The sequence below is a fragment of the Humulus lupulus genome, chromosome 4 (genome assembly GCF_963169125.1).
Source record: "Humulus lupulus chromosome 4, drHumLupu1.1, whole genome shotgun sequence".
Classification (NCBI taxonomy): domain Eukaryota; kingdom Viridiplantae; phylum Streptophyta; class Magnoliopsida; order Rosales; family Cannabaceae; genus Humulus; species Humulus lupulus.
In genome coordinates this window covers 26,228,679-26,300,767 of record NC_084796.1, presented here as the reverse complement: position 1 = coordinate 26,300,767, position 72,089 = coordinate 26,228,679, and the positions used below count along the sequence as shown (strand labels likewise).

The following is a 72,089-nucleotide window of genomic DNA, read 5'->3' as shown; positions in this document are numbered from 1 at the left end:
AAATGATTTATATTCTTTTATTGATAATAAAATGAGATTACAAAGAATTTGGGTTTTAATTAGGGCATAAAACACCAACAAACTCCCACTTGCACTAATTGAAACTAATGCCTTAATTCTACTAATCCCATTTCCTTGATATGCTTATCAAATGTAGCTTCTGGTAGTGTCTTTATAAATGGATCCACAAGATTGTCTTCAGTTGCAATCTTCACAACCTTCACATCTCCCCTAGCCACATATTCTCGAATAATGTGATACTTCATTTCTATATGCTTACTCCTCTTGTGACTTCGAGGTTCTTTCGAGTTGGCTATCGCTCCTGTATTGTCACAAAACAACACAAGCAGTTTATCCATTTTTGGAATAACACCAAGATTCGAATAGAACTTCTTTAGCCAGACTATTTCCTTAGCTGCTATCGACGCGGCTATGTACTCAGCCTCCATGGTGGAATCTGAGATTGTTGACTGCTTTATGCTTCTCCAAATCACAGCTCCACCCCCAAGAGTAAACACCATTCCAGAAGTAGACTTCCTGCCATCAACATCAGTCTGAAAATCTGAATGGTGTAGCCTACAAGGTTCAGAACACCACCCTTGTAGACTAACATATAATCCCTAGTCTGTCTCAAATACTTCAGGATATGCTTAACTGCTATCCAATGTTCCGATCCTGGGTTTGACTGATACCTGGTCACTACTCCCACTGCATAGAAGATGTCTGGTCTAGTACACAACATGGCATACATCAGACTTCCAACTGCAGATGTGTAAGGAACTATTCTCATTGCATTTTCCTCTTCAGGAGTCTGGGGAGACTGCTTCTTTGAAAGATGAATTCCATGGCGGGACGGTAGACGCCCTTTCTTGGAATTTGTCATTGAGAAATGTTCAAGCACTTTATCTATGTAAGCTGCTTGAGATAGAGCCAAGAGTCTGTTCTTTCTATCCCTGATGATGTGGATACCTAGAACATAAATTGGTTCACCCAAATCCTTCATCTGGAACTGAGTGCTCTGCCAATTCTTCCCATCTGACAATTTCTTAACATTGTTTCCAATGAGTAAGATATCATCTACATAAAGAACCAGGAATACCACTATTTGATTTGCCTTCAGTTGGTAAACACAGGCCTCATCAATATTTTGTTCAAAGCAATAGGTCTTGATTATTTCATCAAACCTAAGATTCCAGGAACGAGAAGCTTGCTTAAGTCCATAGATTGACCTATTCAACTTGCAAACTTTTCCTTCTTGTCCAGCGACTTTAAATCCTTCTGGCTGATCCATATAATTGACTTCGTCAAGCTTTCCATTAAGAAAAGTTGTCTTGACGTCCATTTTCTAGATCTCATAGTCAAGAGCGGCTGCTATGGATAGAAGGATGCGAATGGAATTGAGCATGGCTACCAGACTAAAATTTTCCTCATAGTCCAGGCATTCTCTTTGGGTATAACCCTTTGCCACTAATCGAGCTTTATAAGTCTCGATATTTCCATTAACACCTCGTTTCTTCTTGTAGATCCACTTGCACCCAATGGTCCTAAAGTCACTAGGTGCTTCCACAAGATCCCAGACGGAATTTGAGTACATGGACTCCATTTCCTGTTCCATGGCTTCGAGCCATAGTTCCTTTTCAGGGCTAGCCATTGCCTATTTGAAAGACAACAGATCATCATCACTAGTATCACCAACAACCATATTGGTTTCACCATCCAAACCATAGTGAACTAGGTTCCTAGAAACCCTCCCACTACGACGAGGCTCCGTGACTGTTTGCTTAGGAACAATGGTACTTTCTTCATTTAAATTGACTTGCGTTGGTTGTACATGAAGAGTGGGAATTTCATCATCAACTCGCATTGATGACGATGGAACATTGGTTGGAGCCAATTCTTTAACCATCTCCTCTAAAAATACTTTGCTGCGAGGTTTAAAGTTCTGGACATAGTCATTTTCCACAAAAGTAGCATTTGTAGAAGTAAACACTTTCTTTTCTGAATGACTATAGAAAAGTCCACCCCGAGTACCTTTAGGATAGCCAGAACGAAGTTGGTAGAGTTGAGTAACTAAGCTTGCATCTAACCATTTCCAATAAAGTCTTGTTACGGCGTTCCGCTACACCATTTTGTTGCGGAGTACCTAGGGCATTAAGTTGTGATAAAATCTCAAGTTCAGTTAAATGATCTTGCAACTGCATATCCAAATATTCTTCACCCTTATCAGATCACAAGATCTTTAACGCTTTACCTAATTGGTTCTGAGCCATTGCTAGGAATTCCTGAAACTTTGAAAATGTTTATGATTTCTTATGCATTAGGTAAAGACATGAGTATCTAGAGTAATCATCAATGAAAGTGAAGAAATACTCAAAACCACCACTGGCTTGTACATTCAAAGGTCCACAAACATCTTAATGCACAAGACCAAGTGGTTCTTTGGCCCTATCACCCTTTGCAGAGAATGGACGCTTGGTCAGTTTGCCTTCTAGACAAGATTCACAGACAGGTAATTCACCTAAGGTGAGTTCCCTCAAAGGTCCATCCTTTGTAAGTCTTTGAATCTTATCATAGCCAATGTGACCTAGTCTCAAGTGCCATAAATACGTCATATTATCGTTATCGTTCTTTTGACGTTTATTGGTCCTAGGTTTAGCTGCTTTGAATAAATCATTAGTAAGAGCGAGGGGTTTGTTATGTCACAGAATATAAAGCCTGTTTTCCAAACCTGTAATACACAATTGCGATCCATTGAAAGAAATAGATATATTAGAACTTGTGAAATTCATAACAAATCGTTCTAATTGCAACATGGAAACTGAAATTAAATTTCTACTAAAATCCAGAATAAAAAATACATCTTTTAAAATTAAGTATTTATTTATGAACTTCAGACGAGCTATTCCTCTAGCTTGGACCTTAACGAACGCTTCGTTCCTAACTCTAAGCTTTAAGCCGCCTTCGTTCACTTCCTCCCACGATTCAAGAAGCTGTAAAGAGTTGCAAACATGGTTGGTAGATCCAGAATCAATAATCCAAACAGATTTATCATTCTCTAAAACACATGTGTTCTAAGATAAATGAACTATAATCATTACCTTTGTTTTTCGCTGCTAGAAACTTGGGGCAATCTGTTTCCAATGCCCCTTCTCTTTGCAGTGAAAGCACTTATCTTTACCTTTCTTGTATTTCTTGTTCTTCCCCTTAGGCGTCTATGCACTTGGTTGTGCACTCGTCTTTGCAGCCTTTGCAGGCTTGGGGTTGTTGTTTTGTCCACCTTTCCTCTTGTTTCCAGCTTTCGAGACGAAGCTTGGTTAGCTTCAGCCTTAGCTAGATCAGCAATAACAACAATAGTCTTATTCTCTCCTCCTTTATTAGGTCCACCCATGATAGGTTCAATAATCTGAAGCTCGTTCATGAGATGCGTCAAACCATAGTTGAGTTGATCACGAATGTGCAGACACGATGCCATTCGAGCATTTACGGTGTCTTCACATATGTGCAGATATGGTGCTATCCAAGCATTTACGGTGCCATCACGAGCACTGACGGTGCCATCACGAACGTGTAGAAACAATGCTCGTTCTGGGGATTCCTCAATCATGACGAACTCGAAGTTTTCACCAATCAACTCTATGTTGATGTTCAGCTTCCAATTAAGGAAATTTTCTCCAGTGAGTTTCTCTATTGAAAGTTGAGAAAGGATGGGAGTAAACACTGCTATAACTTAAAACTACAAATTACCAATAAAATAGAAATCAATCACATTTTGTCAATAAAAATTCTATTCACACAAATTTCAAGAAATAGCACAACATATACCAAAAATATGTAAGATATGAGAAAAAAATACCAAAAACAATCATATATTTATTTCTTTAGGTTTTAACTAATTTATGATATCCTTGTTCCGGTTGGCGAGAGTAAAAAATATCACTAGTTAAATAGAGTTGTAAAGTCATTTAATAATGGACACCACTATTAACAACCTATTATTCGATCAAAATAAGAAAACAAAATCTCTTATTTTATGAGTTAGGGGTGAGTCTAGTAGAATTTGACCTATAATTATCTATCTTTCGAAATCTAACCTTGTCAAAATAACTAATGAACACCTTCCGTAGGGGGACAAATCAAAGCGCCTCGATGTCACATTAAGTTATTGACTATGTTAAACCAACGATGGAGATCAAATAAAATTCTTAAAATAAGCTCATTATTAAAATTAAAAATAGTATTTTTATTATTTATTTTTAGAAAATTAATGACTATGGTTTTCCAAAACAAATTAAACAGATTAATTTTTTTAAAAAACCAAAGTCCTATAATTTCTTATTAATTATAAAGTGTCACATTGAAACGAACTCAATTAATTTAAAATTAATTTGTTGCTAATCAATATTTAGGTTTAACTAATATAATAAACTTATACAATTATGTCCAACTCAGGTAAACGAGCCTTAACAATTGGGCTTGTATGGAGGAGGGCTGGATCCAGTATGTCGTTCCCACTACAAAGGCCTCCTATCTTCCATACAAGGTCCAAAAGACTGAAATTAAACTTTCATTTTATTAATTGTTATTAATTGATTAGGCTCACTATAGTCATGCAAAGCAAATGGGCCTTCACAAGTGGAATCACCCACAAGAGAGGAATTTAAACTTTACATTTTCTAATGGGCACAAATAAAACCTATCATTTATAAATATTTTATTTGGCAAAATACCATATATCTAAAAAAACATATGGGCCACTATATGCATCTAAGCCCAATTGCAAAAATACCACATATAGTGCAAACTGACATGTTATAATTGGATGGGCCTAATCATGTGACTATATGAGCAATTCTATGAATTTATGCAAAAATACCATAATTTATTTCATTTGCAAAAATACCACAATTAATTATCTAGAATTTATCAAAAAAAATTCAAATTAATTAAATTTTTACAAAAATAAGTCAATTTAAATAAAATTTATCAACAATTAACAATAGTTAATTTAAATTTCATTTATCAACAATTAACTTGGTTTCAGGTTAATTTGAAAAAAAATATATTAATTTAATTTAAATAGGATTTATCAATAATTAACCAAAGTTAATTTAAATTCGATTTATTAAAAAAATATTTTATTAATTGGCTGAAAAAATGATATTTTTAAAAAATTTAACCAATTTTAAATTTTAAAATCAGTAACTTAACTATTTTCCAAAAATATCTTGTGTTGTTATAACTATTATCTAATATTTTAACCATTAAAAAATAAAATAAAATATAAATAGTTATAACAATCCTGAAATATCTCAAAATAGTTAAATAAATTCAAATATCCATAAAAATATATAACTAACAATATTCAAATTTCAAATAATTTAAATATTAAAAACTATAGAATAAAAAGATATTTATATTTTCAAATAAATATTTAATAAAAAAAATCAAGAATTTAAATGAAAATATCTGATATCATAATTCTAATATTTTAATATATTAAAAGATTTAAAATTAAGTTGTTAGTCTATTTTTAAATTTGAATTTGAATCTTTATAGAAAATATTTAATTATTTAAATCCTAACTAACAAAAATATGTTATTTAAAAAAACAAATTTAAATACAAAAACAAAATTGATATTTTTGGCTTTGATTATAAATAATTAATTTCCACAATTTTAATTTTCTTTAATTTAAAAATAAAAATAAATAAAAGGATGATTAGTACCCGTACCGGGTACTATTCATTGGATGGGCTGCAGGTGGCGCGCGCGCGTAGCTGGTGCGCGATTGGGCGTGCGCGCGCACGACTGGGCGCGCGGAGGCACACGGTGCGCGCGCAATATGCGTGCGCGCATGGCAGCCATTGTAAAAAAATTTCAAAAAAATTTTTGTGCAATTTTTCAAACCAAAACAATTTTTTAATTAATTTTTAACATGTTTTACACAAAATAAAACATATATATAAATTAATAACATAGAAAACAAAACAAATAACCTAAAAATTGCTAAAAATCACATAAAATCAATATGCTTAGTAAAAACATGAAAACCATCCAATTATTCAAACATATCAAATAATCTAATTTTAAACATGTTCATGCATGAAATAAAGATTACCAAATGCTCTGAGGCCAGTTGTTGGGAAATTTATATAGAATCTTTATTTATTTTCATGTATATCTAATATTAAACAAATTAATACGAGATAACCTAAAACATGTTTCTAAAATTGAATTCAAAGAGAAACAAAGAATAGAATACTTACAGTATACGCAGCAGAATGAAAGAGTCATTCTTTCAATTTCTCTAACTCTTGTATCCTCTCTGTCGTAGAGTATTATCAAGAAACTGAACCAATCTTCTATTTTCTTCACAATCTTCCAATGTATCATTAGAATCACCTGGACTAGTGTGGGCAATTCTCAACACATGAGATAGATATAGAGAGAAGAAGAGAAAATAACAAAGAGGCTTAGAAAAGGACTTGTGTTTAGAGAGAATCTAAAACTATCTGAAAACAAGTGATTAAACTTATCTGTCGTCTCATAAATCTTTTTTTGACGAGTTCTCTCTAAGCAATCCTTTTATAGACTCAATTAGGCCATTTAATTTAATTAAAAATATCAATTAAATAATAGCAATTTTAAAGCTCTAAGTCGAAATTATCATGGCTTAAGGCCCGTGAAATTTCTCATTTGATTAGCTCATTAGACTTAAAATCAAGGCCTATATTATTTTCTATTGATTTAATTAATTAAATAATTATTTATAATTTGAACCTTGATTTAAACTTATTTATTAATTTAGATACCAATTTATCTTAATTAAAAAATCTGCCATAATTTCTCTTTTCTTCTCAAAATTACACAACTCTGTGAAACTATCCAAAATTGACCTGGTCAACTTTGATAATTCTAATTGATAATTAAATCAATTAATTGAAACTATCTAGATGATTTTATCCAAAGTACAATGGGGACCATGGGCCTATGAAAGCAAGCTCCAATAAGTTATCATAAATCTAACAAATAAATTTACTAACTTATTAATTCCTCGTGACTCAACTATAGACTCAGAATGACACTCTTGAATTCATAGAACGTTTTATAAAAAATATAGATACGCTGTTAATTATCAATTGTTACAACCATAATTGTCACTCAATCCTCTATAGAAGGTCTACAATGAGATAAGACTAAAATACCGTTTTACCGCTTATTGTATTTTATCCTTAAAACACTTAGTTCCTTGTAAATGATATTTCCATAAACTAATTTAATTACTGAAATGAGATCTCTATCATTTAACACCTTGAACCAAACTAAAAGGAAACCATCGTTTCACTTCTTCATCAGAAGCTATTGATGTTCATATCTATGATTAACACTCCAACTCAATTATACTACCGAGTTCCCAAGATGTAAGTATAGGCTAGTCCGTAGGGTAAGCTGGTAACGAACAAGTCAAAGAACTCAAATAATACAATCAGTTAGAATACTAAACACCCAGAATTGAGATTGAATTGGCCTATGGTCAACTATATGATATGACTAGAATAGATAATAACGGTATGTTTACTTATCTTATCAATTGTCAATATCGGTCATGTCCGATGTAACAAATACATCCGATCTTATCTACTTTGCTAATGTTCTGGAAAGAACATAACACTGTAATGTGTAAGTAGATCATATTGTAGATTGGCAAGTCAGTGTAAATCCTGTGCACTGACTAATCTTAGTACTAACTTATTTTGAACATATAATCATATTTATATTCCACTATGATTACGTCACTATAAATAAGATTAGCTATATGCTCGGGATTTAATAGAAGTTTATATTAAACAAATAATCATGAAAATAAACATGTGAGAAAAGTGATTAACCAAGTCAAAATATGATTTATATTATTTTATTGATAATAAAATGAGATTATAAAGAATTTGAGTTTTAATTTGGGCATAATACCCCAACAGTAACGTCCTCCTAATCAGGGACTGTTACACTGTGCAATTTAAAAAGTGTCAGACTTGCTAATCAAGTCATTTAGTTATAAACATGTAACTAAAGTTAATGCCAATGGTTAGGTGTTGAGGCCGTTTTTCGTCAACTTAAATCTGAAGAGCACCAAACACAGAATTAAGAAATAAATAAGAACAATCAGTATTTTATGTGGTTCAACAGTTAAAATCTTTCTAGTCCACAAGTCAATATTATTGAGTGGTGGCATTCTCTTAAAGCTTTTACAAATCAATTTAGCAGAGTATTCTCAGTGCCTAATTCCGCATATCTACAAATGAAGTTCTCCATTCTATATATAGACTGGTTAACAAAATAACTTCCCTTTTATTTCGGGAAATTACAATTCAAATTTGAAATACATATAATTAAATATATCAAGCATGCAATATCCCATGATAATCAGGATTTATTATCAGATAACAACAAATCCCCAAGGAATAGTCCAAATTGGTATCCCGAACATGGGAGAACGACCAGGAAAAGAGAGAAGAGGTTTACCAGGCCCTGATAATTCGTCATCAGGCCGAGTTCTCGGAGCGTCCGACAGCTTTTAGGTCTTCCCAGCCGATCGTGGATCGGCTTGCCGCTGAGACGGGATTCCGTTCTAAACTGGGGCAAGACACGACTCCATTTGTTGCGGACTTGCTGGATCAGGTGGGGGTTACTATGTCCAACCTCCAGTTGAAGCGGTATGCCACCATAGCCAACTAGGACATGCTATTCATCTCCCAGGCTCTCCGCCACCAGGTCAATACTGTAAGTTATCCGTTTACACCTCCTGTTTCTTCTTGCACTTTTAGTTCTTCATATTTTTCTAACTTCACTTCATTCCAGGACGCTCTACTGGCTCATTGGAATGCTGACTTGGCGGGCGAGATTGCAATGAAAATGGAGATGAGCCAACTAAAGCTGGAGGCGGCCGTGAACAAGCAGGAAGCCCTGGCTAAGGAGGTAGCTCAAACCAAAGAGGATCGGGAAGAGGCTGGCCGAACTAAGTTCTAACTCAAAGAGACTATGTCCCAGAGAGAGACCGAGAATAGCAAGCTAGTGGCCAGGTTGGATTTGGAGCTTCTCCGTGTGAAGGCCCTGCAGGAGGCGGCCAAAGCCCAGTCTACCCAGGACCAGGAGAGGGTCACCAGTCTCGATTCTCAGGTTCGCAAATTGGACGACCTGTTTTGGCGAGAGGTGATGGCACACGATGAGATTCGTTGCGAGAGAGAAAAGGTAGACGCCATGCTGAGGGTCACCTTTGATGAGGCTATCTACATGGCCTAGCTCCAGGACAAGAACATGAACCTCCTGCTTTACCCTGACCCCGTCACGAAAAGAGTCGAATTTGAGGCCAAGGAGAAAGAAGACGCAGAACCCTTGGACGAGGAAGAGGCAGACAGAGCTAACCCGGAGGCATCGGGGCACAGCGAAGCCTAGGCCGGGTCTTCTATTTGTTTTTCTCTCTTTTTTCTATTTTTTTAACACTTTCACGGATGCAGATGCGTCTAAGAAAATTTTTATGTTCTTATTTACTTTATTTCTAGCATAATGTTTTCCTGTTTCCATTTGTTAAACTTATACTAAGTGTTTCCACCACCTTGTGTAAATGAGTCGAATGTTCGGTTCCGGTTCCAATGGCCGGGACTGTTGGGGAGAAGTTGCAGAAAATGTCTCTTTTGGTGACCCGTCTTTGGGTCTCGACGGCCTGGACTAGATGATTCCGGTTTTACGATACGGGCTCCAATAGCCCGAACTGCCCGAGATCTTTAGATTTTAACTTATCAACTCGCTTTACTCCTATTGCTCAGGTTCCAGTGGACTGGGCCATTGGGGAGTAGATAATTATCACTAAATCTACTCGTCCTGATTCTAGTGTTCAGGTTTTAACGGTTTGGACCATCAGGGATTAGCTGACTAGCTTATTATAAAACATAGGTTAGGTTCTCACGGCCTGGGCCGTTTATAAGACTACTTTTAGACAACTTATACCTGGGACTTGCGCTCCAATAGTATTATGCTATTGCACAGGTGACACGGACGGGTCTTTGGTTGTTTGGGACCACGCTCGGTCAACCAATCCCCATCACATGCATGTCCAGGTTAGGACCTGGGCTAACCCGTACGTCCTACTGGATATTTCACCTCCAGGACTACGTATGTCCGGGCCGGGACCAGGCCTAAGCCTTAAGTCCTATAGTTTGTACCCCTGAACCGCGTATGTCCGGGTCGAGACTAGGCCTAAGCCTTAAGTCCTTTACTTTGTACCCCCAGACTGCGTATGACCGGGTCGGGACTAGGCCTGATCCTTGTGCCTTTTCATTAGTGTCCTGTTTTTGTTCTCGGACTTGCTCGTGTGAATGGACACACCCCCCCCCCCCCCCTTTAGTGAGCTAAGACTGGTCTTGGGTCACTTGCTTATGGAGACAGATGAGAACTTTCATTGTTTCACAATTTTCTTTATGACTTTTTGTACACGTCATTTTTATTATTCAAGAAATCACCCTGGGGCATACATTGCTTACAAAGAAAATATAAAGTCGAAACATGCTCTCCTGACTACTGATAGTACTTACAGAGATGATCCGCGTTCCAGGCCCTTGGGACTTCAGTTCCATCGAGTCGCTTTAAGCGATATGTTCCCGGACATACTTCATGTTGAATTTCGTATGGCCCTTCCCAGTTCGGGCCCAGAACCCCCACTCCCAGATCTTGCGTTGCAGGGAAGACTCTCCTTAGGACTAGGTCACCGGTTCCAAACATTCGGCTTTTTACTTTCGAGTTAAAATGCCGAGCGATCTTGCCCTGGTACATCTTCAACTGAACTTACGATTCTTCCCAGATCTCTTCGATGAGATCTAAGGATTCTTGGAGTAAGACGTGGTTCTGGGTGGGATCATATGTGTCCCTCCTGTGGGATAGGATGACCATTTCTACTGGGATGACAACTTCGTACCCGTACACCATGAAGTATGGAGTGTGTCCGGTAGACATTCGTTCGGTGGTCCAGTATGCCCATAATACGCGGGGCAACTCTTCAAGCCATTTTCTCTTGCAGTCTGAAAACTTTTTCTTTAACGTCCCCTTCAAGATTTTGTTGACGGCCTCTGTTTTCCCATTCGCTTGAGGTCTAGCAACCGCGGAGAAGCTCTTGATGATACCATGTCTTTCACAGAAGTCCGTGAAGTGGATGCTGTCAAACTGCTTCCCGTTCTCGGACACAATCTTGTAGGGGAGGCTCCGCTTCGACCCACTTGGTTAGTAGTCAACGGCCACGATAGCATACTTGACACCCCCCTCTCGGTCGAGAGCGATTCTACTAAGTCGATTCCCCATACCGCGAAGGGCCAGGGACTTGTCATTAGGGTTATTTTCGTTGGAGGGGCTAGCGTGATCTTTGCGTACCTTTGGCACTGTTCGCATTTGCGGACATAATCAACACAGTCTTTTTTCATGGTTGGCTAGAAATATCCTTGGCGCAGGATTTTCTTGGACAAGCTGAGTCCGCCTGTATGATCTCCGTAGAAGCCTTCGTGAACCTCGTGCATGATTGCGCTCACCTCGGTCCCGGACACGCATCGGAGGTACGACATGGATAATCCTATACGATAGAGCTTTCCCTCCATCATGATGTATCTATTGTCCTAGTACTGAAGTTTCCTGGCTGCTGCCCTGTCCGTGGGAAGCTCCCCGGTTATCAGGTATTGGATGATGGGTCCCATGCAGGACGTGGAGTAGTCTATAGCGTTGAATGTGGGGGCTTGAATACTTGGTACGGGGAGATGGTTGATCAGGACTAGCCCAAAAAGCTCTACCTCAGCATCCGTGGCCAGCTTTGCCAACGTGTCCGCAAACACGTTTTGATCCCTGGGATTTGGCGGATGGAGTGCTTCTTGAAAGTTTGGAGCATTTCTCGTATCTAAGTCACGTAAGCCGCCACCTTTTCCCCTTTAGTTTGGTATTCTCCCGAGATCTATTTGATGACCAGCTGGGAATCACTATAGATCTCAAGGTTTGCGGCCCCTACTTCCCGAGCCAGGCGCAACCCGGCCAACATGGCCTCCTGCTCGACCTTGTTGTTCGAAGCCTTGAACTGGAAACGCATGGAATTTTGTAACTGGTGCCCCTGTGGAGACACTAGGATGATTCCATCCCCCGCTCCATTTTCATTCGAGGCTCCGTCTACGAACATCTTCCACACGGGCGTTGCGGGATCCGTGGGATCGTCCTCTTCATTGATCCCGGAGCATTCCACAATGAATTCGGCTAAGGCATGTCCCTTGATTGAGATTCTAGGGATGTATGCAATGTTGAACTGACTCAGTTCCATGGCCCACTTCAAGATTCTTCCCGATGATTCAGGTTTTTGCAACACTTGCCGCAAAGGATGGTTGGTCAGAACTCTTATGGCATGAGCCTAGAAATCAGGCCTGAGCTTCCGGAACGCGATGAGTATAAAAAATGTTAACTTTTTTATTAGTGGGTATCGTGACTCTACTCCCAATAATCTTTTGCTTACGTAATAAACCGGGAGCTGGGCCTTCCTGTCTTCCCGTACTAGCACGACGCTGATGGCGTGTTTGGTCACGGCCAAATAGAGGTATAGTGGTTCTCCCTCCACCGGTTTTTTCCAATATTGGTGCTTAGGCTAGATGTTCTTCCAGTCTTTGGAAAGCCTCTTCGTACTCAGATGACCATTTGAACCATTGGCTTCCCCGAAGGACATTGAAAAACGGGATGCACTTGTCCGTGGCCTTCGAGACGAAACGGCTCAAAGTGGCTATTCGTCTGATCAGGCTTTGCACATCTTTGTGCTTCCGGGCCGAGGGAATCTCAACTAGTGCCTTGATTTTTTCCAAGTTGGCTTCTATTCCCCGGAACCTTACTATGAACCCCAGAAACTTTCTGGATGCTACGCCGAAGGTGCATTTTTTGGGATTCAACTTCATCCCATACCTTCGAATGATCGCGAAGGCTTCGACCAAGTCGTCAGAATGTTCGCTGGAGGTCATGGACTTGACCAGCATGTCGTCGATGTATACCTCCATGTTCCATCCCAGCTGGGCCCTAAACATTCTGTTGACTAGCCGCTGATAGGTGGCTCCGGCGCTTTTGAGTCCGAAGGGCATGACGTGGTAGCAGTACACTCCCTTTTCGGTTTGGAAACGGGTATGTTCCTGGTCTGCTACATGCATAGAGATCTGATTGTAGCCTGAATAGGCATCCATGAAACTCAAGAACTCATACCCGTATGTTGCGTCCACCATCTGATCGATCCGAGGAAGTGAGAAGCAATCTTTAGGGCAAGCTTTGTTTAGATCCGTGAAGTCAATGCAGGTCCTCCATGTCCCGTTCGTCTTAGGCACCAGCACTGGGTTGGCCAGCCACACGGGCTACAAAGCTTCTCGGATGAAGTTGATCGAGTATAGCTTTTCAACTTCTAGCTTGAGGGCTTCTGCCCTTTCTACCCCTAGGGATTTTCGTTTCTGCCGGACCGGGGTTGCATCCTTGTTGATATTCAAGGCATGGTAGATGATATTGCGGTCGATCCCGGTCATATCCGAATGAGACCAGGCCAGGACATCCTGGTTTTCCTTCATCCAGGCGATGATTGCAGCCCAGACCTCTGCTTTTAGGTTCTTCCCGACTTGGATTACCTTGGTCGGGTCGGTGTCACTGATGCACACCTCTTCAATCTCCTCCATGGGTTCCACTACGCGGTCCTCCAATATCCACGGGTTCAGCTCGTCCTGTTCCCGGACAATCCGTCTTGCCGAGGGAGGGGCATGCCTTGGTGAGGTCCGAATAGTTAATGCAGGTTCGCCATTTTCCATTGGGTTTCGGGACCAGCATAGGATTGGATATCCAGTCGGGATAAAAAGAAACTCGAATAAACTGATTTGCTTTTAACCTCTTGACCTCCTCTTTTAGGGCTTTCTTTCTGTCATCGTCCAGGAGCCTCCATTTTTGCTGCTTTGGGGGGAAGCTCTTATCAATATTGAGTGCATGACTGATAACATTCAGACTAATCCCTACCATATCCAAGTGCGACCATGCAAATATGTCCTGGTTTTCTTTCAAAAAGCAAGTTAATTGCTATCTTGCATTTTCAGAAAAAAGAAAATTCCTACTTTGACCACCCTCGTGGTATCTTTCTTGTTGAGCTCTATTTCTTCAAGTTCCTTCAACGGTTTGAGATTGGCCATTTCTTCAACTCTAGGATTGATTTCTTCTTCTATCTCGAAGACGGATTCGTCCGTATCCTGAATGACCACAAGTGTATGTGCACTTGTTTGGTTTTTCCCTCTCGCATAAATGTTGTAGAATTCCCTTCTTGCGAGCTGGTCTCCCTTTAGCATCCTGATGCCACTAGACGTTGGGAACTTATGGCCAAGTGCCTAACAAACGATACTGCCCCCACCCCAATCTGGACTGGTCTCCCGAGTAGTATGTTGTAGGCCGGCGGAGCATCCACCACCATGAACTCCATCATCTTGGTTACTGAGACTAGATAATCTCCCAAGGTTACGGGGAGTTCAATGGATCCAGTACAAGAAATCCCTTCTCCTAAAAATCTGCTCAACGTGGTTGCACATGCTTTCAAATCTCGAAACGTGAGTCCCATCTTTTCTAGAGTGGCTTTGTAGAGGATATTAATAGAGCTCCAATTATCAATCAGGACCTGCGTACCCTCCTATTCTTGAGTTGAAGAGTGATAACCAGGGGGTCGTTGTGAGGAAACTGGATGTGTGACGCATCCTCTTCTGTAAAAGTGTTGGGTTGAGTTTCAACTCTCTGTTGCTTCAGAGCTCATGGTTTGGGCTTATAAGGAGAACCGTCCCATTTTTGAGCTCGTTTACGTATCTTTTTTGGACATTTCGGCCCGATCCTACGAGAAGCGGTCCCCCAGAGATGGTTACCACATCCTCCCCATCTATAGGGGGAGTTCGATCATCCTCCCGTGCTCGGGAGTTGTTTTGTTGGGCAGGTTGCGCAGACGCTGCCCTCCGTCCTATTGAGGCTTGATTGGGATTCCGGTTTCTCACATATTGTCCAAAATATCCCCTCGAGATCAAGCCTTCGATCTCGTCCTTCAGCTGTCGGCATTCATCAGTGGTATGTCCAACATCCCTATGGAATCTGCAATACTTACTAGAGTCCCTCTTCGCCTTTTGATTTTGCATTGGGTCAGGTTGTCTAAACGTGACCTAATTCTCATTGGCAAGGAAGATATTTTACCAAGTCTCATTGAGCTCAGTATATACTTTGTAAATGGAGAAATACTTGTCCCCCTTCTTCTTTTTCCCTCCATCTGCCTTGGGGTTATTCCCTTCATTTTTCTTTCTTTTTGAAGGGTTATCTCCAGAGGGTCTTGACGTCAATGGGGTAGCCAAGGTCGAGGCTGAGTTAACATTTGTCATTGTAGTTACAAGATGAGAGGCCAGATTTAATCCTGACCTCGCCTCTTCTACATTGACGAATCTCTAGGCCCTCCCATTGAACTCGGTTAATGACCTTATGGGTTTTCTTTCCATATCCTCCCAAAGGGGACGCCCGGGTAATATAATAGCTCTTACGGCCATAAGGTGGCCACTGTCGTCGACGTTGCGGGCTCGAGCCACTTCTATATTAAACCTTGCAAGGTAACTTTTCAATGATTCTCCCTATTGTTGTCTGACATTGCTCAAAGCCAAGGCTTCGGGCCTAACACCTACCATGGCTTTGAACTTCTTCTTAAACTCATTTGCTAACTGATGTCTTCTAAACTTTTCGAACCAGTTTTTTGCTGGTCCTGTCAGAGTAGCTAGGAATAACATACATCGGAGCTCATAACCAACATTGTTGGGTGGCATTATGGTATTGAAAGTGCTTAGATGACTGCATGGGTCTGAGTTCCTATCAAATGGTGCTACATGGGGTATCGTAAACCCCTGTGGAAATGGAGTGTTGGAGATATATGGGGCAAAAGGCTCGAGCTCCTCATCGGAGTCTTCGGCCATATCCTTGTTCCTTTCATCCTAAAGGAGCCTGAATGCCCTTTCGAGTTGGTCAATTCTCTATTGGACCAATTCCACTTGAGGCTAAGCTTGTGTTATAATATTTCATATAATATAATATTAGATTAAATAATGTGACAAAATGTGATTTGTCACACCTTGTAACATATTATTGAGAGTCACAAAAATTAGACACATGTGTGTGCCCAAATGTGACATATTTTGGAGTTAAAAAATCAGTTACAAATTTCTAACTCCAAAATATTACCCAATAATGTATATATAATATGTTACACATTTGATCTTGGATTTCATAAAGACATATGTGAAATGGCTGATATAGATGTGATTTGAACTCCCATATTGTGTATGGAAGTTACAAAATCAATTGGGAATAAATTTGGAACGTTTTGAAAAAATAGGAAAATTGGTTGCTAAAAAAAGTCTAGGGCCGCGGCGCCTGTTTGTCAAGCCACGACCCAAGTGGCAGAAATGCTCTGAGGATCATGACGCCTATTTGTCAGGCCGTGACCCAAGTGGCTGGCAGCATATTCCAATTTTCGATTTTATCCAATTTTGAACGTTTCCAATAGCCAAATAACTCCCAAATCTCTATTTTAATTCCATAAAACATCCAATTAATCCTTGGTAACAGCCATGGGGGTTGGTGGAATTTGAAATTCAAAGGGTGTCTCAAAACTCTATAAATAGGAGCCTAATGTTCACTTGTAAGACACACCATTTTCCATCCACAAAGCACTTGGCTGGAAAATACACCTTGAGGCTTGATTATTCCAGAAAGTATTTCCAAAAATCTGTTAGAGAACCCTTAGTGCTTGAGTTAGGGGGAAATAAGATTTTGGACAAAGGTTTTAAACCTTGTTCAAGTTGGTGATCCCCAACCTTCTTCACTTAGGTTGTGTAAGTGAGAGTTTAGTATTGTTTTGTTCTTACATTTTTTCTCTATTGCTTTTCTTCTTATTTTCATTTTTTATTTACTTGTAACTTTTGTTTAGAGTTGTAATCTTCTTTTCTTTTGTTTAAAACATCTTCCCTTTACTTGTAATCTTTTGTTTAGAGTTGTATCTTTCACCATTATCTTCTTCTTCTTCTCCTTCTTCTTCTTCCTTTTCTTTGTTTGTTTGTATTTTCGGTTATAGATGTTATCCTCGTTTCCTGCCGTGGGCCCGAGACCGCGATCCGGGCCCACTAGCTGGCTAATTAAGGTTGGGCCCAGTCCGGGCCCATGGCAAGGAGTATGATGGTTATCGATAGCCCAACTCTAGGTTAGGCCCGGAAGGCGTCCGGGGGAGTATTGTCTGCGTCGGTCATCCGGGAGACGGTACAACTGACTGGGGGTAACATTTGGGATCGTGCGAACAGTCCCAAAGCCTGGTAAACAATCCGAGCTCCTGGTGAATGATCCGAGCTTGCAGTAAACGGAGAGGGACATAGGTAAACGAACCCAGGTCGGGTCCCCAAAGTTGGCAGGGAAAAGCATCCGTGACCTTGACTTCGCCCCATGAAGCGTGGGAATTGTCCCCACGTTTCACCTGCGGAAAACGCCACCTCGGGATTGTACGCCGCTGGTTCAGACCTGTGCCGCCACTGCTCTGACCGATCTTGTCCCCTGAATCTGTCTCGTAACTCGAGATGCCCATACCAAAAGCTCCAATTTGTCGAATGATAGATACGGTTTGGGCTGGCCCAATGGGCTCGAGTTAGCGTTTTTCTTTTGTGTTTTGATTCCTCTGTATTAGGCTTCTAATAGAGAAGCAACAGTATTTATACCTTTATTGGGCCCGGGTCAGCCCGGCCCACGCCCAGTGCACCTGTGAACCTATAAATACATGTAATAGAGCATTGGGGAAGGGACTTTTGGGAGTATGTATACAGTTACTCTGCTAAAACTATGAGAAAACTCCATTGTTATAAATTCTCTAAGCTCTAATACAACGGTCTCGTGGACTAAGGCGCATTAACGCCCCAACCACGTAAAAATCTTGCTTACAACTTCTAAACCCTTTCTCTTTAATCTCTCTTATCTTTTATTATTATAATTTCCGAAAAACTCGGTAAACATTTTGGTGCTTTCATTGAGAGCCTGAGAAAGCTAGTGTTGGCGTCAAACCCCTACCACAATGTTGAATACAAGACACACCACTTTCGACCCTACTAACCCAGAACAGGGCAATGGAGAGCCACTGGCCACCCAACCTCTTCCTCAAGGTCCACCTGAGGACACTCCTCATCAGACGTCCCACCCTGACAAGTCACAGGACCACGAAGGTGGAACAGAGTACGAGGAGGACTATTACGAGGAAGATGAGGGGAATGAGGAGGAGTATCACGACGAAGTTGAGGATCCTGAGATCCCAGGAGGAGTGGACCCCAACCAGGAGGATCTGAAGGTGACCAGACTAAGGCAGCAAGTCCTGGACCAAGATGCCAGGATTGTTGAGCAGGCAGAAGCATCTCGGCAGATGGAAGAGTCCCTCCAAGCCTTGTAGGCTTTCATAGCCGCGCAGGGCTCGGCATCCAATCCCCTAGCTGGCCCGCCTCCGGGAGCGCAACAGGCCGCTCCGCAAGCCAGAACCGGAGCCCTGAAGATGTGAGGCCGACCCCTCCTCCAGGGCAGGCCCCTGAGCCAGGCCAAGGAAACCCAAACTGAGAGAAAAGAGAGGCCGGGGCAAACACCCAAGGGAAAAATCCCCCCGTCCAGAGAGTCGGGCCCCGTCCCCGGCCGTTCCCTAGGAAAGAGAAGGTACGCCCCGTCCTAGGACAGGTTCACCCGACCAATCCGCAGGGGACACGACCGCCGGGTACTAGGCCCCGGTATGCCCCAGGGAAAGCCGGACGGGAAAAGTCTTTGCATTCCAGCGCTTTAGTGAACAAAAATCGCTAGGAACGCCCACACAACGAGGAGCACCACGCCCTTAGTTTTGGGGACGACACGTCTCGGGTGGACATACGCGAGGGGCTGAATGCTCGGAAAGTGTGGGCCCGTAAGGAAAAGATCCGCCCCCGAGGTGGCGACCTTAGGAACAACATCAATGATAGGAGGAACAAGAGAGTTCCCCTGGAGGGTGGCATGGCCAGGCAGCTCATGGAGCAGCTGGCCGCCTTGAAAAAAGTCACGGACCACTTGGTCCGCAAACAGGAAGGAGCGGACACCGACTCCGATGAGGAGGACAAAGAGCCCTGTGCGAGGCACATCCTGGACGCTGTGCTCCCCAAGGGGTTCAAGATGCTGAGTCTCACTACCTATACCAGGAACACCGACCCAAGGGATCATCTGTCCCGGTACAACTGACTTATGACCGTGGCCCACGTTAGTGATGACGGCAAGTGCCTCTATTTTTTTATCACTCTAAATGGACCCGCCGAGGAGTGGTGGAAGAGACTCAAGCCAGGATCCATCCAATCCTGTTCAGGGCTATAGTCGGTGTTTCGCAAGCAGTTCGTGGCCGCCATGATAATGGACATGAAAATCAGTGCCCTCGCCAACCTTAAACAGCTCCCCACGGAGACACTGAGGGCCTACATCCAATGTTTCACCGAAGAGGCCTCCAAGACCAAGGTGGATGATGGGCAACACCTAGTGGCATTGTAATCTGGGATCCGGGCTGGGTCCCCCCTCTGGGATGACATGCAGCGTAGCAAGGCGGCTACCTTAAAGGAATTCATAAAAAGGACCCAGGGGTTCATCAACTGGGAGGAGGCTCAGATCTAGGCTTTCGAGTGGCCGCTGGCGCCTCAGCCCAATGCCCAGGCCTTCTCGGGGTACGGGGTACGGGGTACAGTTCCCCGCACATCCCTACGTCACTCCCTCGATTGCCCCAGGTTCGACATCCACGCCCGGGGTTACCTACACCACGCCTACATTGTACAGTCCTGCCTCTTCTGGATACGCCCCAGTCCAGTTCGCCCCTTTTTCTGGGTATGGAGCCTCACCAGTCGGGTACAGCGCCGCCCCCGTCGGGGCCCAGCAGTCCTAGGCAGGGGGAACTCAGGCAAGTGCAAACCCCTCCTAGGGTAAGAATTCTGGCAAGGGACAAAATCGGCCTGAGCTGGCTAAGAAAGGCAAGAAGGGCTACGAGCCCAGTATTCGAAATACACCAATTTGGTGGACACCAAGGAGAACATCTTCCTGGCCACAGAAAGGGTGGTTCACTACCGGAAGCGTACCCCCATGTTCAAAGGAGGGAGGAATCCAAGAGATACCAACAAACGGTGCGCTTACATAAGGATGTAGGCCACACGACTGAAGAGTGCCAGCAACTCAAGGATGAGATCGAGAATCTGATCAAGCTGGGGCATCTCCACCAGTGGGTTAGGATGCCCATAGGAGTCCCGGGCCTGTCAGCAGTTCCTGGACAACCCGTGATCCCGGGTGCGCCCGGAGCATATCCGCCTCAGGGAGGATATGCACAGGGGCCGACGGCACTGACCCCTCAGGGGGTCCCCGTTGCGCAATCACTCAGACTTGGAATGCCTTATCCATCCGGGACGGCACCCCCCGCATAGACGGACATGTGGCCACCATTTCAGGCAGGCCTCACCTGGGAGGGCCGTCCAGGAATGATAAAAAACGCTACCTTAGCAAGCTCGACCACGATCAGGAGGTGTGCGCTCTGGTCCAGGCCCAAGCTCAGCGCCCGAAGCTGATGAAGCTCCCTATCACCTTCACGGAGGACGACGCCCGTAACGTCCATTTCTCGCACCATGACCCTCTCATCGTAGACGCCCAAATTGCCAATAAGCTGGTGTCCCAGGTGCTGGTGGACGACGGAAGCTCCGTCAACATCTTATTCAAGCCCGCCTTCGTCGCGATTGGCTTGACCGAAGCGGATCTGGCATTGTGCCCAACCCAGATCTACAGCTTCAACGAGGACGCGATACTTGCGATGGGAAAAATCCATTTGCCCATAACATTGGGGAGCGAGTTGCAGCACTTGTTCAAGTTCTGCACGTTCGTAGTAGTGGATTTCCCCACTGCTTACAACGTCATTTTCGGCCGGCCCAAACTAGTCGAGTTCGGGGCGATAACATCCATCCGTCATCTTTGCATGAAATTCCCTTGCGACAACGGAGGGGTGGGAACAGTGTGGGGAGATCAAAAGAGCACATGAAAATGTTACCACATGTCCTCCCGACCAATCTACATGGTCCAGGAGGAACCCTTCGAGGAAGTCATCGGCCTGGCTCCTCCTTTCCCGGCTGGATGAGTGGTTCGGGAGGAGGACGAGCTTAGGACACGACTGTGTCCTGGAGCCCATGGACGAGATTGAGGAGGTGTGCATTAGTGACACTGATCCGACCAGGATAATCTAAGTCAGGAAAAACCTGCCGGCAGAGGTCCGAGCCGCCATAATCGCCCAAGTAAAGGAGAACCAGGATATTCTAGCCTGGTCTCATTCAGATATGACGGGGATCGACCGTAACATCATCTTCCATGCATTGAATATCGACCCAGACGCAACCCCGGTCCGGCAAAAACGAAGGCCCTTGGGAACGGAGAGGGTCGAGGCCCTCAAGCTGGAAGTAGAGAAGCTGTCATCGATCAACTTCATCCGTGAAGCTGTATACCCCGTGTGGCTGGCCAATCCTATTCTGATACCAAAGCCAAACAAGACATGGAGGACATGCATCGATTTCACAGATCTCAACAAGGCTTGCCCTAAGGATTGCGTCCCACTTCCCCGGATCGATCAAATGGTGGATGCGACATCCGAGTACGAGATCTTAAGCTTCATGGACGCTTACTTCGGCTACAATCAGATTTCTATGCATGTAGTAGACTAGGAGCATACCAGTTTCCAAACCGAAAAGAGGATATACTGCTACATTGTCATGCCCTTCGGGCTCAAGAACGCCGGGGCCACCTATCAGAGGCTTGTCAACTGGATGTTCCGGGCCCAGCTAGGGCGTAACATGGAAGTCTATATTGACGACATCCTGGTCAAATCCAAGACCTCCGAGAAACATTCGGACGACCTGGCCGAGGCCTTCGCGGTCATTCAAAAGTATGGGATGAAGCTGAATCCTAAGAAATGCACTTTCGGTGTGGCCTTTGGGAAGTTTTTGGGGTTTATAGTGAGCTTCCAGGGGATAGAAGCCAATCCGAACAAGATCAAGGCACTGATTGATATGCCCTCTCCCTGGAAGCATAATGACGTGCAAAGTCTGACCAGGCAGATAGCCGCCCTAAGCTGTTTCGTCTCTAAGGCCATGGACAAGTGCATCCCGTTCTTCAATGTTCTTCGGGGAAGCCAACGTTTCGAATGGTCAGTCGAGTGTGAAGAGGCTTTTCAAAAGTTGAAAGAGCACCTGGCCCAAGCGCCGATATTGGCGAAACTGGTGGACGGAGAACCTCTATATCTCTATTTGGCAGCGACCAAGCACGCGATCAGCGCCGCACTGGTGTGGGAGGAGGAAAAAGCCCAGCTCCCGGTATACTACGTGTGTAAAAGGTTGTTGGGGGCTGAGTCACGGTATCCGCTGATTGAAAAGTTGACATTTTGTCTGCTGATGGCGTCCCAGAAACTCCGGCCTTACTTCCAGGCCCACACCATAAAAGTTCTGACCAACCACCCCTTGCGGCAAGTGTTGCAGAAGCCTGAGTCTTCAGGGAGACTCTTAAAGTGGGCCATGGAAATAACTCAGTTCGATATAGCCTACGTTCCTAGAGTCTCAATCAAGGGGCAAGCCCTAGCCGACTTCATCGTGGAATGTTCCGGGATCACCCCGGGGGACGATCCTGTGGACCCCGCGGCGCCTGTATGGAAGGTGTTCGTGGACGTGGCCTCGAATGAGAGTGCAGCAGGGGTCGGAATCATCCAAGTGTCACCGCAAGGACACAAGTTACAAAACACCCTGCGTTTCCATTTCAAGTCATCGAACAACGAGGCCGAGCACGAGGCCATGCTAGCCAGGTTGCGTCTGGCCCGGGAGGTAAGGGCCACGAACTTGGAGATCTATAGCGATTCCCAGCTGGTTGTCAGGCTCGTCTCGGGAGAATATCAAACCAAAGGGGAGAGAATGGCGGCTTATGTCACTCAGGCGAGAGAAATGCTGCAAGCGTTCAAGAGGCACTCCATCCGCCTGATCCCCTGGGAGCAAAATGTATTTGCAGACACACTAGCAAAATTAGCCACCGATGCCGAAGTGGAGCTGTCCGGACTGGTCCCCGTTAACCATCTCCCCATGCCAAGCATTCGAGTCTCCGTGATCAGCGCCATTGACCACTCCACGTCCTGGATGGGACCCCTTGTCCACTATCTGACAACCGGTGGGGTACCAGCGGACAGGGCCGCAGCCAGGAAGCTTCAGTACCAGGTCCACAGATATGTCATGATGGATGGAAAACTCTACCGCAGAGGGTTGCCCATGCCATACCTCAGGTGCGTGTCGGGGACCGAACTGAGCGCAATCATGCATGAAGTGCACGAAGGCTTCTGCGAAGACCACACAGCCAGACTCAATCTATCCAAAAAGATCCTGCGCCAAGGATATTTCTGGCCAACCATGAAGAAAGACTGTATCAACTACGTCCGCAAGTGCGAGCAGTGCCAAAGATACGCGAAGGTCCCGTGAGCCCCTCCAACAGAAATAACCCTGATGACAAGCCCTTGGCCTTCCGCGGTGTAGGGAATCGATCTAGTAGGATCGCTCTCGACCGGGAAGGGAAGGGTGAAATACGCCATCGTGGCCGTCGACTACTATACCAAGTGGTTTGAGGCGGATCCCATGAATACAATCACCTCGAAGAAGGCCCTGGATTTCATCATCAACAATATTCTGTGTCGGTATGGAATCCCTTATAAGATTGTATCTGATAACAGGAAGCAGTTTGACATCATCCACTTCACAGATTTCTGTGAAAGGCGTGGTATCATCAAAAGCTTCTCCGCGGTCGCCAGGCCCCAAGCAAACGGGCAGGCAGAGGCCGTCAATAAAATATTGAAAGGGACATTAAAGAAAAAAACTTCAAGCCTGCAAAAGCAAGTGGCCCGAAGAGTTGCCCCGCGTGTTGTGGGCTTACCGGACCACTGAAAGGACATCTACTGGGCACACTCCTTACTCCATGGTCTACGGATACGAAGTCGTCAGCCCTGTCAAGACGACTGTGCCGTCTCACCAAAGAGACATGTACGATCCCGCCCAGAACCACGCCTTACTCCAGGAGTCCTTAGATCTCGTCGAGGAGATCCAGGAAGAGTCACAAGTGCAGCTGAAGATGTACCAAGGCATGATCGCCCGACATTTCAACTCTAAAGTAAAAAGCCGAAGGTTCAAAATCGGCGATCTGGTCTTGAGAAGAGTCTTCCCTGCTACCCAAGATCCGGGAGTAAGGGTTCTAGGACCAAATTGGGAAGGACCGTATGAAGTCCAGCACGAATTGTGCCCTGGAACGTACCGTTTAAAGCAGTTCGATGGTACAGATGTCCCAAGAGCCTGGGACACAGAACATCTCCGTAAATACTATCAGTATTTAGGATACATGTTCCATTTTTATATTTTCGTTGCAAATAATGTACGCCTCAGGTCGATCCCTTGAATAATAAAAATGGCGTGTACAAAACGCCATAAAGAAATGTTATCAGACAATGAAAATTCTAACTAAAGTGACCCCAAACAAGTCTCCGCTCACTTGGGGGGTGTCCCCAGTATGAACAAATACCAGGTGGGGCGCAAGGCTCAGGCCTAGTCCCGACCCAGATCGACATGGTCTTGGGGGTACAAACCCCGAAGGACCAAGCCTCAGGCTGGTCCCATCCCGGACGAACGATGTCCGGGGGTATAATAAAAGGACCAAGCCTCAGGCTGGTCTCGCCCCGGACGAACGATGTTCGGGGGTATAATAAAAAGGACCAAGCCTCAGGCTGGTCCTGCCACAGATGAACGATGTCCGGGGGTACAAATAAAAAGGACCAAGCCTCAGGCTGGTCCCACCCTGGACGAACGATGTCCGAGGGTATAATAAAAAGGACCAAGCCTCAGGCTGGTCTCGCCCCGAACGAATGATGTCCAAGGGTACAAATAAAAAGAACCAAGACTCAGGCTAGTCCCACCTCAGACGAAAGATGTCTGGGGGTATAATGAAAAGGACCAAGCCCCAGGCTGGTCTCGCCCCGGACGAACAATGTTTGAGGGTACAATAGAAAGGACCAAGCCTCAGGCTGGTCCCGCCCCAGACGAACACTGTCCGGAGGATAGAAATATCTGGTATGCCCCAGGGCAAGAACATAGCTCGCGACTGTTAGAGTGCGGGTCCCAGGTGTGTGCAAAAGTAGTGCGGTCCAGGCCGTGGAAACCTAGTTTAGGTTTCAAAATAAGCTAATCGAATAACCCCGATGGCCCAGGCCATCAGGTTTTCGAATTGAGGACTGGACGGGTAGATTCAGTAATGACTATCAACTCTCCAATGGCCCAGGCCATTGGGTCCTGGATAACAGGATTAAAGTGAATTGATAAGTTAAAGTCAGGAATAGTCTAGACCAGGCCGTTGGAACCGGGACCAAACGCTCAGATCATTCATGCACGATGATAAAAAAGAGAGCAATAAAAAAATTGGATAAAACACCAAAAACTATCTTGAACGCGTACGCATCCACAAAAATATTACAAAATAAAAGGAGCAAAAAATGATGAAGATCCGGGTCTAGGCTTTGCCGGGTCCTGATCCCCCCGGGACGTCTTCGTCCACCTCTTCGTCATCCAGGAGCTCTGCGTCATCTTTCTCCTTGGCCTCAAACTCGGCCCTCTTCGAGTCAGGTTTAGGATAAAGCAGGAGGTTCATGCTCTTGTCCTTGTGCCAGGCCATGTAGATGGCCTCCTCGAAGGTGACGCGCAGTAGGTCATCTGCCTGCTCTTTTTCGTGGCGGGTCCCCTCATGCGCCTCCACCTCCTTGTGAAGCAAGTCGTCCAACTCATGGATCCGGGCCTCTAAGCCTTTGACCCTCACTCGGTCCCGGATGGACTGAGTCGTGGTCGTCTCTAGTGTGGCCTTTACCCAGAGAAGCTCCGCCTCCAGAAGGGATATCTTCTAATTAGCCTCGGCTTTTTTCCGGGAGATGGCCTCTTCGAGCCGGAGAGTGGCCCAATCGAACTCTTCGCGGTCCGCTTTGGCCTAAGCAATCGCTTTTGCCAGGGACTCCCTTGCATGGAGTGTCTCCATGGCCAAGGCCTCCTTGGCAGCTTCTCTTTGGTTCACGGCCGCCTCCAGCTCCAGCTGGAGCGTCTCCATCTTCATGGCCGCCTCGGCCATCAGGTCGGCATTCCGATGGGATAGTAGAGCATCCTGGAACAAATCAAAGTTAGAATAATCCTTACTAAACAAGGTAAAGGAGAATGAGAAAATGCAAAACAAACTTACAGCTGTGGCTTGATGGCGGAGAACTTGGGAAATGAACAGCATGTCCGGGTTGGCGATGGTGGCATATCACTTCAGTTGGAGATTGGACATGGTGTTCCCCACCTGATCCAGCAGGTCCACCACAAATGGGGTCGTGTCCTACCCCAGCTTGGGGCAGAAACACGTCTCAGCAGCTGGTCGATCCACGATCGGTTGAGGGACACTGAAAGCCGCCGGGCGATCAGTGAATTCAACATGACGATGAATCTTCAGGGCCTTGTAGATCTCGTCCCTCCTTTCTCGGCCACTCTCCTAGGTCTGGGAAATTAGTTTGGACCGCTCATCCCGCAAGACGGCTTCCCCCTCCTCAGGTAAGGCCAGATGGACGGGAAGGGCTGGTGTTGCCGGAAGGTCCTTTGCGACAAGGAGGTTTTCCCTAAAAGACTCTCCGATCAAACCAGCATGCCTCATCCAGGCCCTCTTGTTCCTGTTTTCTGCCTCCGCCGTGCCTGTCTCCGCGGCCCTTTTCCTGGAACTCTGGCTTACTGCCGGTTCCAGCTCCAGATCGATCATCGGAGGGTGAACGGGAAGGTTGAGGACGGTGGCCCGGTCCACGGCCGTTATCAGAACCTTGACAAGTGCAACCTGGCCAGGTCGAGGATCCACCCCTAGTATCTCCTTGCTATGGTGAAGCTCCGGGCTCGGTGCCTCAGATGTTTTCTTCGCAGCTTTCCTTGCCCTGGCAGCCCAGACCTCAAGGAGCTGCCTCATCTCGTCCACGTGGTCCGACATTTCAGAATCTTCTGAAACAAACATAAATAAAAAGGAGTCAGTACAGTTTACAAGGCAACAAAGAAATAAAGACTAAGAGTGACTCGAGACGAATCCTTATCTAAGCCTCGAACATGACTCAATTCATCTAACGCGAAAGAGTAGACTCGGTCCCCCATGTCATCCGGGTATAGAAAATTCCCGTATTGGAGGAACCCGGACAGGTACATGAGAATTTTCGAGCCTACGGGAACGGGAGATGTAACGACCCAAATTCGCTAATAAGGCTTGAGGGCCTTGATTAGCGTGCCAGGAGGGCACGAAGGGATTCATGTGTGATTTCATGAGTTAAATGCATGGTTATGATTTAAAGCATGTTATTTGGCTATTTGTTTAACTGAGATGCATGGCTATGTTTACTAGTATGCATGTAGGCCCGGATCGTGTTAGAAGGGCATAATTGTAAGTTTGGCCATCTTGGGCATAACTGTGTTGGTATGTGATAATTGTATTCCGTGAATTGTACCACGTGAGTGTGGTTTTATTATTGTGATGCACGTGCCGAGACGGTCCTAGAGAGCTAGTTAACTTCAGAGTCACAACGGGATTTTTTACCCGGCTCGGGAGGAGCCTAGGGGTACCTCGGGAATTTTATGATTTAAGTTGAGATTTAGCGGGTAATGGTTATTGGAGATTTAGTAACCTGGGTAACCATTAGTTACTGCTGTGAGTAACAAGTTTAGTTGGAAAATGGTAAAATTGAAATATTAGTGAAAGGACTAGAGTACCCTTGAGGACTTAGTTGGGAAAGGATCATTTGGAGGGGTAGCATGGTCATTTGGCAAGGGTAATAGGCAATTCTCAGCTGGGTTTTAGTGGGTCACGGTTTGGGTATTTAGGGGCATTTGTTGGTCTTGATAGAGTTGGAAGAGAAGAGAAAAGAGAAGGAAAAGTTAGGGCATGAAGAAGAAGAAGATGAGTGGAGGAGCTGAATTGGAGACTTAGGAGATGAAGGAAGCTTAGGGATGGATTCTCCATTTGAGGTAAGGAATTTTATACACATTTAAGGCTTGTTTCTGTTATGGTCTGATGAATTTAAGCATGGTTTAAGTTTGGTTTTGGGTTTTATATTTTCTGAAGTTGAAAATCAAAGATGTGGATTTTGGGGATTTGATTGTGTGTTTGGTTTCTTTGATTGTGTTTCTGAGTTGTTTAATGGTCTATTTGAAGTTTGGAATTGGGTTTTGGGGGTTTAGGTTTTGTTTGGGCTGTTTTGGAGATGTTATGGATGATGAAATGCAGGGGAAAAACCCAGTTTTTCTGGGTTCGCGTTGGGGCGCCGCGGCCCTGTTCTTGGGCGCCGCGGCGCAAGGCTGAAGGCAGGAGGGGATGGGGCCTCTGACTTGATTAGCGCCGCGGCCCTGTAGGGCTGAGCCGCGGCGCTAGGCCATTTTCAGGACACCAAAATTTGCATTTTTCAGCTTTCGCTCCGGGGGTTCGGGGGATGTTTCCGATGAACTGTTTTAGGAATTTGGGAGTCCCAGGAGTGTGGGATTGGTCTCGGGAAGTGGTTTTGGGTTGGTTAGTAATGAGGGATGTTTCTTGTGTGTTGTGACTAGGTTCTTTGAGAGGCTCGTGCTAGAGGACCGTGCTCGCGGCTTTGGTGCATCAGGAGGCTCGGAATGCAGGTAAGAAAACTATAACACCCGAGGTTAGGGCATGGCCCCAGATTTTATTATGTGCAAATGTTTAACCTTAAATGAATCATGATGTGTGTGAATGATTATTTCAAATGTACTATATGTGTGATTATGATGAAATGAACGGCAAGGGCCGAGTACGGCGTAAGCCGGGGCGGCCGTGGGCCGAGTACGGCGTAAGCCGGGGCGGCCGTGGGCCGAAAGTAACACCTAGCACATGGGATGCTATAATCAGGGCGGGGCCCGGTGGATACATGTGTTATGCTATATTCAGGGTGGGACCCAAGGGATACATGAGTTATCCTCACGGTGAGAACCGATACCCCAGGCTTCGGTAAGGCTCTGGGGGCGGCTTGGCCGTGTTTGCTTAGTCTAATGATTGACTTGTTTATTGTGGATTATCTGTTATGATAAACTGTATACATTGCATATGTTATGTTCTGCATGAGTTTTCTTGCTGGGCTTCGGCTCACGGGTGCTCTGTGTTGCAGGTAAGGGCAATGACTGAATCAACCAACCATGAGTACGGAGAGCGTGAAGCGGCGCGTACATGTTTGGCCTGCCCGACTGCTTTGGTCGGGGGTTTATTTGAAAATGGCTGTAATAATCTATGATTTTATGATTTATCAACTGTAAACTTATTTCAAGATATAAATAGTTTTCAAACCTTATTTTGGGATCCCAAATGTTTAATACTAGCAGTTTTAAATGAAACGATGCATTTTCTAAGATTACAGCCTTAAATCTTAATTAGTCACACTTTTGTCTCAAAACCTCGGTTAGCGAGTTCATTGCACACTGTTTTGTCTTAAAAAAAGACTCACTTAGTAACGGCTCTAAGGTAGTAGGGCGTTACAGGAGACGAAGGTCTCGTTTCCTCGTCAGCCTCGAACACGGGGCCTTGATGTGCTAGCCTAGCCCTAACTAAGTCCCCAACTTGGGGAGCATAAGTCAAAAGCATAGGTGAGTTACCTCACCCGGACACGCTAGCCCCAGGAGCCCATGTGTTCGGTAGTGCCTCGTCGAAGAGGGCTTCCAGCTCCTCAGAGGTGGCCGCCTCCATCGACCGAGCTAAGTCCCCTTTCTGCTTGACCGCGTCCGTGAGCACTGCAGCCTCTACGGCCCTAATGTGATCCAAGGCCAGCTGCTACCTCAAAGTGGGATCTTTCTCGCACTGTATTCCCCAGAGGCTCAGGGCGTTGATAGTTTGATAGGCCGCAAGCAATCCGATCAATCGGAGGTTGTCAGTGATGACATAGCCGCCCACATCCAGATCCTCTGCACTCAACTCGGAGTAGATTTTCTTCCGCTCCAAAATAAACTGGGTGAGGGGAGTCTGGGCAAAAGGTCCTGCCACCCGAGGTGATACAGTGAGAATAAGAGAAAAAAAAGACAAAGACAATGTAAAGGATCGAGAAACCACTTACCCACTCGCTGGAAGTCCAGCATCAGTGTGGGGTTCTTCTCTACGAGAAACTCGGACGTCATGAACCAGTGGTGTCGGACGTTCGGGGGATGCTTCCAGGCGCTAGTAGGAGCAAGGTAGTTCCCGCGCGGTTTGAGCCTGTAGAAGTCGTCCAGGGTCTTGTCCTTGGTGTTGGCCTGCAGCTCCATCTTGTAGAAGTACAAGATCTTTGCGGGGGTCGACTCCATGATATCCTTCGCGGCGTAGAAGACACGCCATCCCGCAAGCAATCGGTAAGCTTGGGGCAGAAGTTGGAAAGGTGCGATCCCCACGAACGTTAGGAACCGCACGAAATAATCATGAAGTGGGAGCTTAGCTCCTACAATGATGTGGCCTACGCTCCAGGCCCCGAACCCGTTCATGGAGGTGTGGGTCCTCTCCTCTTTCCTGGCGAGACGGTTATGGAAGATTCCCGGAGTTGACTCCACGCCCAAGCACTTTTCCAAGGCATACAACATCCGATAGTTCTGGAACAAGTTTGGTACCGCATCCATCTCCCATATGTTGCCTTTGGGGGTCCCAGATCCGGGAAGAATGACAGTGGCCTCGTTGACTTCCTCCTTCAAATGAAGGGTGACACTCGATGTCATGGCTTGTGATCTGGGAGTAAAGCAAAAACAAACCAAGCAGTCAATACCAAAACCCAAGAAAGTTGGTTAAGGTACGGGGGGTCTCCTACGAACTTCTTGGAGTCCCCTCCGAATCAGGCCCGGGGTCACCAGGGAATCGCAAGACCCTGATTAGGAATGAAAAGTAGGCTACTCCTAAGTCAATCCATCACCACTTGTCCGGGTAGCATCCAGACCCAGAAGGGCCCAGAGCGACCCGGACCAGGAAATCTTTCCCTAGAACTAATTCTAAGCATGGAAAAGTTCTAACAGCCTAAGCAGATAAGAAAAATGATAGGAAATCTACGTTTGTATATCTATACAGGAAAAAGGCAAAGTAACTTACTATGAGTTGCTGGTCGCAAAAAATGGTGGTTGTCTGGTGATAAGGATGGCAGAATCTCAATCTTGAACTGGTGAAAACGGTTCAGCAACTCGTCGAGAGGACAGGCTAACGACGTAGGCTCGGGCAAGGGTGCAGATGCCAGAACCGTTGGAAAAAGGCGACGACGCAGAATGAGCATACGGTGGAAGATCTCGTCGGCAAGCTCGGACATAAACAAATCCTTCGGGTTCTTAAACTGGCTCGACAGTGTAAAGGTTTCAAATGAATGCCTGAGGGGTATTTATAAGGACCCAAATGCTGATCTCTGATTCAATGGATAAGATCGATCCCCTATCGGACGACCCAGGATTGTGCAGAGGCATTAATGAATCCACTTGAGTGCTGGATCCGCTCCCTTTCGATCCAACGCCCCGACGTTTCAAAGTCTCCCCATCCTACAACCCACCTTAGCGCAGAAGCATAAAGCCCCCCCCCCCCCATGCAGATGGGACGCTTCGAAATCCGAGTTGACGCAATATCCTAGGTCTAGCGACCCTTGAGGTGTTTGATGACCTTTCAAGGTCAAGTGCCATCGGTGCAGCGGTTGCTAGGCGACACGTGTACCCCTTGTCGCAAACCGGGACATCGGTAAACGGACCCAGACCTTGGTAAACGGTCTGGGCCCCACAGTCACCTGACACGCAAGGCCCCTTGCCACAAACCAACTACTCTAAGAAAGGAAGCGGGGGGATAGCTGGGAGTATCTGGGACCAAGGCAAGCCTCCACCACGCAGGCCCAGATGAAGGCTTGAGGGGTAAATGTTATCCCCGGTTCTTGCCGTGGGCCCGGGACCGCGATCCGGGTCCACTAGCTGGTCAATTAAAGTTGGGCCCAGTCCTGGCCCATGGTAAGGAGTATGATGGATATTGACAACCCAACTCTGGGTTAGGCCCGGAAGGCGTCCAGGGGAGTATTGTCCGAGACGGTCATCCGGGGAGACGGTACAACTGGCTGGGGGTAACAGGCGGGATCGTGCGAACGGTCCCAAAGCCTGGAAAACGATCTGGGCTCCTGGTGGATGATCCGAGCTTGCGGTAAACGAAGAGGGACATAGGTAAACGAACCCGGGTCGGGTCCCCAAGGTTGCCAGGGAAAAGCATCCGTGACCCTGACTTCGCCCATGAATCGTGGGAATTGTCCCCACGTTTCACCTACGAAAAAGGCTACCTCGGGATTGTACGCCACTAGTTCAGACCTGTACTGCCACTACTCTGACCGATCTTGTCCCCTGAATCTGTCTCGTAACTCGAGATGCCCAGACCAAAAGCTCCAATTTGTCGAATGATAGTTACGGTTTGGGCTGGCCCAATGGGCTCGAGTTAGCGTTTTTATTTTGTGTTTTGATTCTTCTGTATTGGGCTTCCGATAGAGAAGCCAGCAGTATTTATACCTTTATTGGGCCTGGGTCAGCCCGGCCCACGCCCAGTGCACCTGTGAACCTATAAATACATGTAATAGAGCACTGGGGAAGGGACTTTTGGGAGTATGTATACAGTTACTCCGCTAAAACTATGAGAAAACTCCATTGTTATAGATTATCTAAGCTATAATACAACAGTCTCGTGGACTAAGGCTCATTAACGCCCCAACCACATAAAAATCTTGCTTACAACTTCTAAACCCTTTCTCTTTAATCTCTCTTATCTTTTATTATTATAGTTTCTGAAAAACTCGGTAAACAGAGTTGTAACACTCTTTTTAATCAATCATTATTTATTTGTAATATATTGCATAGAGTTGTATTATCTTACCTTTTTCCATTGAGGCAATTACTATTTTTCCTAACAATCAAAAGCTTATCCCTTTTTGTTTCAATGGAAGGGGAGACCATCAAGATCATGAACCAAGACCTAATGAGGTTGGATAGGTTTGATGGATCCAATTTCACTAGGTGGCAAGACAAGGTGAAATTCCTTTTGACAACACTCAAGATAGCCTACATACTTGAGTCATCCTTGGCACCTCTAGCTGAGCCATCCAACAAAGATACTCCCGAGGAAGTGGAGAAAAGAAGGAAGAGAGAAGATGACAACCTCATTTGTAGGGGTCATATCCTTAATGCCCTATCTGATAGGCTATATGACCTCTATACCAATACCAAATCCGCGAAGGGGATTTGGGATGCCTTGGAGAGTAAGTACAAGGCCGATGAAGAAGGTACGAAAAAGTTCTTAATTTCTCAATATTTTGAATTTTCTTTCATTGATGGGAAAACTCTTTTACCTCAAATTCATGAGTTATAAGTGATTGTAAAAAAGTTGAAAGCTCTCAAGATTGAGCTTCCCGAGGCCTTCCAAGTTGGTACAATAGTGGAAAAATTACTACCAACTTGTAGGAGCTATAGGAAAAGAATCCTCCATAAGAATGAGGATTACACTTTGGAAGAGATCCAAAAACACATTAGAATTGAAGAGGAATCGAGAATAAGAGACAAGGGTGTGAATGAGTCTATAGATGAGACTTCCAAGGCCAATGCGATTTCACACAAGCATCCAAAGGGCAACAACAACAACAAAAAGGGTAGTGGGAACCCTTTAGGTCCAAAGAAAGATCATGGACAATTCAAAGACGTGAGAGGTCATTGTTTTGTTTGTGAAAAACCCGGGCACTATGCTAGAGTATGTAGGTAGCGAAAGGACCCACGTGAGAATGAGGTAAATGCTATATAAAAGGAAGAAGAGATCCTAGCATGATTACCATGTTTATGTGCCTTGTTGGGAAAATTGTTATTTTGTAATAAAGCTTGTACTCTTGAAAGCTATCAATAAAATTAAAGTATTATTCTATGATAATTCTTTATTTTGCTATGAGACATTTGTGTAAGACATTAACAAAGTTTCAAAATGAACTTGTTAAAAAATAGGTAAGAGTGTAGACCTATTATTTCATAATGTGATTATTTGTTTGAGAAATTCTTACATTACATTTGTGTTCACATTTTTATTTTGTGAAATACATAAAGAAAGAAACTAAGTAAAAGTTGCTTTGAAAGAAGTGTGCCTTGCTTTAGCAAGTAAATAAATCAAGATAAATATTGAGGTTTTATCTTGAGAGTTTATCATGTGGCTTAGAGGACTCATGATGAACTTTGAGAATCATAAGTCTAGAATTATCTTGGAGGATAAATGACTTAATAGAAATGAAGATATTTCTATTTTAAAGTGATATTTTATTATCACTATGTGAGAAATGTGGGGGTGATGCTCCAAAGTTAATCAATTTATTTTGTTGTTAATCAATTGATTAATTTGGTCATCCTATCAAATAGATGATTTGGAATTCCACATTCTAAATCACATTGGCTATATGTGTATAAAACGGACAAATCTAGACATGTATAGTGTCTAAAGTCATTGTTTGTAATATTTTGATTCAAGAAGGAATCAATTTAAAACATAAAGGAGAGTTTTAGAAACAAAGAGGTTTCTAGAATTAATATCCATGGAAAATGTTTATCTTGGATATTAAACTACAAAATAGTGGGGGTGTTGACTATGGTCAAAATCACTATTTTAAAGAGGTAACTATTTTAATCAAACTATGGCTAACAACAAAGTTTGAATAAAATAAAGAGTGTTTAAAGTATGCATACATGGGAAAAGAAATGATTCAAATGGAATCATTTCAATATCTCAAGGGGTGGGACTTAGACTCCCTAAAGAGATTCACGGTTGATGGTAACCTATCTTAATACTAGTCACCAAACTAGTATTAGGTTCAATAGGTGATAACAATTCAATCAAGTGAATAGTAGTAGTACTCAAATTTTGTCCCATCTGAGATATGAGTACTAGTGTGTTACCAAATTGAGGGTTAAAACCGAAAGGTTTTTTTTTATAGCACTCAGTCTTGAAAACACAAGTATTTTAGGGTAACAAAACAATGTAAGAGCTCTACCTATATAGACCTAGGGGTGGTGCCGCCCCTCATGAGAATTGGGAGTCATTCTCAAGAAAATTCTATGAATGGAATGTGCACATGGGCATTAACGGTGCAAAAGCGAGACATTGAGGTCTCAAGTGAACATAGCAAAGGTGTGTGTGTTGTCACCTGTTTGTTATCAAGGGATAGTGGTTCAATGCTTTAGCAACCAAAATTTCAACAAACTTTGTGATAATTACACTAAGGTAAAATTCAAGTCAAAAGACATTTTACTTTATGCACCAATGAAAAGGTTTCTATAGGGAGTGATTATTTAATCAAGTGGGAGAATATTATATTTTAATATAATGTTTGATTGATTAAATAAGTGCTACAAAAGTTATTATTTAATCTAGTGGGGGAATGTTATATTATTTCATATAACATAATATTAGATTAAATAATGTGACAAAATGTGATTTGTCACACCTTGTAACATATTATTGAGAGTCACAAAAATTAGACACATGTGTGTGCCCAAATGTGACATATTTTGGAGTTACAAATTTGTAACTCCCAAATATTATCCAATAATGTGTATATTATATGTTGCACATTTAAGATTGGATTTCATAAAGCCATATGTGAAATGGCTGATAGAGATGTGATTTTAACTCTCATATTGTGTATGGAAGTTACAAAATCAATTGGGAATAAATTTGGAACGTTTTGAAAAAATTGGAAAATTGGTTGCTGAAAAAGGTCTAGGGCCGCGGCGCCTGTTTGTCAAGCTGCGGCCCAAGTGGCTGGCAGCATATTCCAATTTTCAGTTTTATCCAATTTTGAACGTTTCCAACAGCTAAATAACTCCCAAATCTCTATTTTAATTCCATAAAATATCAAATTAATCATTGGTAACAGCCATGGGGGTTGGTGGAATTTGAAATTCAAAGGGTGTTTCAAAACTCTATAAATATGAGCCTAATGCTCACTTGTAAGACACACCATTTTCCATCCACAAAGCACTTGGCTGGAAAATACACCTTGAGGCTTGATTATTCCAGAAAGCATTTCCAAAATCTATGAGAGATCCCTTAGTGCTTGAGTTAGGGGGAAATAAGCTTTTGGACAAAGGTTTTAAACCTTGTTCAAGTTGGTGATCCCCAACCGTCTTCACTTAGGTTGTGTAAGTGAGAGTTTACTATTGTTTTGTTCTGACCTTTTTTCTCTATTGCTTTTCTTCTTATTTTCATTTTCTATTTACTTGTAAATTTTTTTTAGAGTTGTAATCTTCTTTTCTTTTGTTTCAAACACCTTTCATTTATTTGTAATCTTTTGTTTAGAGTTGTATCTTTCACCATTCTCTTCTTCTCCTTCTTCTTCTTCCTTTTCTTTGTTTGTTTGTATTTTCAGTTATAGAGTTGTAACACTCTTTTTATTTATTCATTATTTATTTGTAATATATTGCATAGAGTTGTATTATCTTACCATTTTCTATTGAGGCAATTACTATTTTTCCTAACAGCTTGTACTTAGGGGAGCTGGTTATTGTTTATAAAAACTCCAGCTATACTGATTTCCATATATCGGTTGTTTACGATTGTTCAAATGATTGCGCAAATCAGGGTTTGTGGTATTGGCTTGCCCTCGGCTATGGTTCAGGTGTTCTCAAAGGTCAGGATGATTGCCCTGATTCCCAGTATTCCTGAGCTCAGTATTATATATGCTTACAGACCGAGTGCAGTCTGAGCTCCCACTTATGAAGCTAACGTTTCTCTCTGGCTAAGGGGCTCAGTGATTATGAAGTGGATTCCCATTGGTTGGGGAGCCTTGTGTTCTCAAGTTGCCTCCCTTTCGCCCCTATGTCCAAGTCTGGCCTGACGGTTCCCATCTCGACTGCCACTGTGAGATAGCCTTTGTGGTGCAGGTCGTGGTGCCTCTTAGACTGGTGATGGGTGTCTTATTGGAGAGGGTAGATTTCTTATAAGTGATGGTGGTGGCCTCCCATTGTTGGGTCTAGATGGTCCAGAATTGGCCCGAACAAGTTCCGGGTTGTTCCTGACTGCTTCAAGGTTAGAACTCTGAGCTGCTGGAGGAGCTCGGTTATTCCGTGTTCCTGTAGACACCTCCACATTTGGATTATTAGTAGCATTAGTTTGAGTATTTCTCGGTTGAGCCTGCGGGGCCCCTTGCTCAACTCTCTTGGCGGTCGTGCTCCCTCGGGGACATCCTCTTGGCCTCCGAGGTAGTGTCTGGACCTCAGCAACTTGTCTGGCCAACTCTTCATTGCACCTTGTAGCTTCTGCCAATTTTTGGCGCAGTTGGTGATTCTTTAGTTCAACGATAGGAATGTGCCTCTCTTGATTATAGTAGAGGTCCTTGCCAAGCCTAGGAGCAGGCGGTCCTTGGGAATTAGAGGATGCACTCCTTTCCTCTGAGCCGTGTTCAGTCATGGGCTGCTTCCTAGGTCGGCGTGGGTAATCTTCAGTGCGAGGAGTTTGCTCCTTCGGTATTTGGGGCAATGGTCGCTCGCCAGTACTAGGGTTGTTTGTGGCGGCCATTGGTAATTCAGGAGGTTTCTTATTAAACAATCTAACGACTTGCTTAATGCTCTCAATGAAAGCACCAAAATATTGACATCTTTTTTCATCAACTTAAATCTGAAGAGCACTAAACACATAATTAAAAAAATAAATAAGAACAACCTAGATTTTCGTCGTTCAACAGTTAAAATCTGCCTAGTCCACGAGTCAATATTATTGAGTAGTGGTATTCTCTTAAGGCTTTTACAAAGAAATTTAGCTGAGTATTCTCAGTGCCCAATTGTTCGTATCTACAAATGAAGTTCTCCAGTCTAATTATAGACTGGTTAACAAAATATATTCCATTTTATTTCGAGAAGTTACAATTCAAATTTGAAGTACATATAATTAAATATATCAATCATGGAATATCCCATGATAATCAGGATTTATTATCAGATAAAAACAAATCCCCAAGGAATAGGGACTTCCTAATATCCACCGCGTTCAAACTAGGTTACCAACCTTGAACATACAGTTTACACAATTTCGAGATTGACCAACATCAGGAGCTCGCTATTCTAGTTAGCCTCACCCTTAACCAGCAATATCATTGAGCTTAACCCTCGGAGATCAACCTTTTCGAGTTTGCAATGAAGGTTCGAATTACTCTCAAACACTCCAGAGAAGATCCATCCTTTCGAGCTTGATTCTTAAGCTCGAACCTTCTTAACTGGTGCTTGATCTCCAATAGGAAAAAAATCAGGAAACATATTAATTTATACAAGTGTTGAGCCCTTACTTGACATTTTCGAGCTTACACTTTAAGAGCCTGCACTTTGAGGCTCATATATGAAGATTTCGAAATTCGGGTGTAACATTAGGGTTAAAAAATTTGGTCAAAGGAAATGTTGACTTTTCATTTAAAAGTTTAGTACATACATGGGATCCCAAAATGATACAAACAGATGTTTAAAATGGTATATACCAGTCAAAAGTTACAACCAGCCGCCCTAAGCGGCAAAATAAGGGATACAACCTTAGTTCCTCTGAGATATCCTCGGGCGTGGTGGTCGAGTAGCCGCATATGTACACGCTGCCACCGAAGCTCTTCAACTCATGGCTTGTCCAGCTTTCCTTTCCTCTTACCTGCACTACGTAGCACCCGTGAGCCAAGGCTCAGCAAGAAAACTTAAACATATACATGAACAGTAAATCCAGATTCCATATACAAATCTAGCATGCCCAGCAGTAATAACCTACTCATGCATGCATACATTTACAAATAAATGATCATAGGATCATTCTGGGGCCCGCTGCCTTGAATAGATGACCATCGTGTCAACCCGGGGCCCTATGCCCTAGCTGTGTGACCATAGAGTCACTTGGGCCCTTGCCCTTAGCTTTGAGTAACTAGCCATAGAGCTAGACAAGCGCTTTGTTTTCCAACAACCATAGGGTCGGCAAACGTAATAGTATGTCCCCGATTAGGTCTAAGCCTCTCGACCAGCGCGCAGCACGCTATTGCCGCCCTTGACTAATAAGTCAAGGCCTTAAACAGATATTCACATAACTAGACAAATAGATACATATACATATAAGCATACTTCAGACAATACAAGTATGCATATATATTAATCACATATCTCAACCAATTAAATACAAACATAGTAATAACCATGTTTCTTAATGGGGTCGAGCCCTAACTACGCAGAGAGTGTAAACAATCATTATTAAACTATCCAGACACGAAGCATTCAAGAATGTTTAATCAATGACCATAAACATAACTTAATCGCATTCATTCTCAGGGCCCTAAGCCCTATTCATGGTTATAATAAAAAACCGGGCCAAGCCCTAACACATATATCACGTATTGGGTGCAATTTTCTTACATCAAGTCTGAGTGCAATGTATATTAAGAACAACCCTCGAGCACGATCCTGGTTTAGAGCCCCTAGGAGAATCTCGTTAAAAACAAGGGAATAAAGGCTTTCGGACTGATTCCTAGCCTCCGGGACATCGAATTCTACTAAACCGGGTAGTAGGATTGATCTCGAGTCTTAGGTTTGAGTTCCCGCACTCAAAACCCTTTTGGGGCTTGAAAGCCCTTCAAGCGTCACGGCCCAAGGAAAAAGATTTGTGGCTTGCCTCAAGTCAAAGAGCCCAAGGCTCTCCTCTGGACCACACACATTGCGGCGCACCCCTACTAGCATCGCGACTCAAATGGAGGTTCGACACCTTCTTCTCCCTGAGTTGATGAGAGTCGCAGCGCCCCAAGAACAGGGTTGTGGCTCGCCATGAAAACCTAGTTTTTTCCCCATTTTCTTCAAGCCAGAACCCACAAAAAACCTATCTAAGCATAGCTAAATCCCAAAAGTAAAGTTCCCAATCAACTCAGCACCTCAAAACACACAAAACCCAAGCTTAAACTTGGCCAAAACCTCATCAATTCTCCAAATTCAGATTGAGTTTCTAAAACTCTAAAACTCAGTTAAAATCTAGAGAAATCACAGAGATTTAGGGCTAGAAATCATTACCTCTGTTGCCCCATTCGAGGCTAAGCTTTTCCCCAAGCAATCTCGAGCCTAAGCTAGCCTCGATTCCTCCTAATCGCAATAATTCTCAAGGAAATTGAGAGAGAGAGAGAGAGAGAGTACGAATGAGAGAGAGAATGAGTGTATGTTTAGAGACTTTTTGTGTATTTTGGTTTGTGAGAGATTACTTAGAGTTCAAGTAACTCTAAGTAAATCCTGAGGCTCGAGGTACCCAAAAACGTCCTCGGGGGTAAAATGGTTAAAATCCCAGGAATTCCCTCATAATCTCACTAACTCTGAATATATCCTCGAATATTTATCCCCATTACCCGATAACCCAGTTTTGTACCAGATACCGAAAATACCCTTTGACTGACCCCGAGTTGGGTATTCAATCTCGTTGTGACTTTCCCGCTAACTTTCTCCCTAGGATCACCTTGTGGTGAGTAACACAAATATATCCACATAATGATGTGGTCTCACACATACATCACATATATGCATATATATTTTGAATATACTCGTAACGGGCCAAATTACGAAAATTTCCCTTCTAATAAGAAACAGGCCCACATGCATATTTAATACACCTAAACATGCATATCTAGTCATATATTAATCACATAATCATATAATGACACACATATATATCACATAAACACATAATTTTTCATATTGGCCCCCTAATCAAGGCCCTAAGCCTTATTAGGTAATTTGGGAAATTACAAGGGTGTACCCCTGGGCTCGAGGGGAAAGGATCACACTCAGGGTCGCTAAACTAAATCACTCAGGACTCAAGGTAAGAAAAGTGACACTTCCACCGAGTGTAGGATATGGGCCCCGATTATAGGTCACGGGGATGATTGTGTCATAAATTTGTTTAAAGTTAAATATATACTTTGTGTAAACCTCTGTGGTTATAACTGCTTATATCGATTAATTGTGATCGTGATCGTTTGGTCATGAGACCGTTATCGGCATTTCATGCATAATGTAGGCCTTAGTGGGGAGTCCATTACAAGGCCGAAATATGTGCAATAGTAGCGGGGCCATTGTAAGGGTGCGATGTGCATTTACTCGGCATGATTCGTATACTGATTGGAGAATTTATGAACCTATGATGATTATAAAGTATGTTGTACATGTTAATGTTTATCTAGATATATGTTTACTTGTTTGGGTTTTCTTGCTAAGCCTTGGCTCACGGGTTCTTCGTGGTGCAGGTAAGGGCAAAAGAACAATGTATCAGTCATGAGTTGGAGTGCTGTAGGAGTGGTGTGTACATACTGAACCTGCTCGGCCACCACAGACGAGATACTTTTGAGGAACAGGGGTTAATAGTTTGATTTTGCTACTTAGGTCGGCTAAATTTGTAATTATGATAATGGTAGGTAACTATTTCCTAACTTGTGTTTTTGTAAAGTATTATTTTGGTACCCCGTGTTTAAAATAATGTTCATTTGGCACCATGTATTTTGAAATCGTACATATTTGGTACCCTAAACTCAAATTTAATTTATAAAATTTTGCCAATTTAATCAAACTACTCTCAATTATATGAGTTCCAAATTCAAATTTAATTAATTAATTACATATAACGGTGACAATTTTTTCATATTGATAAAATTTCATTTATCAAATCTGAGTGTAGGGTACCAAATATGTATAATTTTAAAATACAGGATGCCATATGAGCATTATTGAAAAAAGAGGGTACCAAAACGATACTTTGCAAAAACACAGAGTACCAAATAAGTAAATTCCCTTATGATAAATTAGTATTTTTTATTTAAAACCTTTGGGATCCCTTGTATTTAGTGAGACCTTTTTAATGGAAAGTTTAAGTTTATTGACAAAAAAATTTAGTACCTAAACCATCGTTTAATTTTAATTACACTTTTGAGTCCAAGTGACGCACTTACCGAGTTAAGCACTCTTTTAAACACATAGTGTAGCGATCTTGGATTAGTAGGACGTTACAACTTGGTATCAGAGCTGCCAAGGTTAATGGATCCTGAAGATAGTCTAGGTGTGTACACTCGTTGCTAAAGATAAGCTCGACTCACGGTTTGGTAACTTACGTATTAATATGTGTTTAACTATTTACCTGGGATATATATGTCTTATCTGCATGCTAGGATAGGAATCATGAGATATACTAATAGGGCCTGGCCATTGACTATTATGTGATTATGAAAATGCATGCTTATTAGCGTTGCTGCTATGGGCAATTGTTTACTAGCATTATGATTGTGAGTGTTTTAAAATTGGTGCGGTTGTGGATTGTGGGAGACATTTATGGCATATGTTATCATTGCCTGATAAGTCGAGTCGTGATTGCAGTTATACATGGGTAATTATGCCAAGGTGATTAGAAAGACTAGCCAGCGCAGATTATGAGGCTAGAGATGATGATCAGGGTCAGAACTGTCTGCCTGCCCTTTAAGATTGGTAGCAAGTGCTTGCTAAATGCAAGCAAGACTACAGAGACAGGAATATGAGATTCGACTATTGAGATAGTAGGTTCCACCAGGGAACGCTGCACCGGCTCTGCCACCTGCTGTGGCACCAGTTCTGGGACAGCCAGAGATTGAGATCAAGTGGGAACGACTTTATGAGAGGTGCAGGAAACAACGCCCTCCAACCTTTGAGGGAGGTCCAGATCCACTGAAGTTTGAGCAGTGGATGAGTATGATTACCTCCATCCTGAATTTTGTGAGGGTGATGGATAACAATAGAGCGGCCTGTGCCACATATATGTTGCATGATGACGTCCGCATTAGGTGGGAGGTTGTATCTTAGACCCGAAATGTCGCTGTGTTGAGTTTTAATGAGTTCTTGGATTTGTTCAACAAGAAATATTACAACAACGCAGTTTGAACTACGAAGGTAGATGAGTTTACCAGATTGGTTCAGGGAAACATGATTGTGACTGAGTATGCCCTGAAGTTTGACAGGTTGTCTAAGTTTTCTTTTGACTTGGTGCCAACCGATGCTGCCAAGAGAGATAAGTTTGTTTAGGGATTAAACCATATGATAACACAAGATGTTAGGATCACCTAAGTGCCTGGAGTTACTACATATGCTCAGGTAGTTGAGAAGACCCTTACTACTGAAGGCATAGAGGATAAGAGTTGGCACGAAAGCGCAATGAGACGTGATGCTGGGATGATGGTACCTCCATTTACTAGATCTGGTAAGGGCAGAGGCCCTAGTGACAAGAAGTGGAAGACCCCTGACACTTCTACTACTCATGTTCCTACCATGAGCGGTTGGGGTACTCACAGTGGTCGTCAGGGTGGCGATGAGGCCTGGAGAAGTTATACAGTGTGTGTCAGGTGCATAAGGTGCCATTTGGGAGAATGTTGTGCTAAGGCATACATCCTTTGTGGGGAAGTGGGACAATTCCAAAGAGATTGACTGCAACTGATGAAAGAGGAACAGAAGAAGAACGACAGTTTGACTCTAGCCTGAGTGTTCACCCTGACCCAGTCAGAGGCTAAGGCTAGAGACCTATTGCAAGGAGGATGCATAGGAATTCTAGCGATCATAGTGGATACCACCATGGATGTGCCAATTGGGCCGGCAGAGACCAGATTAGTCTATGAGTTTTTAGATGTGTTCCTAGAGGACCTACCGGGGTTACCGCCACAGTGGGAGATTGAGTTTGTCGTAGAGTTGGCGCCAGGGATAGAACCAGTATCCAAGGCATCCTACAGAATGGCTCTAACAGAATTAAAGGTACAGTTACAAGAGTTACTGTATTTGGGATTCATCAGGCCTAGCTTCTCACCTTGGGGTGCACCAATATTATTTGTGAAGAAGAAGGATGGGTCACTTAGGATGTGCATTGACTACAGGGAATTGAACAAGTTGACTATCAAGAACAAGTATACACTGTTAAGGAATGATTACTTGTTTGATCAGTTGCAAGGTAAGACCATGTTTTTGAAGATTGATCTTCAATCTGGTTATCACCAGCTTAGGATCAAAGGAGAGGATATCTCGAAGACGACCTTCCGCGCGAGGTACGAGTATTATTAGTTCTTAGTCATGTCTTTTGGATTCACTAATGCCCCATCAGGTTTTATGGATCTGATGAACAAGGTGTTCAAGGACTACCTGGAAAAATTTGTGATAGTCTTCATCGACGACATCCCCTTTTACTCTAAGTCAGAGGTAGAGCACGAGCAGCATCTTCGGTTGGTATTATAGAGGTTGAGGGAGCACAGATTGTATGCCAAGTTCAAGAAGTGTGAGTTCTGGTTACCTTGGTGACGTTCCTCAGCCACATTGTTAGTAAATATGTGTTATCCCAAAAATCAGAGGTGAATGACATGGCAGGATTAAATACACGTGGCTGACATCTGGCAGAACCCATGCCCGACTATCGACCAGGAAGCACCTACTGTCATGCGATAAACTTCTTCCTACGACCAGCCTGGTCGTACACACGCTATACACGGAGGAAATCTTAGGCAGTTATGATGGAATCCGAAATTATCTCCCATGATTTCCTGAGTGTCTGATTATTTAGGTACAGAATATCTGTAACATATTAATATAAATCTTCCCTGAGCTTATAAATTGAAGAAGAGAGCTCAGGGGAGGGGGACTTTTCTTTTTGGATGGAAGATCTTTTGAGATTAGGGAGAGATTCCACTAGAATATTTGTATTTTCTTATTCAAAGGTCAGTGAAACTCATTGAACCCGAGTTCTTTGATCACCCCTTTGAATCTCATTCCAATAACAATTCAAGTGGACGTAGGTTATTACCAGATCCCGGGGCCGAACCACTATAAACTCTTGTGTTCTTATTGTTTTCGTCACCACATTCATTTCAATGTATTTTTCCACGTCAAGCGTATTTTGACTCCGTGTCAGTTGGCCAAAATCAGGGTCAACATTCTGGTGCTTTCATTGAGAGCTTGATACATTATCGTTGGAAGATCAATGGCGAAAACTACCAGGAAAACTGGACAGGCGGCCGGCGCTACACCATCTAACCTGCCTCCTCCTCCTCCAAACGTGGCTGAGGATGAGCCACATTTGGAATTTGATGAGGAAGAAACGGACGACGCGATGCTGAAGAGTACCCTAGGGGCATTACATGAGGAGCTGGCCAATCTGAGGGCCAGCCAGGAAAGTGCTGCTGAAATCATGGCGCGGCAGCAACAAGAAATTGAATGGCAGCGCTTTGAGCTGAGTGAAAGGCAAGCGGAGATGGACCATCGCCAAAGGGAGGCCATGGCAGCCATCGAGGCAGCCTTTCAATTGGCTAGGAATCAGGCTACACCTGCTTCGCAGCCTGATCAACCTGCTAATGGGCCACCCCACAGGGGTCCCAATCCTAGCCCGTCTATCCAACCCTCGAGACCACAAAGGCCCGAGCAGCCACCGGCGCCTCAGAACGATGTCCCGCTAGGAGATCCTGAAGCACAGCCTCCACTCCAAACCGGTCACGGTAATCCCCCGCAGCAGAGGCAGAATAGGACCGGGCAACAGCCTTGTAGTCCTAGACGCCATAGGGGCGACGAGCCTGATCTTCCGGGCAGAGGACAGCATCCTCCTGGCAACAGGAGGAAATCAGATTTAGGCTCTGCGGTCTGAGGCCCCCCACGGCATGATAGTGCACGGGGACCTAACGACCAACGCAGACCACCCTCTAATGCTCGGGAGGTTCCAGTCTGGGAAGGCAATCGAGGGAACAGTTGATCCCACCATAGCCAATCAAGATTCAGAGATGGCCATGGTTATTATGAGGCCGACTCAGGCAGAGGGAATGCCGGTCGGAGAAATGAAGAAAGGGGTGGAGGCAGAAGCCAGCCACCTTAGGATGACCAACCTGACAGACGGGACGCTGAGGGGCAGCCCAGACAAAATAACGTCTTTGATCGGCTCGGAGCTAGCGAGCAGAGAAGAAGAGACGGAGATCTGTGAGACATACTCAATGATCTCCGGAAGCGACACGATGAATACGTCCCCCCAGCAACAGCAGAGGCCCCGGCGATTCCTAGCGTCGTACAGGCCCAGATAGATGCCCTCAACCAGGCAGTGCAGCAGCTGGTCGGGGGAAGAACATCTTATATCGACCATGACAGGAGGAAAAGCACTCCTTTCGTCCAGAGGATAGCTATGGCAGAGACTCCTAGCAAGTTTAAAATGCCTACGCTTCCAAATTTTGACAGGTATGGTGACCCAGTATCTGACATCAACAAGTTTGAGATACAAATGGACATTCAGAAAGTGTCTGAAGACGCTCGGTGCAGGATTTTCCCTGCGACACTTTCTGATGTTGCACAGGAGTGGTTTTTTAAATTCCCTCCTACAAGTATAGTTTCCTGGGAAATGTTCGTAAAGGAGTTTTACGGACAGTTCTACGCGGGTCGTGTGCACCCAACTCAGGCAAATCAGCTGGTTGAAATATGCCAGCAAGACGGGGAATCGCTAAAAGACTACGTTTAGTGTTTTATGCGAGCAGCTACCGGAGCAAAAATGGTGGGAGATGAAGGCAAAATGATGACCATAACCGCAGGGGTTAAGCGCTGCACGCCTCTCTGGGAAAGCCTCCAAAAGCATGGGGTTAGGATGTCCCAGGAATTTCTAGATCGAGATGATCGCTACATCAAGCTTGAAGACGCCATTGCCAATGAAGGAAAACCCCCAGGCAAAGACAAAGGGACAAGCGAGCCCGCCAAAGCCACCAATGGGTCGAAACCCAACGGCAACGGCAAAGGCAATGGGAACATCAATGGCAACGACAAGAATGGTGGGAAACGGCCACACAACGAGCCTTCCACCTCTGACAACAAGGGAACCAAGGGTAATCGTTATGAACCTCGGTTCACTAACTATACTGCCCTTATTGAGTCTCGGGGAGAGGTATATCAGGCCACTAGTTCCAGTGTGCCTTACAAGAAGCCTGCCCCCATTCGAAAGGATATTTCGAGAAGAGACACTACCAAGTTCTGTCATTATCACAATGACTACGGACATGACACCAATGAATGCAACCAGTTGAAGGATGAGATCGAGTTCCTTATCAGACAAGGACACTTGAGGAGATATGTACGGGGCTCGGGAAATTCCCAACGGGAAGCTCCAGGTGGCAACGAGCAAGCGCCCACATGCCAACACTCGCCACCTTTGCAGCCTGATCCCGTAGCCGGCACCTTATTAACCATCTGCGGAGGCTCGCACCTCGCGGGAAACAGCGGAAAGGCCAGGGAATGATACGCTCAGACTCTGCGCCACAACCAGGACATCGAGATGAAGGTTGTGGAGGACCGCGCGCTGAAAAAGTCTCGATCAGAGGAGGGCGAGATAACCTTCTCTAATGGTGATGCTCAGCATGTACGGATCCCACACTCCGATCCACTAGTCGTGGACATCCAAATGGCCAATATGATGGTGAAAAGAGTGCTAGTCGACACAGGAAGTTCAGTGAACATCCTATACAAGTCTTCTCTGGAACACATGAAGTTGTCCATCAAGGACTTGGAGCCTTGAAACCAAACAATATACGGCTTCTCTGGCGAGGGACTCGCCCCCGCAGGGTCAATCAGACTTCCAGTGACAGCAGGTACAGCGCCTGCTACCAAGACATTACTCACTACTTTCATAGTGGTCGATTGTCCCTCGGTGTACAATGCGGTCATTGGAAGGCCCATACTGGTTGACCTACGGGCCGTCACCTCCATATGGCATTTAGCCATGAAATTCTCGACAGACGCAGGGGTAGGACGCGTGTTGGGAAACCAGAGGGAGGCTAGGGAGTGCTTCAATGCCTCAGTCACGAAGGCGAAGAAGGGAACGTCAAAGAGCATTCCCCCAGATAGGTTGCAGATGGCAATCGATACAGAAGCCCAATCCGGTGATGAAGTCACCAAATAGGGTGTTGCCCAAAGTGAGGATAGAGATTTAGATCCTCGCTTTGGGGATTTTGAAGAAAATGTTGGACCCGTCGAGGACCTGGAAGAGGTCCAACTTGACGAGAAAGACCCGACCAGAGTCGTGAAGGTCGGGAAAAACTTAGAACCAACCACGAAGCATGCATTGGTGGAGTTTTTGCGGAAAAACCAGAAAGTCTTTGCCTGGTCGCACAAAGACATGGCTGGGATAGATCCTGCAGTTATCAGCCATGTCCTGAACATAGACAAGAGCTTTCCACCCGTGCAACAAAAAAGAAGGCTGCTCAATAAGGATCCATCGAGAGCCATAAAAGAAGAAGTTGAGAGATTAGAGGAGAATGGGTTCATCAGGGTGGCGTTTTATCCATCGTGGGTCTCTAATCCAGTACTGGTTCCCAAGCCTAATGACAAATGGCGAACCTGTGTGTATTTTACAGATCTCAATAAAGCCTGCCTGAAGGATTGCTTCCCACTCCCAAGGATCGACCAATTGGTCGATGCTACTGCAGGACACGAGATCCTCTCTTTCATGGATGCATACTCAGGCTACAATCAGATCAGCATTCATCCCCCTGACGAGGATCACACCAGTTTTTGGACCGATACGGGATTATACTGTTATAAAGTAATGCCTTTCGGACTGAAAAACGTAGGTGCGACTTACCAGCGGATGGTTAACCACATGTTTAAAGAATTAATCGGAGTAAACATGGAGGTGTACGTGGACGATATGCTGGTAAAGTCAAAAAATGCAGGAGGACATGTGAAGGATTTGCAAGAGTGTTTCGATGTATTGAACAAATACCATATGAAACTAAATCCTCTCAAATGTTCCTTCGGAGTTGGATCAGGGAAATTTTGGGGTTCATTGTTAATTCAAGAGGAATCGAGGCCAACCCCGACAAAATAAAAGCCCTGATCGACATGAAATCTTCAGAGAAGATCAAAGATGTACAAAGTTTAACTGGGAGGATTGTAGCCCTAAGTAGATTTATTTCAAAGTCAACGGATAAGTGCGTCCCTTTCTTCAATCTACTTAGGGGAAACAAGAAATTTAAATGGACAGGAGACTGCGAGCAAGCTTTTTAGGCCTTGAAAGCCCATATGGCACAGCCTCCTATTTTATCAAAGCCTATCGAAGGAGAAACTTTGTACATTTACCTGGCGATCACCGAAGTTGCTGCTAGTGCGATACTAGTACGAGAGGAAGAAGGCGTACAAAAAGCAGTTTACTATGTAAGCAAGAGGCTAATCGAAGCAGAACTGAGGTATCCTCCCATCGAGAGGTTAGCATACTGTTTAAGCTTGGCCTCAAGAAAGCTACGTCCTTACTTCCAAGACCATCCCATTATAGTCTTAACTGACCAGCCCCTTCGGCAAGTCCTCCAAAAACCTAAGGCGGCTGAACGTTTATTAAAATGGGCAGTCGAACTAGGGCAGTTCGATATTACGTATTCACCACGAGCAGCAGTAAAAGGACAAGTCTTGGCTGATCTTATTGCAGAGTTCACAGAACTCCCGGACAGCGAGCAGTGCGAAAAGCCTAATGCGCCTGAACCTCAAGATGAAGCTCCTTCGTGGAAGTTATTCATGGATGGGTCATCAAACGAATCTCACGCAGGAGGAGGAGTGATCTTGTTAACGCCAGAAGGGCATCAATTTCACTGCGCCATTAGATTCGACTTCACCGCGTCGAATAATGAAGCCGAATACGAAGCACTCCTCGCTGGATTGAGAATGGAAAAATACATGAGTATAAAGGTGCTGGATATTTACAGTGATTCACAGCTGGTAGTGAATCAAGTTCTAGGAGAATATCAAGCATGAGGACTAAAAATGATGGCCTACTTAAACAAAACAAAAGATCTATTGGCCCAGTTCAAGAAGTTTACCCTCCAGCAAATACCGCGGGATCAGAATTCGAACGCAGATACCTTAGCCAAACTCGCGAACATGAAAGATGCTGACACTTTGAATATTGTGCCAGTAGAAAGATTGAGCGAGCCAAGCATACGAGCCAATGAAATCAGTATGGAAATCCGAATGGAAGATACATGGATGGCACCTTACTTGGAGTATCTGACAAATGGTGTACTACCAGCAGATAGAAACAAGGCCAGAACTCTTCAAAGGCAAGCTGCTAGGTATATACTGATCGATGGTGTCCTATACCGAAGAGGATATTCCATGCCACTGCTCAGATGCATTACACCAGAGGAATCTAAGGAGTTGATGAAGGAAGTGCATGAAGGCTTCTGTGGGGATCACGCTGGGGGGAAAATTTTGGCGAAAAAGATTCTAAGGCAGGGCTATTTCTGGCCAACTATGAACGAAGATTCAATGGAGATTGTGCGAAAGTGTGATAAGTGTCAGAGATTTTCTAAAATTCTGCGCGCAGCTCCAAACGAGTTAAAGCAGATGCAGAGTCCTTGGACTTTTGCAGTATGGGGAATAGACTTGATTGGATCCTTGCCAACGGGAAAAGGCAGAGTGAAGTACGCGGTTGTAGCAGTCGACTACTTCACCAAATGGGCCAAAGCTGAACCACTTGCTACCATAACAACCAAGAAAGTTCTTGACTTTTTCATCAAGAACATCATTTGCCGATATGGTTTGCCTCGAAAAATCATCTCAGACAACGACACCCAATTTGACAGTGACTTATTCACAGACTTCTGCGAAAGGCACGGGATTGTTAAAAACTTTTCTTCAGTCGCGCATCCACAAGCAAACGGGCAGGTCGAAGCATTGAATAAAACGCTTAAGGACACCCTAAAGAAAATACTTGAAGACGCTAAAGGAGCATGGCCAGATTAGCTGCCTGAAGTACTCTGGTCGTATAGGACTTCTCATCGAACAGCGACGGGTCACACCCCATTTTCCTTAACATACGGGTATGAGGCCATGTTGCCCGTCGAGTTAGATCCTCCATCGTATCGATGAATTACATACAACCAGGATCAGAAAAGCCAACTAATGATGGAGACCCTAGACTCACTAGAAGAAAAATGAGAAAAATCCCAACTCCGAGTTGCTGCGTACCAGCAAAAGGTCACCCGGTATTTTAATTCGAAAGTAAAAGAAAGAAAATTCAACGTCGGTGACCTAGTGCTACGACGAGTTTTCTTAAACACCCGCGACCCCACTGCTGGAGTACTCAGACCAAACTGGGAAGGACCTTACCAGATTGAAGAAGTCCTTCATCCGGGCACCTACAAACTTGCACGCTTAAATGGAGATCTCGTTCCATGCTATTGGAATGGAGAACACCTGCGCAAGTATTATCAGTAAACATTCCTTCTTAAAGGACTGGCTTGTATTAATTTTTACTTTTTACAAGTTTCAAAAAAGGGTTAGCCACGTTGTATGGCTAATCGCTTATAAGTGTAAGAACTTTTCTAAGATCACTCGTAAAGACATGATTAGTCCATTTTTAATACGATATTATAAGGGACTGTGCGCAGCCAATCATTCTTGCCAACCTTTGTAAATTTACTTTACAAGTATTTGTTCATTACGTGTGTTGTTTTGCTGTATTACAAGTGTTGAATTTCATAACGAGCAGTAATGTTTGAATAGGTCGTGGTCAAGGCAAGTGACCAAGGACCTAAAGCTCCTCGATCACTTGGGGGGCATATAAGGTACATCGATAGCAAAGCATACTAAGGAGTATGTAAACACATGAACAAAATGAGTGAAAGCATGCTACAGTACTTAGAGTATTTTTCAAGATTTATGTTTTGATAAATCAAACCAAAGTACTATGCTAAGTTCGGTCATGCGAACAGATATTATAATAAAAGAAACATTATAATATCAATAAAGCAATCTTTTACACCGCGAGCAGTATTGCTCGGATGTACTTGTTCTATTAAAAGTAAAAAGCTTTTGCACCGCGAGCATTATTGCTCGGATGCAATTGTTTAATTATAAGTAAAAAAGCTGCCCTTGCAGCAATAAAAATAAATTTTCTTTACAAACAGACCCGTAGGCCATAAAAGTAAACTAAAATAAAAAAATTTACTGGGCAGGAGGGTCTTGAGGATTTGGGGAAGTGCTCTGATCAACCGGAGGACCAGCCTCAGCGTCAGCAGCAGGGGTTTTGGCCTTAGCTCTCTCCTCTGCCTCCAACCGAGTGGTGCACTGTGCCATCAGCGTCCTTTGCAACCGCTCGGAGAGATAGTTAATGTTGGCCTCCCGGTTGTGCTTCCAGAAATCGTAGAAACAGAGGAAGGTGGCTTCCTTGTACTTTTTCAAATTTCTGGCCCCGTCCTCCTCGAGCTCCTGAACGCGCCCCTCAAGCTCCCGCACCCGCTCCTTGAGTCTCTTTATCTCCTCCTTGCTGCCAGTCAAGTTAAGATTAAGCTGCTTACATTCTTGGGTGACGAGTACAGCACTCTCCCTCCACTTCTTCCGCTCCTCGTTGGACTTCTTCAATGTTTTTTGGGCCTCCTGAAGCTCCTGGGTGAGAGTGGCTTGGTCCTCGTACAATTGTTCGTTTAGCTTGGACAACTCCTTGTTCTCCTCGAGCAGCTTATTGTTATCAGCCTCAAGCGCCTGCTTAGCTTGGGCAAGCCTGGAGTCAAAGTCCTTTTCTCGAGAGACCAACGCCCCAGCACGGCGCCAGCTGGCAGTTAAAGACAGCAGCCCCTGAAGAAAAAATGAGAAAGTTAGGAATGGAAGTCTGACATAAACGATGAAGCAGCAGAAAATGACTTACGCTGACTATCTCATTCAACCCTCTGTTGATGATTTGGTCAACTTCCATTGTGGCAGTATCATTGAGGGCGGTCTGGCTACGTCTGTGCTTCGAGAGCCGGTATATCCTCTCCCTAGCCATGCCAACTATGTGGCTGGGCAGGGAGCCTTCGGACGAGTTATCCAAAGTTTCCTTGTTGGCAGCCTTAGGCGAGGGCTGGGGATTGATAGGCATATGGGGGTCGTCTGCTCGGGGGGGGGGGGGGGGGCGGAGGAGGTAAGTCCTCCTTGGAGGAGGCGGCAGTAGGAGCATCTTCTGTTCAGGCCTTCTTCGAAGGGGTCTTGCTGCTTTTCCCTCGAGCCCTTTTGCTGTCCTTCTTAGGGACAGAGGAGGCAGCGGCAGCTTGGTAATGCTCGACGAAGTCCTCGGAGTCCATACCTGCACCAAGTGAAACAATTCGAACAGTGAGATTAAAGGGTCACGGGAAAACAAAGATTAAAGTAAAAGGATTACAAAACTAAAGTACCCGAGCTATAACTATTGGTCGTAACATTATCTACTGAACTACCTAGTTCCTGGAAGAAATCTGAGTTTAAAGAAGGGGCATTCCTAAAGTTTCCATCCCCATCAAATAGATGAGAGGGAATTGGCAAATTATTTAAAAATGAGATTAATGTACCGTTTACATCCGACGAGTCGTCAGAAACTTTGGTAGGCTCGGCAGCCTTTTGTTTCCCCTTGCCCACGGGGACCGAAGATTCCGCTGCTCGGTGGGGAACAACAGGTTCCTTGATCGTAACCCCAGTTGGCCTCCTCCGTGAAGGGGGAACCTGAGGTTGCTGCTCGGGTTCCTGCTCAGGTTCCGCATCGACGTGGACACCACCCACCGAGGGTTTGTTAGTCGCAGGTTGAGAGCCCCAAAGGCTAGCCAGCCTAAGGCTAGCCTCATTAATTAAGTTCTTTACACTCTTAGCAGCATTTGGCATGCTGGCTAAGAGTGCTGCCCTCGACTCCATTCCTAGAGTGGGGGTCGGGCGTAACCATGGGCCTGGGACACAATGGAACAGTGAAGTATTATGACAAGAAAGGATTAAAGTACAGAAACTACTGGTGAAGGAATTTCTTACCTCCTCAAGTGAAGGCCAGATTGTCTGCGGCAATGTCGGGCATAAGAAAGTACTCTTGATGGTACTTCCCCACGTTGGAGATGTGGGTGGTATCGGACAGAAAGGTGCGCCCAGTCTCCTGGTGGCAGAAGTGGAAGAACTCCGTACCATCATGGTTAGGGTTGGACTTGAGGTTAAATAGAAAATTGACCTCATGTGGAGAAGGAGCTGGCCATTTTTTGAGCTTGTAGAGGATATAGAGTGCGGCCAGCATCCTATACCCATTCGGGGTGATCTGAAAGGGGGCTACCCCAAAGTAGTTTGCCACCCCTTGAAAGAATGAATGAAGAGGCAGAGTGGCACCTGCCTCGATGTGGTACCTCGACCAGGCACCGTAAGCCCCTCCTGGTAGGTTGGCTTGATGGTCGGTGGAAGGTCTGACCAGGGTCACCCCCGTCAGATTGTATCTGTTTAAATAGTTGGCGATCATGCGAAGCGTCACCGAACTTGGGGGGACAACGTGCCACTCGACAGCCGGCTGGTCAGCATGGCGAGGACAGGCATGCCTCTGAACGTCGGTCTCAGGGGTGAATTCACCTTGACCACTGGTCGAGGGAGCATCAGCAGAAGGCTGACTTGGAGAGTTAGGGTTATTCCTTTTTAGAGCTTTTGTTTTGGTTCGGGCCATTCTTTGGTTGGGGACTGGAGGAAGGTTTGAACTAGGGTGAGAAAAAGGGATTTCCTATATCAAGGTAGATGGGTTCTCTTCGCCTTCGAGCAGTTGGGCCAAGAGATCGTCTTCAATAGGTCTTTCTCATCCCCAAGGGTCTTGCATAAGAACTGCAAACAGACAATGGAGGAAATAAGACATAATTTGCGAAGTAGTGTGGAAGATTGGGATAACGTTGCTCGCATCTAAAAAACCAGCAGCATCCTACTCCTACGCTAAGTTTGGCATTAACGGTTTGAAAAACGGATCAGGAAGGGAGAAAAAACTGCTTTCTGAAAAAAAAAAAAAAAAAAAAAAAAAACTGTTTCGACTCCTAAAGGGTGGGAAAATACCCAGTGTTTTCACCTGGCTTAAAGGTGGAATCTTTCGTCAACCTAACACCCCGAACCAATGATCCTAACTATCAAACTAAAGTCTTGACCTATACAAAGCATAAAGACACACTCTTACCAAGCAATGGGCAGTTTATATCAAAAGACCCTTAAAACCCTACTCAAGAACACAGAAAATTACAGAGCATGAAAAGGCATGCATGGCGTAGTGAAAAGCTTAAAAAAACGAAGTGCTTACCTGGGTGAAGATGGAGATTCGGAAGAAGGCAAAAAATTTGAATCGGAAGACCTTCGGCTAGACGTCGGACTGGTTTCGAAGCTCTATATTCTGGGGCAAGTTCTTGAAAATCTTGGTAAAAATGGTGAGTAAAAATTTTTAAAGAAAAAGAAAAGCTTATTTATAGGGAACGAGGTTATGGCCAAAAAGCAGTAATCATCACTTCCCACTTTCGAAACGTGGGGAAGTGTATAAGTCGTCAAATTTCCTTTTTGGAAACTGAAAAGGCTTGATTAGACATAATTATGTCACAGTTTTAAAAAACGCACGGGGATCCTGACAGATATCATGGGGATGTGAACGGTTGTTTCCTTAAGTTTCTTTATTGTTGGTCGCACTAAACAAACTTGGGGGCAAATTTTATCCCAAAAATCAAAGGTGAATGACATGGTAGGCATTAAATACACGTGGCTGACATTTGGCAGAACCCATGCCCGACTATCGACCAGGAAGACACCTACTGTCACGCGATAAACTTCTTCCTACGACCAGCCTGGTCGTACACACGCTATACACGGAGGAAATCTTAGGCAGTTATGATGGAATCCGAAATTATCTCCCATGATTTCCTGAGTGTCCGATTATTTAGGAAAGAATATCTGTAACATATTAATGTAAATCTTCCCTTAGCTTATAAATAGAGGAAGAGAGCTCAGGGGAGGGGGACTTTTCTTTTTGGCTGGAAGATCTTTTGAGATTAGAGAGATATTCCACTAGAATATTTGTATTTTCTTATTCACAGGTTAGTGAAACTCATTGAACCCAAGTTCTTTGGTCACCCATTTGAATCTCATTCCAATAACAATTAAAGTGGATGTAGGTTATTACCAGATCCTGGGGCCGAACCACTATAAACTCTTGTGTTCTTATTGTTTTCGTCACCACATTCATTTCAACGTATTTCTCCATGTCAGTTGGCCAAAATCAGGGCCAACAATATGGAATCAAGGTGGATCCAGCCAAGATTGAGGCAGTTAGAGATTGGCCAAGGCCAAGGAGTGCTTCAGAGATCAGAAGTTTCCTTGGATTGGAGGGATATCACTGAGGTTTTGTATAAGGGTTCTCAAGGATTTCTACACCATTGACAGAGTTGACACATAAGAATCTGAAGTTTGTATGGTTAGACAGATGTGAGAACAACTTCTAGGAGTTGAAGTGACGATTGATAACTACTCCAGTATTGAGTCTCCTATCGGATCAGGAGAAGTTTATGGTTTACTGTGATGCTTCAAGACAGGGGTTAGGATGTGTTCTTATGCATGAGGGAAGGTAATTGCTTATGCATCATGACAATTGAAAGAATAAGAACAGTAATACCCTACACATGATCTGGAACTAGCAGCGGTGGTATTTGCATTGAAGGTGTGGTGACACTGTCTATATGGAGAGAAGTACGATATCTACACCAACCACAAGAGTTTGAAGTACTTCTTTACTAAGAATGATTTGAATATGAGAGAGAGACGTTGGCTAGAGTTGGTAAAGGAGGAGGAATCTGCCCGAGGAAGGGCTCGCATCTGATTAGCTAGTTGGTGAGGCAATATTATGACTGTGAAATCCTCTATCATTTAGGGAAAGCCAATGTGGTGGCAAACGCCTTGATTTGAAGAGGTCCAGGACATTTATTCAATTTGAAGTAGATATCAAAAGAGTTGGCAGAGGATATGACTAGAGCAGGGATAGAGTTGGTGGCAGGTCAATTAGCCAATATCTCCTTACAATCTACTATTTTGGAAAGGAGTAATGAGGGTTGAATGATCCTCAGTTGATGAGGCACAGAGGGGAAATCCTAGCTGGAGTGGCTAAGGACTATACTGTTTCAGAGATGGGTTTGCTAAGGTATAAAAAGCGAATTTATGTTCCGATGAACTCTGCTATCAGACAGGATATTCTTGATGAATCTCATACTACACCTTACTCGCTGCATTCGGGCACCACAAAAATGTATCAGGATCTAAAATCTTTATATTGCTGGCCTGGGATGAAAAAATATGTGGCTAAGTGCCTAACCTGTCAACAAGTGAAGGCTAAACACCAAAAGCCAACTGGGTTGTTACAACCTTTAGGTATTCCTGAGTGGAAGTCGGAAGACAAGTTGGCCCATTTTCTGCCTTTGAAGGGTCTTGGAGTAATTATTTGCCTTTGATTGAGTTTTCCGACAACAACAGCTATTAGTCGATTATTGGAGTACCTAAACCATTATTTAATTTTAATTACACTTTTGATTCCAAATGACTTGCTTACCAAGTTAAGCACTGTTTTAAACACACGGTGTAATGATCCTGGATTAGTAGGACATTACAAAAACCATCGCCCAACATCAAATTACCCAAAACCTAAACAAAATACATCAAAATCATAATTTTCAAACTTTTGGGTTTTGATCTAAAACCTTACCTTAAATCTGAAATTCCCAAGCCAAATCCTAGTTTCTTAGTTGAAACTCAAGCTTCAAAACAACTAACACTTGCATTCCACCATCAACAACAACACGAAATTCCCTAGAAACATCCAAATTCCAAAAATTCACCTTAATCCCAAAACTAATCAAATACTTGAAGAACACCAAAACCAAGAGTTTACCTTGCTATGATTTCGAATTCCTTATGTGGAAAGAACTCCTAACAGGTCCCAATCCTCTTGCCTGCTACTAATTTCCTCAAAGAATTGCCTCAAAACTCCAAGAATCCCCTTCCAATACAAGTGTCTTTCTTTGAATAAGTTGGGAAAAGAAGAACAAGAGAGAGGATGCCTAAAAGAAAATGTGAAGTAGAGTGGATGCTAACACTTAGCCAAATCCTCTACCAAATGGTTCAAATGACCCTCCCTTCCTAACACCCCATCAAAGCACACCAAGGGCAAAAGAGTCATTTAGCTTAAATACCACTAAACCCCCATTTACACTCTAAAATTCCCAATTAAATCCTCTAATCTCGAAAAACTAATATTTCCCTTTATAATGCTCCAATAATTCCCAACATACGTGAAATTACCAAAATATTCATTGGCTCACCCCGAGTCGGGTATCAATCCCCGTTGTGACTTTTTCGCTAAATAGCTCAACAATAACTCAAGCTGAATATCGCAATATGTCCACAAAATAATGTGGTCTCAAACACATAGCAGATAAAATTACACATATACCCCCAACATGCCAAAATTACGAAAATGCCCATTTTTTACAAAAGCATGTCTAAAAACACATTTAATACACATAATCATGCATACTAAATCATAAAAGCATATACATCACAAAATTCAATTAATTAACATATAATCACCCCACATGCCCTCCCGGCATGCTAATCCATGTACTTAATTCTATTAGGGATTTCGGGGTGTAACAATCATCTTTCACGCGATAGGGCACGAAGAGTTACCAAGCCACCCACTCGACTTGGAGAAGAAGATCTGATCGCGTATGCTTTCAACGCAGTCAAACTAGAAGACATTCTAGAAACTTCATCATATGAAGAGGCTAATTCTTGCAAGTATAGTAAGGAGTGGTTGATCGCGATGAAAGAATAGATGGATTTTTTTAATAAAGAACAAGACATGGGAATTGATCGCTAAACCTAAGGATCAGAAGGTAATTGGTTGTATATGGATCTACAAGGTGAAAGAAGGCACTTCTGATAACAAACAAATCAAGTTTAAAGCAACGCTGGTCGCTAAGGGATTTACTCAAGTGGAAGGTATTGACTACACTGACATTTTCTCACCAAGGGGTCAAGTATAGTCATTGCAGTTCAGTTCGAGTTGGAAGTGGAACAGATGGATGTGAAGACATCTTTTCTTAATGGATTCCTCGATAAGGTGATATACATGTCACAACCACCTGGATTTCAAGTGGAAAAGAAGGGTAGTGAACAAGTATGCTTATTGAAGATATCACTTTATCGACTGAAGCAGTCATCGAGGCAATGGAACAAAAGTTCATGCAAGAAATTGGTTTTAGCATATCGAAGTATGACTCATGCCTTTACTACAAGGATTTGGAGTTTCCAACTACAGTGTTCTTACTATTGTACGTTGATGATATGTTGCTGCTCGAAAAAGATCGATCAATAATCAGAAGTGTCAAAGAGAAATTGAAGACAGATTTTGAGAAGAAAATCCTTGGTATAGAGATTATAAGGCAAGAGTGAACAGGAAGAATGATTGTTGGTCAAGCAAGTTATACTACTCGCGTGATTTAGAGGAATAACATGTCAGATGCTAAAGTTGTTAGTATATCCTTAGCAAGCCATTTTAAGCTAAGTAGCAAACAGAGACCAAAAGATGAGTTTGTGATAAAGGAAATGGAGAAAGTTCATGACGCGTGCCTAATATATATCATGGTTAGTACACGACTAGATATAGCTCATGCTCTAAGAGTGTTAATTAGATTTATTTCTAATCCGAGAATGGAGAATTGGAATGCATTAAGATGGTTGCTAAGGTATCTGGTTGGCACAGTGAAGTATGGATTGTGCTACCAGAAAGTTCAAGGAAATTTAATCTTGAATGGGTTCGTGGACTCTGATTTTGCTGCAAATAGGGATAATATAAGGTCAACAACCAATTATCTATTTTAGCTAAATCAAAATTGTATTTGTTGGAAATCTCAGTTACAACAAGTAGTGCCATTGTCTACAACAGAATCAGAGTTTATGGCTACAACAGAAGCATTCAAGGAGGCGATATGGTTACAAGGGATTCTGTTCGAACTAAAGTTGCTGAAGGAAAAAAGAACAATATACTCAGATAGTCAGTCATCTATTCATTTGTGTAGGAATTCAGTATATCACGGAAGAACAAACATATAGACATTTGTCTATATTGGATCAGAGAAAAGATTGAAGACAAAGTGTTAGAATAGGAGAAGGTTCGCAGTGAAGAGAATCATGCCGATTTAGGTACGAAGATTCTAATGACCAACATGTTGGCTCATTGTCGTGACTTGCTGAACATTAGTGATCACTGAGGCAAAGTATACCACCACGAGCAGTTTTCCATGCGCAACTTCTTAAAGGCTCCGTCTTAAAGAAATAAGGTGGAATTTGTGGTAATTATTCCTTCTATAATTAGCTAGCCTTCTCTTTCCTATTGGTCAAGTCTCTAACCGCCTATTTCCTGGTTGTCAAGAGGGTTAAGTCAGTTAAAAGACTATTAGCTATAAATAGTTGTTGTGATAGTCATTTTGAGAGATAGAATCATTTTTTTAAACTTGAGAGAGAGTGAGAGAGAGCTTTGTATTTAGTTTTATCCTTCAAGAAAATAAGAAAGCTTGGTCAAGTTTAGAGCACAAGAGATTTTGTGTTATCATTTATTGTGTGTTATTCTCAACTGTTAAGAATGAGGGTTATACAAAGCTGTTCGAATATTGATCAATAAAGTTTGTGGTGGCTCTCAACTAGACGTAGGACAAATTATCCGAACCAGTATAAATCTTGGTGTTTTTGTCTTCCCTGTTTATTATTTTATTGTTTTTGTTCGAGGTTTCTTTCTAATGTTCTGTTCATATATTATGCTAATTGTTTTCTTTTCACAATTTAATAATCTTGGTTTTCTAATTGTGTATTTTCTCATGTTGCTCCTTCTTGATTTATTCAAGTGAATCTTGATTGTTGCAATTTATAAGCCAACAAATACTAAGAAGTACATGTAATGCTTTGTTTTTGTTTTTGTTTTTGTTTTTTTGAAGGGGAGTACTTGTAATGCTTAGTACTATACTAATACAAATAGAATCTTATGAGATCATTTAATGTTAGTGGAGTTCATCAATATTTGTGGTCCTATAACATTGCTCATATATAATAAAATTTTACATGTTTCTTCTTTGAGTTTTATACAAAAAGTTCTTAAGATTTCGTGGAAAATCATTTAAAAGGACCTTCGCTAATGCAACTTATTTATGTTATTTGGGTTTTTCATTCAATTCTTTTATTTTCATCACTATACTTTATTTTTGTGCTTTAGGCATATTAGTAGATAGTGATGATACATCACACTGATTTAAGGTTAAGGTTAGGCATAAAGATTTACCTGTATTGATAGTTAAGCCCAAGCCATTTCCTTGTTGAACTTGTCCTTTTTTATCCCAAATGTTTAAAAACTAACAACCATTTTTACATGTAATTTATACTTTTTTGTAGATTATATTTAAAATTAGTAATCCCAATCCAAATATTAGTTGTTAGCAAAAGAATGACATCCAAAAGGGGTGAATTGTGTTTCAAGATATTTTGAAAATTAATCAACCATATAGATGGATTTTTCCAAAATTCTTTATATATGCAAGCAAGGATTAAAAAATTTATATAATCGTTAGATATATCAGAAAATTAGAGTGAACGATATTTATCAGCTATAAAAAAAATTCTTTAAAAATGTCTCAAATGTTAGAAAAGAACAATGATATGTGTACCAAAATATTACACCAACTGACGTGACACTGTTTTTTAAAATAGTGAGTCCCGCCTGAAATAAATTTGATTGGTTAAATGAAACTGTCACGTCAGTTTGTGTAATATTTTTGTGCATAATTTTGGTGCACATATCATTACTCTGTCAGAGAAATATCCAAAGATATTAGTAGGCATAGATAACTTTAAAATTTTCAAATTAAATAATTTAAAGAATAAATAGCATTTTTCCCCCCCCCCGAACTATTAGCACTGTCTGATTGTACCCCCTAAATAATTCGTGATGTCCCCGAACTATTCCCGTTACTGAGTTGTGTGACTTTTGTTACTTTCTGTCTTATGTGGCTAACAGATAGCAGATTTGACATTTTTGGCACTGACGTGACAGTGTCAGGTGTATAATTAAAATATTAAAAATATTTAATTTAAAAAATTAAAAATCATTTTTACTAAAAAAATTAATTTAAATTAAATAAATTGAAAATCAATTTTCTTATCAATTTTCTCCATAATCTTCACTCTCGTCCTCCTAATCTTTTGACACTCCAGACTTGACCCAATCCACCTCCACCAAAACAGTACATTTTTTACTTTATTTCTGCTTAATGGGGTTTGTTCCAAATCATCGATTAATGCATAAATTTGAGATTTCAGAGTAATGGGTTTTACTGGGTTTTGTGTGCTTGCAGGTAAAGGTTGTAATTAAGGGTCGGGTTTAGGGCGTGTGTTTACAGGAACAGGACTATTGAGAACATAAAGCAGTTGGGTTTAAAGGGTTGGGTTCGGAATAGGAGAGATGACTCCGTGGAGGCTCTTTTTTCTGGGAACCCTGACTCGGTCAAAAAGATGTAACAGAGGTGTCGCTGGGGTGCTTCGTATCTAGGTTTTTGCAGCTGGGCTCGGGGACGCGCGCGCCTGAAATCACGCGGGTGCCTCGATTGGGCTCTCGCACTTGCGCGAGAGGTTGGGCACTTAGGCGAGCACGGAGGCGGATGGAGCTAGGGGTTACAGAGGAGGCGTAGATGGGTTCTTGCGACTGGGCATGGAGTCGCAGATGGGTTCTTGGCTTCAGATCTTCTCTTGGACGCTGCCATGGATGGTAATATGTGATGTTTAAATTTATGGGTTTTTGTTCTTTGGCTACTAGTTTTTGTTTGTTGATTTTTGAGGTATAAATTCTGAGTTTTATGGATGAGGTTGGGGATGTGTAGATCTGTCGATTTTTGCTTTGGTTGTGGTCGAGGATGTGCAGATCTGAATATATTTTTTTGGCTTTGGTTCTACACATTAAAGTTGTATTTTGGTGAGATTTGTAGATTTTTATTACTCACTGTATGTCTAGATTTGGGAGTTTTTGAATGGAAATATGTATATTTAAGTTTATGAATAGATTTTTGGTTCGTGTTCAATTTGTTCAACATTGTTCATGTTGATTGATTTTCAATTAATTATTTAATTTAAATTAATTTTTTTAGTATAATTATTTTTTAATTTTTAAAATTAAATATTTTTAAAATTTTAATTATACATGTGGCACTATCACGCCAGTGCCAAAAATGTCAAACCTGCTCTCCGTTAGCCACATAGGACAGAAAGTAACAGAAGTCCTACAACTCAGTAACGGGAATAGTTCGGGAGGAATTTAAAATATCGCGAATTATTCGAGGGGCATAATCAAACAATGTTAATAGTTCAAGGGAAAAATGATATTTATTCTAATTTAAAATATCTAATATATTGGTTAAATCTCAGTATTTTACAACAATATTTCTCAAGTGTATTTTAATTTATATAAAAAAATGTTGTTTTGTATAAAAAGTAAAATAAAATCATGTTTTAATATGTTTAGGAAAAAAAGAATCTCAAAATAGTAAATATTTGAAATGAATATTTGAGTTATAGTGTTAAAATAAAATTATTTAAAAAATAATGTTTACTAAAAACACAAGAATCTTATTTGAAAATATATCTATATAGGGCAGTCTTAATGGTTACTATTCATGGATGGTTACTGTAATATTAACCATTAGATTAAGATCAATTGTCCATACTTATAGTTTTTGTTACACCCTGATTTCGATAATGGAGATTTTCGATCTCGAAACTCAGGCTCGTAAGGTGTAAGCTCGAGATAAGCGAATTTGTCATGTAAGCAACATTAATGAGAAATTCAAGGACAATCTCTCTAAGCAGTAATTGCGACAACATCGGAATTGGTAAGCTTAGAAATTACGTAGTCTCAGAGGTGTTCCGAGGTTATAAGTCAGGCTCGAAGCCACAATGACAATAGTTCAACACTTGTATAAATTTCGTACCATCAGACAATACGATTCGAGCTCGAGCGTTGTGAGCTCGAAGAAAATGATCTCGACAACATTACTTATTGAGAACATAGGCGAGCCGAGGTGTCAAGTACGCGATGGATGAACGGTCTCAAAAGCATGAAAGTCTAATGTCCCAGCTCGTAAGTTGCGTGTGAACGTGTTTATTGTTGTAAAATCCCTATGTTTAAGGGATCTGATGTAATCTGTTATTAAATCACAAATATCATGGGATATATACGCGTACGTAGTAACTTAATGCATTTAATTGCATTTATTTTAATTGATTTGTATCGTATCTTCCCGAAATCCATGGGAAGATATTCGATAATCCACTCTATAAATAGAGTGAAACAGTTCATTTGTAGAGAGAGAGAGAGAAATTTGTATGGGGAAGACTCTGTAAAATTGCTTCCAGAAAGCTTTAAGAGAATTTCAACAAGTGAATAACACAGACTCGTGGACTAGGCAGATTTTAACTGCTGAACCACGTAAAAAATTGTGTCTATATTGTTTGTTTCCTATGGTATTTCTGTTTAATTGCTCTTCATTCCTCAGTTGACGAAAAACGGTGTCAACAATTTGGTGCTTTCTTTGAGAGCCATTAAACTAGACGTTAACATGTTTAATCAAAAAGTCTCCCGAATCATCAATGGCCGCTGCAAGTAACCCCAATACTGGTGAGCGGCCATTACCCCAGATACCTGAGGAGCAGACTCCTCATGCTGAGGACTTCCCCCGCTGGCCTGGAAAGCAGCCCATGGTGGACCAAGATCCCGAAGAGAGGAGTGATTCATCCAACTCTCGAGGGCCGCCTGCCCCAAGGCCTGCCAAGGATATATATTACAATCCTTAAAGATATGTTCCAATTGTGGAACTTGAAAATCGCCAACTATGCAAACAGTTGGCAGAGGCAATGAAACGCAACGAAGAATTAGCCAGACAGGCTGCTAATGCCCAGGCACCTCCTCGGAGGCCTAGGGAGTGTCCCCGTGGGAACACGGCCGCAAGGAGGGGGGAGCAAGTGCCACCACCGATGTCTCAGGAAACTCATCCAAGGCTCTGGAGGAGTAACCAGGTTAAGGCTACTACCAACCCGACCGCATAAGTACCAACAGGAACGGGTAATAACCAAACCCCCACAGCAGCTTGGAACCCGAACCCTGATGCTGCACGAAACAACTCGGAGCCTGATCAGGCGAACTCTGGATCATCCAAGTCTGACAATGGGAGACAACCACTGTCACCCATAAGGCACCCACCATCACCAATAAGGCACCCCTCGCCAATCCAGGAGGTCATGCGAACTTCATATCGAAGGCCATCTAGCAATGGCAGTCGAGATGGAAACCGACGGGCTAGGCCTGGACAGGGGAATGAAAGAGAGGCTACCCGAGATCGTAGGGCTCATCGCCCTTCAAGAATCCAAATGTCAAGATCACAAATTGCTGGGACAAGGAAGCCAGCAGGAGACCTACCTCGCAATCATCGAGCCACACATCCAGAAAGGGCTATGAGTTACGTAGTGAAAGCTCGGACTACACTCGGTCCGTGAGCATTTATAACATCGAACCAAGGCATACAGGGAATCGAGGGAATCACCCTGATCTGCGGGATCATATAAACCATAATCGGGGTTGAGATAATCCCCCGAACCATGATCTACGCGACCACCTAAATGGCCACAAATAGTCAACGTATAACCCTATACCAAGACAGGGAACTGGGATTTTTATTAATGATAACCAGCCACCTAAGTTCCAGGCTCGACCTCCAGTTGATTTAGTCCAAGAAAGGATTGACCAATTAGAAAGAGAATTCAGGCTCCTGCAGAACGAGTGTAATAAAGACAAGGCTGAAGAGTCTGATGAAGAGCTCAAGCCTTTTGCCCTGCATATCTCCAGCATTCCGTTCCCTCAGGGGTTCAAGATACCTCATGTCCCACCATTTGATGGAAACTCAAACCCGTATAGTCATCTAAGTACCTTCAACACCATCATGCGAGCCACAAATGTTGAGTACGAGCTCAGATATATGTTGTTTCCTGCCACACTTACAGGACCAGCAAAAAACTAGTTTGAGAAGTTTAAAAGGCATTCAATCTCATCCTGGGATCAATTGTCAAAGGACTTTAAGAAACAATTTAAGGCTATGATTGGAATCAGGCCCGAGGCCTCAGCCTTAACGAATGTTCGACAACAACAAAATGAGTCATTGAAGAGTTACCTCACAAGGTAATTCTGGATATAACCAGATTTTCATGCATGCGCCAGACCAAGAGCATATGAGCTTTATAACTGACAAAGGGTTGTACTGCTACAATGCCATGCCTTTCGGGCTCAAAAACGCTAGAGCCACGTACCAAAGGCTGGTGAACAAAAAAAAATTCGAGCAAATAGGGAATAACATGGAAGTTTATGTTGATGACATGCTTGTCAAGTCCAAACATAATAATAACCATGTGGATGATCTCGCCGAATGCTTTACTGTACTTCAAAAGTATAACATGAAACTTAACCCACAAAAGTGCTCTTTCAGGGTGTCTTCGGGAAAGTTTCTAGGATTTATAGTAAATGCACGAGGAATAGAGGCTAATCCAGACATGATCAAGGAATTGATTGATATGCCCTCACCTCGAAAGCTTAAGGATGTCCAGAGCTTAACTGGACGGATGGCGGCACTAAGTAGGTTTATTTCAAAGTCTACAGACTGTTCTCTTCCCTTTTTCAACCTTTTGAGAGGAGGAAAAAAATTCGAGTGGTCAGAGGAGTGCGAGCTTGCATTCCAAAACATAAAGAAGCACCTCACTGAGCCACCAATCTTGTCGAATCCTATCATGGGAGAAGTCTTGTATATATACCTAGCTACAACCGAGCACGCCATTAGTGTTGTACTCGTCCGAGAGGAGAAGAAGGTACAAAAACCAATGTACTATGTCAGTAAAAGGTTACTGGGGGCAGAATCGAGATACCCATTGATGGAAAAATTGGCTCTCAGCCTGATCCACTCATCTCAAAAACTCCAACCTTATTTCCAAGCACACCCTATTCATGTGCTAACTGACCAACCACTACGACAAGTTCTATCTAAACCAGAAGCTTTTGGAAGATTGTTAAAGTGGGTTGTTGAACTCGGACAATTCGAGATCACATACCACCTGAGAACGACCATCAAGGGACAGGCCCTGGCGGACTTCATTGTTGAATGTGCTGGAGTATCTAACGATAAATTTGTAACCCCAGCCCACGAGCTGTGGAAACTTTACGTCGACGGATCCTCCAACGAACATGGATCGGGGGCAGGCATTATACGGATCACCCCAGCAGGAAATTGATTCCACTCAGCCTTAAGGTTCAACTTTGAGGCATCGAATAACGAGGCTGAATACAAAGCATTGCTAGCAGGACTGGGAATAGCCAAGGAGCTCAAAGCTAAGGCTATACACTGCTATAGTGATTCACAGCTAGTGGTCAACCAAGTTTTGGGGGAATATCAAGCTCGTGGCGTAAAAATGGCTGCGTATCTAGAGAAAGCCAAAGTTGTGCTCGGACAGTTCAAATTCTACGCTATAGAACAAGTTCCCCGAGAAAAAAATTCGAATGTAGACGCGTTGGCCAGGCTCACCACCACTAGCGAGGACGATACATTGAACGTGGTCCCGATAGAATTTTTGTCGACCCCCAGTATCAACGAGCCTAATGAAGAAGATGTATGCATGATCAATCCTCAACCTACCTGGATAACCCCAATAGTCGATTACCTCGAAACTGGAATTCTCCCAGTAGAACGGAACGAGGCTTGAAAACTGATGTATCAGATGCCGAGGTACACTATTGTGGATGGAAGGTTGTATCGAAGATGGTACTCTATGTCGTTGCTCCGATGTGTAACTCCACCCAAGGCAAAGAAAATTCTGGAAGAAATTCATGAAGGATTTTGTGGAGATCACACCGGGGGGTATAGTCTCTCCGAAAAGGTGATAAGGCAAGGGTATTTCTGGCCCACAGTCAAGGCAGATGCGTTCGAATACGTCAAAAGATGTGATAAGTGCCAGCGTTTTGCCTCAATTCCACGAGCTCCACCTAATGAGCTCACCATGTTGACCTCCCCATGGCCATTCGCGGTGTGGGGAATCGACCTTATAGGCTCGCTACCAAAAGGTAAAGGTGGAGTAAAGTACGTTGTGGTCGCAGTCAATTATTTCACAAAATGGACCGAGGTCGAACCTTTGGCCACGATTACCTCGAAAAAAAAATTAGACTTTGTGGTCAAGAATATCATGTGCCTATATGGGATACCCAGGAAAATAGTGTCGGACAATGGTACCCAGTTTGACAGTGACCTGTTTACCCATTTCTGCGAGAAGAATGGGATAGTAAAAAGATTCTCCTCCGTCATTCATCCCCAATGAAATGGCCAGGTCGAAGCTGTCAACAAAACCCTAAAAAGCTCCATAAAGAAAAGGTTGGAGGAGGCCAAGGGAAGTTGGCCCAAGGAGTTACCTCAGGTTTGTGGGCTTATCGAACCACAGCTCGAACTTCAACAGGGCATACTCCTTTCTCCCTAGCATATGGATGCAAATCCATGTTTCCAATTGAAGTCAAAAAACCTACAATACAGAGTCATGCGTACAATCAGGCCTCGAACCAATCCCAGCTCAAAGAAAGTCTAGACCTTATTGAAGAAAGACGAGATGAAGCTCAATTGAAAAAAGCTGCATACCAGCAATGAGCTACTAGATATTTCAACAAAAGGGTTTGAGATAGAAAATTCGGATTGGGAGATCTGGTATTAAGGCGTGTATTTTTGGCCACACGAGACCCGTCTGCTGGAGTACTCAGACCTAACTGGGAAAGACCTTACCAGATCGAGTCTGTCATCTGCCCTGGGGTATATAAATTAGTGAGACTAAATGGAGAGTTGGTGTCGCGAGCTTGAAATGGAGAACATCTACGACCTTATTATCAATAATGTAGGAAGGGTGTTTTGTTGTAACCAAGCTTGTTTATTTTTCAGACATTTTGTTAATAAAATGTTAAACTTTACTCAAAAAGTTATCTTCTTTATTATATGTTGTATATTTTGCAAACTCTCTTAATTCAATAACCTATGGACAAACTCATAGGATATTATGGGGGCATCAATGGTATACAATCATACCATAGGTTTGAAAAAATAAATAACATAGAATAATAATGTTTAGATCATTAACCTGACATAAAAGTGTTAATTATACACGAGAATTAGCAAAAATGTCTGGATATAACCAGATTTGCGAGTTAAGATGGTTTGGACAAATCCATATTATCAAGAGTGTATACGCGAGCTAAAGATATCTAGATATAACCAGATTCGCAAGCTAAGATAGTCTGGTCATAACTAGACTATAAAAATTATAAGTGTATGGATTAATGACCAAACACGCAAGCTAAAGCTATCTGGATATAACCAGATTCGCGAGCTAAGATAGTCTAGCCATAACCAGATTATAAAAATTATGTGTATGGATTAATAACCAAACACGCGAACTAAAGCTATATGGATATAACCAGATTCGTGAGCTAACATAGCCTGGTCATAACAAGACTATAAAAGTTATAAGTGTAAGGATTAGTAACCTAGCACGCGAGCTAAATAAGTTTGGAACAAACCAGCTAAAACTAATCGACAGAAAGTTGGAATGTAAATAAACCTACTTCGAATTAAGTCGAGTCTGAGGCTGGAAAATTTTGCAAAAATTAGTTTCGACCTCACAACCTTGAGGAGCTACTCAAGGATGATAAAAAGTGACTAAAAGAGCAAAATAAAACTAAACTACTAAGATTACATGCCATATAAGTACTTTTGAGTGCATGGTAAAGTAAATTCTGACCTTGACAATAACAAGGTCGGACATGGATATATTGAGTAAACTATGCATGAATGCATTGAAACTCGAGCTTAAATCCAACAAGTGTGTTTGTACGAATAAACGAACATAAAAGCAAACCTTTAGTATGAAATGCTTGAAATATTTCGACACAGAAATGTAAAGCAAAAATATTAAAGTAAAAGCTGAATGTAAAATCAAATGCATAAAAGTTTCTGAGCTAGAAAATTGCGTGCATAAAGATTAAAATTACTGTTTAAATAAACATAAAATAGCCCTAAAACAAGCTATGTATTGTCTTTTCCCCAGGGGCATAAATATAAAAGGTGTTACAAAAATATTTATGGGACACAGCCCATGACCTTGCTTGATCCTTCTTCTGCTTAAACTCCTCGAGGAGGCGAGCCTTCTCACCCTCGATTATCTCAAAGGTGGCCTTCTTCTCCTCCTCAAGCTTGGCATTTAGAACTTCAAGCTCTTTGATTCTAGAGTATCTCTCCTTGATTTCAGAATCCTTAGTCTCCAGTTTTGACTCAAGCTCAAACATTGTCGACTTCACAGCCTTAAGCTCATCAGCGAGCTTTAACTGGAGATTCTTTGCCTCTTGAGCATAGGCCCGGCTTGAGTAAATATCGTTGTTCAACATAAAATTCAGTTGAGCAAATATGGCGAAAGCCTTTACACATAAACAAAAATGGGTTAGTAATCATACAGGATAAGACTGAATGAGCAATATTACAGTGTAAAAAGGACTTACCAAGGTGAGGAGCTCACTTCCCTTGTCATATAGGGTATTGTTGTCTTGGCAGAAGGTGAGGAACTACCATTGAGGGGCACCGAGGTTGCTAAAACTTTGGCCAACTCAGGATAATACATCTGAGCCTAGACTGGCTCCGTGTGTTCCCGCTGCATTGTCGATCACATTCTCAGGGGCGTGGGTTGAAATCGACAACAAGCATTCCCGTGTGGGAACCGGCTTCTTTGGAGCCGGGGCAATCTGTTGAGAAGTTTGGATTACAGGAGGAGGAGGGGGAAGCGAGATCTTGGTGGATACTCTGACCTCAGGGTTTGGATCAGTAGGTAGGCTCAGGCCATGAGTGTCCGAGTCAGGAGGTGTAGCCTCAAATTTTTTTCAAAATTTTGGAAGGGCGCCCCGCTCTCTGCGATGCCCTAGGGCATCGCGGCTGTTGAGCACATTATCCAAATCAAACTCCATGTCGCCTACACAATACACAATTTACACATTAGTGATCGAACCTAAACATCAAAAAGAAACAAGGCAAGAGCCAAAAGAAACCTAACTGGTACTCTCCCCCGAGCTTGTACTCAGCGACCAAGTAATCCTCCTATCTTTAGAGGAAGTTGGGGGAGTCCCTTCCCTATATGTGGGGGATAGCCTTGAAAGGTCTCTATAGTCATCAGTCCCATATTGAACAGTGACCCCATCCCAAACTTCGTTTAAACTATACATAGTTTGGAATTGTCTAACCAGCTATCAAACCTATGTACCCTATGATCTACCCAGGACCAAACATGAAAGTTATCTCTGGAATCTGGGAATAGGATCAAAGTGTCAGGTTTGTGCTTAAGCATAAAAGGGGGACCACATGGCCGAGCTTAGTATTATTTTACCTCCGCCACCCGAGCTCGAGGCCTCTTCTTGGGCTTCATTCCCGAGGTGGGCCTGTCGTGACAGCGAGCCACAGAGGAACGGGCCTATGAGCTCGACGACCTCTGTCTCAGGGGGAGATCCTCAATGGGAAGTGGCACATGCTCCCATTTGAAGTACTTCTGGTATGCAGTGTCATCTGTCGACTGGTCTTACTCGAAGAGACCATGGGCATGGAGTCGTTCTTCATGGAGAAGATAGGATAGGGAGCGCCGACCATACGGTAGTTGGAGCAAAGTTGCCTTATGCTCCACCATTAACTCTGAAGGAGTGGGACGTTGATAATTGGCTGGATAAATGGAGACATGTTATTATTTCAAGCCTAGTCATTAAACAAACAAAAAAAAGGAATAGGCATGAGTACTTAAGGATTCATTGGAATGAGTAGAATTTGGAAGGAGCGAGGCCATCCGTCCAGAAGAAGGCCAGCTTGAAGTTCAGAGGATGGTTCGGCATATCCTCAAAAAAATTCTTCTCCTTTGGGTAGCTCAACAAATAATAGAAGCCATCTCCTCCCCGAGCTCAAGAGGGGTTGCTCTTCAAGCAAAAGA

The 72,089-nt window shown here is 43.2% G+C and overlaps 1 long non-coding RNA gene across 1 annotated transcript; it reads left to right on the top strand.

Annotated features, from left to right (window-relative positions):
* Nucleotides 1-62,178: 62,178 nt before the first annotated feature.
* On the top strand, nucleotides 62,179-63,088 carry LOC133828885 (uncharacterized). Its single transcript, XR_009891360.1, has 2 exons — nucleotides 62,179-62,257; nucleotides 62,369-63,088. It is a non-coding gene; the product is annotated as an uncharacterized LOC133828885 (long non-coding RNA).
* Nucleotides 63,089-72,089: the final 9,001 nt, after the last annotated feature.